Source organism: Thermobia domestica, chromosome 12, assembly GCF_964235325.1.
Source record: "Thermobia domestica chromosome 12, izTheDome1.hap1.1, whole genome shotgun sequence".
NCBI classification, from domain to species: domain Eukaryota; kingdom Metazoa; phylum Arthropoda; class Insecta; order Zygentoma; family Lepismatidae; genus Thermobia; species Thermobia domestica.
In genome coordinates, this window is record NC_137465.1 from 183,956,225 (window position 1) to 184,028,313 (window position 72,089).

Here is a 72,089-nt window from a genome sequence, read left to right on the forward strand (position 1 = left end):
GATAAATAATAATGGAATAAAAGTTTTATTATAAATGTACTTATATGAAGGAAACTTAATGAAGTTATATATGAAGGACGATCAAAATGTAGAGAACACAATTATTATCATGTCATTATTATAAATGGACCAGTGTTTCTTAAATATAAAAGTCAAGCTCCCTTGTAACTTTTATATTTAGTCCCTTTATCGGGCGACATTTTATATAACGAGATACTTTGTATCGGCTCATAATTACATATATCTCGGGCAGAAAGTGCTTTTACACAAGCACTATACCTGTTATAATGTTAATTAAAAATAATAAAAAGAAGAATGTTTTAATATATAAGAAATATACATTATTGTCTAGTTGGTTGCTATGTCGTTGTTTATAGATACTCAGTTAACATGTTTGATTGCAAGTCGGTTTGTGTGAATATACATTAAAAGGGAATCAAAGAATAAATTATTTAATATTCATTATGGACTTGTAATTTCAGTAGAAAAGGTGAGCATACTAGTGAATATAACTTCAGAAGATATTTTAAGGTGAAAACGATTATTGCCACTAAAGATATAACTGAACCAGGGTTAACGACTACCTTTGGTGAGTCGTTGTACCCCTTGCAAGCGAAGTCTCGAAAATGTTGAAAAAGACGTATTTCATTGTTTCTAATGAAGAGCCTACACGTCGAATGTCATCTCTCAAATTCAGAGATTCGTTAAACATTTGATTTTTGGTAGGAAATTTACCTCCGCCTTAAAAACCCAGTAGGATACATGTTTCAATAAAATCCATGCTATTATTATCTAGATTCTAAAAAAAAAAAAAAAAAAAAAAAAAGTATTTTATCGAAATTTAAACCCATACAGCATTTCATTTAATCAACCGAAGAATGTTTCCGCAGCATATGATCTCCCATTTCGGAGATGTAGAATGACGTTCACGCTCATCTGATTTGTCACCATGTTTTTCTTCTCTCTATGGAGCTGTTTGAAGGATATGTTCTACACCAACTGCACACTATAAAGAAATATATTAAAAGTTTTTTTTTTTTTAAATCATCGGAAACAATTTTCTGCAAAATTCACTCCGCTGGTTCAAATCACAAGGAAGGAGTTTTTGCTGTATTTTAATTTCCAAAGGAAGGAACTTTAAATCCACATATAAGATGCGTCGAACGGTTGTAGGGGTTATGTGTAAGGTGGTTGAATATCTATAAGCAGAACAATTAGGACTACGCTGGAAAGCTTGTGCCACTTTGCGTATACAACGAGGGGAGGGGAAAGGAGAGGAAAATGTATATCAAAATAGAATATCTCACGAGCTCCCATGTTAGAGAGTTCAAACTTAAAATATGACATCCTTAATAAATGTAAGTGGACGTGCTCAGCGTTTCCGAAAACTCCATTTCAAAGGAAGAGAGAAGAAGAAGGTATTTTTTCTTAATATATAAAAATTGTCTCTCTCACTATGATAGGATATCTCACTATGTATTAGGTGAATTTTATAATGTAATGAGCATTTGGACCAAGCTGAGTTTTTTTATAATTTTATTTCAATTCAGATACGCATTCTAAGGAGGAGAAAAGATGTACAATTATACCGTTCAAATATTTTGCATAAATGTTATTGTTCTCATGCAAAGAACTAATAACAGGTGTAATTTAAAAGTAAGGGCCATCGAAGTACAGTGAAATGAGAGTAGGCCGGAACACAATTTCGCGCATGCAGCGCCAACGACGGACTATTGACGAAGCTACTGCAGTGGTTATCTTGATTCAGTAGGAGATTGGCAGCCGTGGAAGGCAGATCGCAATGGCCGCGAGAATTGCTTCTCCCGCTAGTTGTGAAGTACGTTGTGTGATACGATTTTTGCTTGCAAAAGGAACTTCTCCTGATGACATCCATCTGGAGTTGTGCCTAGTGTATGGCTCTACAGTAATGAGTGCAGAAAAGGTTCGTAAATGTGTTGCGAGTTTCACAATGGCCTCACAAACGTGCACGATGAAGACCGGAGTGACAGGCCTAGTGTTCAGACCAATGACCTCGTGGAGCAAGTGAACCAACTGCGAAGTGATCGGCGATTGACGATCAGTGCTATGGCTAATTACTTTCTCCACATTGCATGAACCACCATTTACAGGATTGTCACAGAAAGTCTTGTATATACCAAAATTGAGTGCAAAGTGGATGACGAAAATGCTAACGGTCCAGCACAAAGACCAAGGAATGTGCAGTGCCCGACGGTTTTTGGATCGCTATCGACAACAGGGAGAAGATTTGTTTTCCCACATTGTCACTGGCGACTAGACGTGAATTTCGTACACCAACGTCGAACCCAAACAACAGTCCATACAATGGTGCTATTCAGGTCCCCCAAAACCATAAAAGTTTAAGCAATCATCACACTCGAGTAGAACACTGATGGCTAACCGTCCTTTGGGACGACAAGGGCATCCTGTTGGTTGATTTCTTGGAAAGTGCGATAACAATTACAGCTGACGTGTACTGTGACGTGCTCACCAAATCGCGACGTGCGATTCAAAATAGATGCCGCGGGAAAATTGTCGTCCGGAATCATCCTCGTTCACCACAACGCGCGTCCTCATACCGCTGCATCATCACGAAGATGATTCAAGATTTTCATTGGGACCTGTTCTACCACACTCCATACAGTCCCGACCTTGCCCCAGCGATTACTTCCTCTTCTTGCATTTGAAGCGGTGGCTAAAAGGGACAACGGTTTGAGAACGACGAGGATCTCAAGACCGCCGTAGTCAACTGGTTCGAATCTCAGGCCTCAAACTTATACGCAGAGGATTTACGAAAGACGATACAGCGGAAAGGAAAGTGTTTGAAACGGTATGGTGAAAATGTGGAAAAGTAAAGTAGCTCTGTAGGCACGTATTTCTGGTAATAAATCCCGTTCCGCATAAGCATCTGTGTTTTTATCATTGAACGTCCCTTACGTTTGGAATACGCCTCGTATTTCAGCTAGTCTTTCTATATTACTTTCTGATCAAGGGTATATATCAGAGAAAATTGCAATTCGTTTAGGAAATGTAGTATATGTTCAAAAGTAATTTCTTAGTCGTGATGTATTTTATAATTTATGAAGACTTTCTTGTCGCACTGGGAAAAATTCCTTACAAAAAACTTTTTTTTTTCAGTTGACAAATATGTCAATGACTGTTCCTATGTATCTTTTTTCGTTCTAGTACCAACAAGGCGAACGTTTTCCTCACAATTTAAAGTTAGTAGTTTAATTATTTTGTGATTTTTTTTATGCATTTCTATAATACATTAGTTATATTTTTCCAGTTTTATTATCTTATTTTTGTTTTCTCTTTTCTTTATTCTATCATTTCGTTTATTTATTTATTTATTTATTTATTTATTTTGTTAATGGCTTTGATTTTAATCTCTTTTAAAACAACATTGCCAAGTAGTTACCCTTCTTCCTCGTTAGAGTGTCGTCACTGTAAGTACATCAAATACAACATTATAAATAAATGAATAATTTTGAGAAACAAATGTTACTCGTTAGTGAAAATCAAGAAATGAGACTGTGAAGAAGTATTTACTTTTGAAAAGATAGTTCTAATTTTTCTATTAGTAAATTGTAGGAATATATTTATTTACTGCTGACAACTAAGTTTTCTTCCATTACAATACATATGGATGACCAAATTGATATTAGTTACTTGATCATGTGTCACGATGACTTCAATCAGTATTTCTAGAAATAATTTCAGTTTAAAGATGTCTCTTTCTTTAGAAATAAATACTAGTCTCTATTTCTAAACCAAACGAAGAACTCAGGGGCTGCTAAATATGCGATTCGAACTGGCATTGGCCGCTGGAAGTGTGACGTCACGCGGAAGAGAGGAAATCGCGTCTTCTGCTTTTAGTATATACTTTTTGTATACTCCGAGCATATTCTAACTTCATTTGATTGTTGAAATTGCTATATTATAATAAATTTATATTAATGTTATCATCCACTCATTGTTGTTGTTTTATGAATATTGATAGGAGATGTTAGTGATAATTCTAAACACAGCCCTCAGAAGTCACAGAACCCGGAGCGCATTAATTGTTTTTTCTTGCACTGTCTTTCTTCATTGTTTGGGCTTTATTTTTTTAGGTTTAGATTGCTCAAATAAATGTTCTTCTTTTTACGTGTTTCTACTATATTTTGGGTTTAGTTTGCGGAAAATGTGCCCGAACAAAATTCGTAAGCGCGAGTGCCAGGAGGCTAATAACTGCAAGTCTCAATTAAGGATCTGAGCCAGAACCTGAATGAAGGATGTGAGCCGAAACAAAAATGAGTACAAGCCCTACTAACGCCAATGAGATCGAGTGCCACTGAGTGTTGAAGTCTGAGCCCAGTAAGCGCTGGGGCCGCGGTGGCTCACCTCTGGTGCTTGGGGTCCCGGGTTCGATCCCAGTCCCCGCCAAGTGAACTTTGTGGTGGACAAACACCGTGTGCGTGGGTTTTCTCGGGGTTCTCCTGTTTCCTCCCACTTTCTTCACTCCACCATTTCATTCATCACTCATCATCACCGTCTCCTTTAGCCTAACCGGCATAACCGTGGGACGTAAAACACAAAGATTTCATTTCATTTTCAAGTAAGCGCTTGCCCGAAAGAGATCAGAGAGCACGAGCTAAAGGAACCTATTTAGTACAAGCCTCATTGAAAGATATGAGCCCGGGGCCAAATAAGCACAAGTTTCTACGAGAATATTGAGCACGAGCACACTGAAGGTAATGAACCCGAGCCCACATTAGTGAAAACCGCGCTGGTATCAGTGAGCTCGAGTTATATTGATGGTACTGAGATAGAGCAGCTGACGGAAGTGAGCCAACACAAGTGAGCACGAGTCCAATCCAGATTAGTGTGCCCGAATGCAAGCAAGTGCGTGACCGAAAGAGACTAGAGAGCGCGAGTTACAAGGAGCCTAGCGAGTTCGAACCTCATTAAAGAATATGAGTCCTAGACCAAGAAAGCTCAAGCCTCAACGAGAATAAATAGCGCGAACCCCACTGAAAATATGGCACCCGAGCCCACATTAATACACACTGGTGTCAGTGAGTTTGAGCCCCATTGATGAGTGAGCTCGAGCCCAGTTGACGGAAGATAACATGCGCGAGTGAGCAAGAGTCTAATTAAGATTAGTGACCCTGAACCTAACTAATCGCGTGCTCGCTCGAAATAGATTAGGGTGCGCGATCTCTAAGGAGTCTAGTGACAGTGAGTCTCACTGGAAAATGTGAGACCGAGACCGAGTAAATGCGAGCTTCATTGAAGGATATGAGCCCGAGCCTGTGTAAGAGCGAGCCTTAACGAGAATAGTGAACGCTTTTCCCACTGAAAGTAATAAACTCATTGCAAGCCCCACTGACTTCATTGAGCACGAGGTCATTAATGGTAGTGACCCTTACTCTAGTTCAGATTAGTAAGCCCGAGCTTTATTGAGTGTAATGAGCCCAAACCCAATAAACGTGTACCCCAATGAAATTAAGATGAAAATGAAATGAAATGAAATGAAATCTTTAAGTTTTACGTCCCACGGTTATGCCGGTTAGACTAAAGTAGACGGTGATTATGAGAAATGAATGAAATGGTGGAATGAAGAAAGTGGGAATAACCGGGAGAATCCCGACAAACCCACGAACACGGTGTTTGTCCACCACAAGGTCCACACGGCGCGAGCTGGGATCGAACCAGGGACCCCAAACGCCGGAGGTAAACGCTCTCCCACTGAGCCACCGCGCCTCCACCCCCAATGAAATTAGTGTGCACGAGCACCCAGCAGTCTAGTGAGTGTGATCAGGGTCGGATTTAGGGGACTGCACCAGTGCATGTGCACCTCTTCGTTGTAAATATACACTATCTAAAATGAGAAGCTAGCAGTGAAAATAGTAATAATTGCCGAAACTTTCCGCCATTATTTTTCCGTTTGGGGCTTAAGAGAAAGCAGAGCTTTGCAAAATCAATACATTAAGTCGATTTTCTGGAGGTTGAAGGAAAAGGATTCACCAAGTAAAACAATATAACATTTGTCAAGTAGGATAGAAAGCATGAGACCTTCTTGAAAATAACTCCCCCCCCCCCTCCCGTTCTATGTGTCAGCGTTGTCTAGGGTAAAAAATATTGTCAAATGTCACGTTGAAGAGTTTCAGTGTAATTGGTTATTTTGGTAATTATTGGTGCACCCCCGCTCAGAAAATCCTGGATTCCACGTTGAGTGTGATCCTTATTGGAGGATGAGTCCTAGCCCAAGTGAGCATGAGCCTCAGCGGAAATAAAAACGCGAGCCCCTTTGAAGGTAACGAACACGAATCCATAAGCTGCGCGTGTAACCATTTTAAACGTGAAAGTGAATATTTAAAAAAGAATAAACGCAATGAACACTACATGTTGGCATACGGAAAACCTAGTTTTGAGCGAGCATTACTGGCGGAAAAGAGAGCAAGCAGCCAATCAGGTTTGTCTCGATTTTTTTTTCTTCACCGAGTTATGGAGACAAAATGGGCAAACCCTCTTTTCTAACATTTTTGCTCATCCTACAGGATCTGCATTCATGACTCTGGTTATTTAAATTTCTTTTAAGTGCTTCAACTCCATGTGTTTGGAAAATAAATTATTTTCTCAACCTTTTACTTCTGTTCATACTTAACAATTCCATGCCAATTCGATATATGCAGAGAAGAAATTGCATGAGAGCGGAACTTTTTTTCTTACAGGTAGCTTATGAAGTTCGTATTGTAAGTCTGTCTCATAATTTTTCGGTAAGATATGAATAGAATAAATATTAGCTTTGTTTACATCGATTCTGTCTGCGCGTTTACACCGATAAACTCACTGTCGTTGTACCAACAACATTTTAGGAAAGGGGTGCTATGTTATACATGGATTCAATTCGGACATTGAGCAACAACAAAGTTATTTTTATTCATTTTTGTCTCAATAATTACCCATTCTTTATAAATTTCACTCATCGACTCTCTTTACTGTATTCCCTACAATGTGTTTGTTTCGTGCTCTCTTCCATGTGACGTCACGTCGCGCAAGAATTCTGGGTATTTTTTTTCTCTCGATAGCAGAAAATGTGCTACCTGTATTACTCTATATACATTGCGGAGAACTTAGTTCGAAAGTATGAGCACACAATAGATAAGAAAAACATCTATGAAATTAATACACTTATATTGCAAATATGGAAGATAATGTGAGAAATATTAGGGCCTATGAGCATTTCTGTGATAAACGAAGCTATGGGGCATATTGAAATAACGGTAATGATTGTGTTAAGGAGTGCATCAGACCTCTCGCATGTGTTTATTACCGCCCAGATATTGAATTTCAATGTGTACGTTAAACTTTTGCCTTACGGCCACCCGTTAGCGAGCTTTGGAAGTGGATGTCAGGATACGCCTGGTTTGCAAGAGAACAAGGTCTCCTTCCCAGTTCTGGTCATTGGTGGGACCTCTTATGTTGAACTTCACTATTATTTTTTTTTATATCCAACACAATCTAATTCCTTGTCTTAAGAAACCACATCCAAGCAGAGACCATTGTAACCTGGAAACCTCTGGAAGACAGAACGGACTGTGTCCAAGCTCTGCCCAGTGGGGGATCTAGGCCGGGGCCGGGGGGCCTAGCCCCCCAGATTTTTCGGTTACAAAAATAATTTAAGTTATTATGCATATATTTTTATATACCTATCATAGTTTAGGTTCTGACTGCCCCCGAGTTTTACTGGATCCGCCTCTGGCTCTGCCTACCTTTGTTATTAAAATCCTATCAGGTCATCGCACAATAATAAATGACTTACTAAGAAATGAGGGTGTTACCAGTAGTGCAAAATGCGCAATCTAAAAGTGATATTGCGTGGATTCAGTTTTTGTCAGAAGCACTTAGAACAGCGTTTCCCAACCGGTGTGCCGTGAATGGGCCACTGGTTTGCCGCGAGGAATCGAAACAAAATTATTAATTTTATAGCAATCAAATTGCAAAATGTATTGAAAATTGTATATTTGTATTTCACATTACTATGAACCTCTACTATGAATCTATAATTTTAAGTTTCATACCGTGTTACTGTTCTGTACATTTCTAATGTTGAGAAAAATATTTCTTATCATTGTTATGACCATTATTGCTTCTTTATTGTTGCAGACTATTTCTTAACTTGAAAATTTAAAATATCATTCCATCCTTTCGACAAATTACCTATATTTGTGTTTTAAAAGTAAAAGAGATTTGTTTGTTTGTTCGTTATTTAGTGATCTTCCTTCTTAGTAAAAGATTCGACACAGTTTTTAAAAAGAAAGCGTAATTTTAAAAACCTGAGTCCAATATTTCATTGCAATTGTTTTCTTTTTTTAAATTAGAATGAAAAATAAGCATAATGATTTACCACGGGGAAAAAACAGTGATCGAGCTTTCTCCTCTGTGAGGAGATGAATAATAACAGAAAAAAATACCACTGTGTTTTATATTTACAAATAATATCTATAAGTGTGCCGCGAAAATCCAAGTAACACCCGTAGTGTGCCGCAAGTTGAAAAAGGTTGGGAAACGCTGACTTAGAAGAAGTTATTTAATAGAAGCCAATAGTAAATTATTACATGAACAATTTGCAATGCTGAAAAGTTGTGATGGCAAGGATTCAACTATATGTTGGAAAGCTGAGTAAAATGTATAAGAAAAAGTTCAAGGCAATGCGTGAGAAAAGTCTGGCATCAGTGTTTTGCAAGCTGTTGACAAAATGTTGATTGGAGAGAGAATGTTTCAGCATTAAAGAATGACTTGCCACTAGTGTAACAGATTACAACTGAAAATTAATTAATGGAGATTTTCAAAAAAAAAAAAAAAAGTAACTGTGATGTGTAGGTGATGATTTTAATTTCATGTTTGTGCAATCACTAGTTCTTAGTGGTGACTGATATTTAGTACATATTCGAACTGTGAGCTATAAATGTAACGAAAGAAATACGTAAAAAGAAGTAAAACGTTGCATAACAAGAAATTCGTTGCAGGCACATCGGCTTAATGCCAGAGTGCTCACCTCTGGTGCAGATCACTGGTTCCAGTGATGATTTCCAGGAGTGGGCAGGGGAATTTTCCCACGGAGCTATAAAACTCCCCCGGGGCAAATCTCCGATCGTGCTCAATAAAGGTTACCAGTATTTTTGGTAATACTACTTTAACCCTTTACATATTGAAATTCTCCCAGGAAAGAAATTATCTGTAATCATCATTGCTTGATTCGATCCCACTTTGTGCTAATTTGACTTTTATGGTGGACAAACACCGTGCACGTGGGTTTTGTAGTAGTTCTCCCGTTACCTCCCCCCTCCTTCGTTCCGCCATATCATTAATTATCAATACCAACTTCTGTAGTCTCGTAGTATATTCGTAGGATGTTTAACAACGTAATAACACAATATTTTCTCTTAGGAAAAGCTATTTATTATTTTTTAATGTAAGAATAATAATGATGATGCGAAGAATGTAAAATCATTTCCCTGGATTTTCCCTATGAGAGTAATTATGGCTATTATTTTTGAATGATAGGCTACCCGCAATGCTGTTAACCCTAAAAGGCATTTTGATGCCAATTGACATCATAGTGAATCAATAACAATAATAATGATATTCTTAAAATGTGTAGATTAGCGAATAGTACAGGCCGATGCCATGGGGCACCAATGGATTTAAGCTTTCTACCACACAGTTTTCGTCTAGTGGCATAGGTCGGAGAGAGAGAGTCAAAAAGCATATAGAAAGAGCAAAACGAACACATTTGTTACTTGTAAATTTTTTCACAGAACTTTTTTTTGTTCCCTTAACATTTTTGAAAAAAAAATAATTGTTTCACAATCTTCCATACCACATGGTTTCTGCTCACTAAATTCTGTTTTCACTAGTGTAATACAATCATGACATCTATCCTGTAACTTGATACCCCAGAAGTAAAAACATGAAAAATCATATTATTGCATATTAATTACATTTATCTACGTAATTCATGAAGAAATAAACAAGAAAAATAATTTCAACACGACCAAAATTAATTCGTGCAATAAAGGGTTAATGTTAAAGCGTTGGTATAACGCTCAGGATGAAAATATTAATCTGTCCGTAGAATTCAACGGTAAAATGGAACTAAAATGTTTTCTATTTTTAAATGCTTATTGATCTTATAGTATACTTCCTCTAAATTGAGGAAAATGTTAGGTTTAGGTTTACATTTGGTAAAATTTGACTTGTTAGTTTTTTTTTTTTTAAACCAAAAACCAAACCAAAATCCTTGACGGGTTGTACTCTGTGACGCTGCTACTTTTTAAAAGTCTAATATCGTAATGAAAGTGTAGCTTGTTAATTTTGAGCTACCTCAATATTCAGCGGCAACACTACATTATGCTTCTTTAGTAAAAATTGAGAAAATTGAGATATGTCTCACTGTCATGGACCATTATATCCGAAAAAAAAGAAAAAGATGTATTCTATTTTAATTACTCTTAAGCTATTTCTATTAAAAAATTTGTGTCGATTCTTCTCCATTGACAACATGCAACGCCTCGTGCTTAACACGGTCTTTTCAAAGGAGGCCATGCTCCTTGAACCTTTCATAATTATCATTCGTTCCGTGTCGTTAAGGAAAAGAGCATGATACTTCCAGCTCTTTAATCTTAAACCTTGCCGTCATGAAAAGAGAAATGAAAGTAGAATCTCCAATAAATTAAAACTAAACATTCTGGAACTGGAGAACTACTCTTCCGATAGAAAAATATGAGTAGTTAGATGAAGCTCAATTGATTTATTTATTTTTGAGTTTTATGTCCTACCTGTCTCTTCTTCAAGCTATAAGAAGACGGGGAGAAATGCACGATGATATGAAACAAATTATAATTGTGAAAGGGCTATGAGTAACACGTATGTCCAGAGCAACGATAGGCAAGTGTTGCGATTAACACTCAAAACCTTTTCTAGAAATGGTAGAGAGAACTACGACAACGCAATGAAATGTTTTAATAACCATCAAATACAGTAGAACTCTTTATTGCCAATATAGAACTACTGTGTGGTCTGCAATATCCAATGAAAGTTCCGCAAGGTTTTCTACTACACAATGCTGGGAGAAATAATATTTGCATTCAAAAATGTCTTTATTAATTGTATGTTAGTATACTGTATATTTAAGAGAAAAGAAAATTGTTTCTAAGTAATCAGGGGAGAAAAGCATATTTCTATGTACAGTGGTTCATTATTTAATTATAACATTGTTTCTTCAAACACTGAGAAAAAATGTAGGTGGCGTACTTAAAAAGATAGGTTACATGCGTAAATCCTGTAGTTTTTGGACTTAACGTACAGCAGACGTATAACTGAAAACGCATGTTTTATAATACTTTCTGTATAAGTGTTCTATCTATACGTACTTTCTGTATGAAACAATATAGGCGGTCAGGAACTCACATATAAATGGACGTATATAACATATAAATGACGAAGGTAACATAAGTATATACATGTGATATATGGAAAAGTGTTAGATGTCAGACATTCTGCAACGGCATGATGTAACATCTAAAGGCAGTGCCTATGTAGCATACGGATAACGTATGCTCAGTACTGATTACTATACTAAGTAAGAGGATACCGTATATTTGTACAATATACCGCTGTCCGGAGAACGGATTTTTCTCTGTGTATACAAGTCAATCTAAACCAGTAATTATTCTTTTTCCTTCTCGGTTTTAAGACCTTTAATTCGTTCTCCTATCTGTGGTTCACGAAAGAAACGTTTCACGTTATACTTGTACAGGAAAGGAAATGAAATTCGACAACTTGGTTCTTACAAGAGGTATTTCACTATGTTCGATTCTATTGCAAAGTTTTGTTGAATCTTTTGATTTGCGCACTTTCCACATTTCGTTCAAACTAAAACATTTTTAGCAATACTTACTATAGTCAGTGGCGGATCTAGGCCAGGGCCCAGTTTTTTGAGTGACAGCAATAATTTAAGCTACTATTTATATATCTATTTTTGAAAGTTTATAGTAAACTCATGATATATCTATCATAGTCTGGATTCTGGGTGCCCCCCTCCCCCAGTTTTCACCTTCTAGATCCTCCACTGACTATAGTTCATTTCCGATAAGCTGCTACAAGATAAAAACAAGTTTTTTCTCCCCATCATGGACATGCTCATAACATAATAAACTTGAATTTCGTGTTCCTTTTTCCACCACTATTCCCTGCACGCGGAGAAATAGATTGTACGTAAATATACCTAAAGAATTATAACTTCCCTTTTCATAATAACTCGACATATTTTAAAACACTTTATTACATGTAGTTGTGTTAGTGATATAAGGATCCTTCAAACGATATAACGATAAATTAAATTGAATTGTTGGTATTCTGAATTGTGAAATGATGCTGGAAATACAAGTGATGACGAGGCTAGTAATTGAATGTTTATTTACTGCATTTTCACAATAATTTCATATGAATATGCAATGCAAGAGCAAATACAATTTGTACGGGAAAAGTATCAGAACGATAGCATGATGACGGATGGAATTTGAAATGATATGAAAAACAACATTCATCTCGTCCGCCCTTTAATAAAGGATGTTTTTACATTGAAATGAAAAAGAAAAGTAACATAGAACTTCAACAGAATTGGTTTGTTTCACAACCTCTTCCACTTTTCAATGAGAGCCATGGAAATTAACTTCATTTCACTTGTTTCTAGAGATTCAATTAAAGAATGTACTAAAATCAAGCCTTACTTAAATCATCACTTCTTTTAACCTTTTCGAACCCAGGTCATTTTCGGCGTTTCGATACATTTTTAGTTAGTGACGTATTGCTCAAAACCTATTTACCCCATTGATATGATTAAAGCCTTGCTTTTAGAAGAGAGATATGGCTATTCTTTGGTATGAGTCAAATTGCACTGTTGCCAACGAGATAGGAATTATTGAGGAAAATGTCGGGGTGAAAGTTTACAAAAAATCCCTAACCGAATTTCAAGATATTTTGTAGCTGGCACCACTGCTGCCACATGAGTCCAAGTCACCTAAAAAAATCTGTTGTGTTGACAAAGTACAGCGAAAACCTAAAGTCGCTGGCTGTAGTACAAAGAGATAAACAAAAAAAAATCTATGTCATCATACAGATTAAATTTTGACACGCCTCACATTCAAAAATCAACTGATATGGCGAGGTTACAGCTTTCCTAATTATCCTATTGAAACTTTTTCGGTGCATCCTGTAGGCCAGTGAGAAGGCTTTCAGATAATGGTAGGTTTGTTTCAATGTAGCCAGCAAGAAGAAAATAATAGAAGGAAAGAGGGACATTTTCCGAATTTTTAACTTAAAATTGGGATTTGACTTTTTGGGCATGAAACGCTGCCACCAGACAGACGTAATCTATTTGAAAATAAACCTTTGTACCCGACTAATATATCCTACAATACCATGGCGATATCTAAGAAAATAAGCATGAAATTAAAAAAATATATATCTCATTCTACCTCAAAAATTCACCAATTTCTTACCATTTGCAGAAAATGGTTTATTATAAACCTCAACTGTACTTTCTCTAATTATCCTACTGAAAATTTTCATAATGCGTCGTGTAGGCTAGGGGTGAGGCTTTCAGACAGTGGTACGTTAGTTCGAACGTGGCTAACAAGAGGCAAATAATAGAGACAAAAAGGGAATTTTTCCAAAATTCCCCCCTAAAATCGAGAGTTTTTTCCTGGAAATACTGCCACCAGACAGACGCAAACTATCCTAAAATAAACATTGCTAAACCACTAATATATCCTGCAAGTACCAAGACGATATTTAAGAAACAAGGCTTCTAATTACAAAAAATAGATTACGCTAAACAGAAAAGTAGGAAAAACTAGAAAAATCAAGAGTTAGAACCTGAATACGTATTTTTCGTGTGCCCCCTAATTACCCTATTATAATGATATTTACCTGATTTTGTTCAATAAGGACGAATGTATGACTGGCGTAAGTTGACTTGCACTCGAACGTATCGTCGACAGCATCACAAAGTGTCGTATCTCAAAAAAATCGAAAATTGAGATATTTTACTATGTAGTTGCATACACTGACTTCTACAATTTCCCAAAACGACACATCTGTAATGATGGTGGTGATGACGTCACTGTGTCGTATCTTAAGATGAAGCATATAAAGCATTTTCACAAACAGTCGTATCTTGAGTTACGACAGTTTGTGAGCAACGGATCTTTCGCAACTGGACAGATACGCCTATATTCAAAGCAATTTGTTTATATATACAAAGTGGCCCAAAAGTAGGTATACAGTCCCGTAGTGACAAACTCATTGCTTTTTATATCATTTCTTATTGTTATCCACCAGGTAAACTTAGTTTCTTTATCATTTGTTCCTAATGTATTTTTACTTATATCTTAAGCTCGGAACAGCCGAAGCAAACTTATAAGCTAGAATGTTATACTTGATCAATACGGGACTGTATACATATATATTTACACGGCATGAGGCGTCCTCAGGTTGATGATCGACATGACATGACATTTTTGAGTTTTACGTTCCACGATTATGCTAAAGGAGACGCTGATTATGAGAAATGAATGAAATGATGGAATGAAGAAAGTGGGAGGAAACGGGAGAACTCCGAGGAAACTCACGCACACGCCGTTTGTTCACCACATAGTTCACTTGGTGCGAGCAGGGTTGGAACCCGCGACCCCATGAACGCTCTACCACTGAGCCACCGCGGCCCTAGGTTGTGGATCGAGGAGAAGGCCTTTAAATATAGAGGTTAGCTGGGAAGATACTGAATAAGCAGGCGCGGGCAGACAAGGAGTGGCCCTCCAGCTTGTGGGTTTGAGTGAGCCTAACAAACTCACCCTGTAATAGGAAACAAAGAGACACTTTTCAGAAACAATCACAGAAGCCTCGGACCAAGACTGATAACTTGGCACGACATCAGCAAAAGAAAATGGACATGAGATTTGGAACATGGAATATTAGAATTCTTTATAGGGAGGCGCGTTAAAATCCGTAACGAATGAGTTAGAGAAATACAGGATGGACCTAGTAGGAGCTCAGGTTGGTTGCTATGATGGAGTATGCGGTGCAAACACGTAAGAACATCAGAGAATTTTCTCTCCGATTCTTTGAATCTAGGCATGGACAAAATGAGGAAGATTCAGTCCACAGTGCTATAAGCACATCTATTAAGCACTGTGGCAATAATTTTGTACCCTCGCAACTTGAACCGATTGTTAAACTGGCAAGGAAAAAGAACCCATATACCGTTCCTTGTGTTGACAGAAGCGATGTATGAGACTAGATCTCTGTCCCAATGTCTTTGTATTCTGTCAGTTAGACCTGACGAAAATGGAGATCCAATCAATTGGACGGAAATGCGCGAAGTGAAAGTGAACAAAGACTATCCAAACTGCATTCAGTTTAAGACAAGTCATTTTGAGGATACTTACATAACTTTTTCCCTGGAAAGAACGCAGACTGAATCCACCAGATAGAAGTTCCTACTTTGCAGACTTGTCAAAAATTATCGCTCCAGAGAAGTACGCGGACTCATTTTGACTGATTGATTGATTGATTTTTAACGTCCCTTTCAGCAGCGAGGCTATATGAGACGTGGACCTACTGATTAGCGTGGAATCCGAACCACATGAGCTCCCGCCGGGAATCGAATCCGGGTCTCCCACGCCTACGAAGACTCGTAATCATTGCGTCCGGGCCCAACTCAAATCATTCGAAACCCTGAACGTGTTCAATTTTACAGAAACTTACCACATTAGACATCCTTCTCAAGTGCAATATCAAAGCATGCAATTTGCAAATTACTTTGCAAGATTTTATATTCTGGCAATGACAACTTGATAGCATTATTTTATGTTATGGTTAGTATGCTCTTAATATTGTGTTTCTTGTGTGTTCTCAGGAATTTCGTTTTACCCTCAAGAATCTCAGGAAGCATTTGTTAAATTATTTTGTGTAATAAACACGAAGTTTTTCAATAAAAGTGCAATATATTCCGATTGTTCATCTATTAATGTAGTTCCCAGTATAAAAAATATGCGTCGTATCTTTCATACAAGAGAGGATTACCATCGTCACAAACTGTCGTATCTTTTTCCCGCCAAATTTTCCACAAGCTTTTACGGGCAAATTCCATAAAACTTTCTACACCGATTTCTTATGATTTAAGTTAAAACTTGGTAAATTTTCTTCCTTTTGGTAAAATAGATTTTGAGTTATGGCTGTTCAAAGTTGAGTGAAAACCTAAAAATCGCTCTCCTGAAAAGTTTAGAAAACTGAGATACGACAGTTTGTGACGCTGTCGACGGTATAGGTACGGATTTATAAACAAAAATTTTGAATTTTTTACCCAATTTTCCTAGTTGGCGACACTGCGAGCGGGCCGGTCCAATTGATGTCAACAATTAGGTAAATATCCAAGGTGTCTATCTGACAAGTCTTAAGATCTCTCTACAACGAAGGAAGCTACAAGGGAAAAAGAAAAACAGAAAATTCGAAATTCGAAAATTCTCGAATTTTTTACTTTGGACTGGAATTTGAGATTTAAATTCGACACCCAGAAGGAAAAGAAACGAATATGATAAACTATGGTTCAACCACATTTGGCCAAAAATAAATTCCGATATTTTAATTAGTAGTAACCGGCATAAGCGTGGGACGTAAAACACACAGATTTCATTTCATTTCATTTTAATTAGTGTCCATACAGCAGCGGATTAAAAAATGTAACACATCCGTGTATGCCACTATGGCCATCTGGGTCCGAAAGAGTTAAACACAAAAATGAAAAATAATTCTTGGCAGCGAAGTTTGATAATGGTTAAAATGAATGCTAATGGCTTCTTAACATCAGGTAAATTAGGATAAAAATTTAGAGTATACGGTACACGATACTGTATCTTCAGACAGTTACTTTTCTGTCAAGATTGTTTGATTCCTTTTCAGTTATCCAGAATGAATAACAGTGGACAAATGTTACGAAAACTGCACTACAGTTTGGTATAGAAAGCAAACCAAAACCATTAAAAAATATATATTTTACATCTCAGATCAAATCAATAAAATTACAGAAATTATCACATTTGATAACTTTATTCACTAATATTAATATTGGAACAGTTATTAATTTTGTATTTAATTTACTAATTATAAATATCAGCCACTGTATAATTTTTCTGTAACTTTCATGTGACTAAATTAATTATCAGTGTATCAAAAGTAAAAACAAAATAATAACTCGTTTTCAATATTAAAATTGGTGAATAAAGTCGTAAAGTGTAATAATAAGTTTTACTGATTTGATCCAAAGTGTGTAAACGTTTACTGTATTTCGAACTGCTTGGTTTGCTTCGTGCACAAAAAGTGATGTTCAGTAATTGACGTTGCTAAAATTGGCTTAGTTTGGAAGAAATATGGAACGTAGGCAAAGGAGAAATTTGGATAAACTTCTCCCACTTCTAAGAGAGTGAAAATGGGAGCAATTCTGGGTAAACCAAAAAGAACTCTAAGTGATAAAATCTAGAACGTTTTGTTCACTTATACTAATTTTTCTACCCTTGATGAATAAACTGCTTGTAGGGTTTGCTTAAAAAAAAAAAAAAAAAAAAAAAAAACAATCAGTTCTTCATTATATAGACCTACTCTTTAAGAAATGCAATTATCCTGTTAGAAAATTTGGCAATAGTTTACAATAGCTACTTCTCATCTCCTGTGCACGCGCATACTTCTTACTGTTGTACTACTTACAGAAATGATTTTATATGATCTACAAGTGGTAATAGAACACACAACAAACCCAGATCATGTTGTGTTCACACTCCAACATGGAGTGAGGGGCCGCGGTGGCTCAGTGGTAGAGCGTTCACCTCTGGTGCTTGGGGTCCCGGGTTCGATCCCAGCCCCCGCCAAGTGAACTTTGTGGTGGACAAACACCGTGTGCGTGGGTTTTCCCGGGGTTCTCCCGTTTCCTCCCACTTTCTTCATTCCACCATTTCATTCATTACTCATCATCACCGTCTCCTTTAGCCTAACCGGCATAACCGTGGGACGTAAAACTCAAAGATTTCATTTCATTTTTTCCAACATGGAGTCTAAATACAGCGTGTTCTCGGTTTGTTATGTGTTCTATTACAACTTATACATCAAATACAATCATTTTTGTAGGTAGTACAACAGTAAGAAGTATCCACGTGCACGGGACATGCGATATGAGTTCAATCCCCCCACACATTGTCATACATTAAGTACAAGGGCACTAGACAAACATATAAATTAAGTACAAGGGTTTAAATTCAAAAGTGCAACGAAAAAGAGAATAACGACCAGGAAGCATTCATTTTCACATACCTCAAATGGTTGGAGAATATATTCGAGCGACTTCCAACAGAAAGTTTTGAAACCGCGTTGTGAGGGGATACTTTTTCTTGAAAAGAAAGGAGGCTAGATGTCCGACGAAATGGTGTCTTTGGTTCCCATATCTCGGAATGCTGTCCTTCGCATTTCGCCACAACCGCTCGATATTTTGCGTATGAGCGCCAGTAACGGGATCTACGAAATTCAGGCTATGATTCACTGTGAAGTGCTGAAATCTCACCTCAGCCAACCTATCATATGAGTTCCAGCAGTCGCTATGAATGATTGTACCAGGTTGTACCCACTCTCGAAGAACGCCTATCAGTTCTTCAGCACTCCTGTTGTTCACGACACACATTAATACATTGCCAGAACCAACCTCGTAACCTCCAAAAACCCAGGTGACATCGATCACACGACCGCAGTGATTTTTGGGTTTCCCGAACTTGGATTCATCTATCTGAACTGTTATCACTGAACCCCCAAGTTTAGTAGAGGAATCCATAGCTCAGCAGACGCAAACCTCACAACAGAAGCTAAACCAATCGACACATGTTTTTCTGCAAATATTCAGATTCATAGTAGCATTACTGATGTTTGGACGGCTATTCAAACACCAGTAACTCATAAGGCGCACCACCGTTAAAAAATCGAGTTTAGCCCTAGAAAAAAGCATTCCCTTGAAAAGCGAGGAGAAATAGGAGCACTTCGTCTTCCTCCTCGAATTTCCAATGAAACGTGTTTTTTGACAGCAAAACACATTTCTTTCTCTACAAAAAACCTCATCCCTACAACATTTAGAACACAACTTACCTACAGGAAGCACGCCATGCTCCTGCAACAAATGTATCGTATCCTCTTTGTGCTCTTTAGTCGTGATTTCGACCACGTAATACTCAGACAGTGTGTAGCCCTCACAAGCCGGCATTTTAATAACTACATCACCTGATGCCATTTTACCTTCTCTTCAACCTCTTCCCAGATACTATTATAAGTCTAAACACACGTGCCAAGATGGTCGAAATTCCCTAGGTACGAGGCAGAACCGGCGCATGTACTCGACAACTACTGCTGTCGCCACCTACATGTAGAAGTTGCATTCATTGATCTAATATCAAACATCTGAAACGCGCTAGTCGTCAAAAGAAATAAACAAACTTCAAAACACAACAAGAGGCGAACCCAGGTTTTATTTTCGAATCACTCAGTAACTAAATCGAAGTCGCTATATTACCTACTTTTTACCATCCTCGATAGTAAATGAATAATTCCTAAAAGTATGACGTTTCCCCTCCTTCCCAAATGGAAAGTACCTGTCGTATACTTCAACCGAAAATTTTATCGAACTTTCATTCGACCGAAAATACTGCAAATCTAGACCTTCAGGTATGAAGTCGCCCTACACAAAACTCTTAGAATCATTCACGTATCAAAAATAAACAGATGGGATTATTATTTTAAGGAACTATTAGCACTGCAGAGAGAGAGAGAAATAAATGAAGAGAAAACTAAATACATTGAAATGCTTCGGGACCGTAATACAGCAAATTATGGATGCGTTAAAATATTAAATAATACTTTTGATGAAGTGGATAGTTTCAAATATCTAGGATCAACATTAACAGATCAACATACTGGATGAATTTCATCTATATATGAGACCACAATACATGCTGTATACTTACGATTAAAAGAGATAGCAGAAACAATACTAATAATGTAAATAAGTACATTATGTTTCGTTATTAACAATCTCGACCAGTATTTGACATATTGGTTTGAAAAAAATTTTTAAAACAATATACATTTTTTCTTTACCTTATACAATATTGCTTATGATTCATTATTAACTTTGATCCGTGATTTGTGTACTTACATAACAGACCGGTAGGAAGTTCAGAGAGAGAGAGAGAGAGAGGTTTCAAAATTATTTTATATTTGTTAAGGACTTCTTTCTAATTTAAGATTAAAATTCTTACGGCATCCCAGATTTGATTCTTAAACGCATACTTCGGCTCTCTCGCTGAAGTGTTTGTTTATGCCCCTGGTTTGAAAATTGTATATGGTTTTATTAAATACTTCCCTCTGCTTAATCAATAAACTCCGGAACATGAATGCATCAGAGAAGTTGAGAAAAAAGTGGAAAGAATGTGGGATGAAAAGAGTCCTAGAAAAGGCACAAGCAATGGTGACTGGAAAAAAGCAGTTCGCTTCAAATATACCTAGGTAGAAGAAAGAGAAGAGAAAATAGAACAAATGTCTAATTTTTGGTACCTCCGTCTGAATATTATTACTAAAGAGATGAAGTGCAAACGTTAAAAAGAAAGAAAGAAGCAAGGACAGGAATACCGAAGAAAGTAACATTTTTGAAGCATAAAAGTCTATCTCGTCTTGCGTGGGTCTTTTAACAAAGAAATATGATATTTCGCATGGAATATTATACTGTACTAGGATATATTACCCGCTTCGCTGGGTTGAAATGAAAATTTAAGTGCACAAATCCGTATCTCATGTGTTTAGTACCCGTGAAATATGCTGTTTTCGTTTTTAATGGCATCGATTTAAGCGGCATCGGAAAGATCATTGATCATCTCGGCGACCTCGAAAACTATTAATTCGACACTAATATTAATCGTTTTCGATCATTTTATTATCTCCCCCTCTCCCAAGTTACGGGGCTGAATTTGGTTTTAAACGGGATCGGAAGTGTCACTCTTTATTTCAGCAACCCCTTAAAACTACGGATCAAACACAAATATCGGCCATTTTTGATCATTTTTATATAGCTCCCTCTCCTCCTCTTCCATGTCGCGGGGCACCGCATCGGAAGTGTCACCGGTCATCTTAGTGATCCCGAAAACTATGGATTCGACACATTCACATATTCACATGAAAATAATGCATGAATTCTGCGGAAATCAGTATTGAAACCGGAAGAAGTAGTAAATTCCACCAACTTTCCGTTTTTGGTAGAGTGTTGCGGAGTGTGATGGAATGTTCTCTTGACACCATAAATCGTTTGCAGGAAACCGCTTGTCGATATCTAATGCCATTTTGTTCTATGAGGATAAATATTGACACCGGAAATGATTTATTTTAACCATTTGCGGTATGAATAGAGGGTTAAGGGAGGAGATAGAATCTATTCTTGGGATGCTGAACCAATTTTTTACAAAAATAGAAAAACGCATCTCGATATTTCTTACCGTTTTTGTTGTATAAAAATCAGTATTGAAACCAAACGTAGTGGTAAATTTCAAGCACTTCCGGTTTTGATAGAGTGTTCGGATAGTCATTGATGTTGTTTTGAGATGTTGAATTGCTTGCCAAAAAAAGAAAGAAAAAAGAGAGGAAAAGAAAATAAGAAAAAATAATTCTTCTTTTTATCTTGTTACTGGTTTCGTACTATGGCAATAAACATTGAAACCAGAAAGGGCTAATTTGAACCACTTCTGGTTTGGATAGAGATTTAACAGAAAACATGGAATCTATTCTTGGAACACTAAATCGACTGCAAGAAACCACACCGCGATATCTCTTTCCATTTCTGTTCTGATACCTGTCGACAGACGGACAAACAAAGCCGTTCTATAAGCCTTCCAACACTCATACGTACCGTACCATTGTTTGGAAGTCTAAAGATAAGAAGAAAAGCTTATTTGGGAGATTGGCTGAGAAGGAATTGTACCACAAGGGACGTCTTCTATCAAAAAGATACAGTTGAAGGAAAAAGAGGGAGGGGCTTGAAAGGCTACAATTAGCGAATGAGAAGGAAATTTGAAGGCCTTTGATTGTTAAAATTTTCTGCTTGGAGCAAGTGTCCTGCCGGTGTAAGTTGAATATCTGATGATCATATAGATGCTGCTGCTGCCAAGGGCGCCCATATTGTGGTTTCCAAGGGGGGGCAAATATAAGCGAGGTTTCAAATATAGTTTCAAATTTTGCTATAACTAATGTAAAAATTCTATTGGGCTTCCGATATTCCCAGGTACGATTTCCTCTTAGGGGGCGCGAGCACCCCACCTTGACCCCCTTGGTGCCCTTGGCTGCTGTTGCTACTTCTACTACTGATTATTATTATTATTATTATTATTATTATTATTATTATTATTATTATTATTATTATTATTATTATTATTATTATTATTATTTAGGCTGCAGCTGTGTTGAAGGTAACATCTTAGCAATTGTCGTGATGGAAACATCATGTTAACATGTGATTAATCTAAGCAAGGTATGTAAACAAACACTAGATTTTTCCATTGTCCAAAATTGCAGCGTGTCTGCATATTATTACGTAAGCGTTAGCTGAGTCACTTGCAATTGAAAGTATTTTCCTTAAACATTAATGTTACGGTCAACTGTTATATATGTGCTGTAATAACAGTTGTCCGAAAGAAATAATGGCTTTTATTGTAAATGCAAGATTGACAAATAACATATATTATTTAAAAAACACTTTAGACTTGTCACTGTATTAGATAACAGTACTTTTCTTGAATATCTATTCATAAGCTAGAACTTCTCTCACAGAAACAGAGGGTAGGAAAGGTTGTTTTGAACATTAGTTGTTTGAAAACCACATACAATATTTCACACACCAACAACAGGAAAAGGTGTTGAAGATTTATTTTCCGGACCACTGTTTAGATTCCTAACACGTAGTGAACTAACGCGAGAGTTTTAGCATACAAAAGCACCACAAGGTAAGCATTGTTGAGGCAATGTTGTTAAAGCGAACAATGGGAGGAGTGAAAAAAAAAACCAGATGTTCCCGAGTTGGGAGTTGTTATTACAGTATGATTGTTGCTACCTTTGCCAAAAAGGAGAGATTCCAATGCGTGGTCAAGTACTTAACCTAGAAACCTCCAAGAAGACTGACAAAAGCGTACCACATATAACCAACTATAAAAAAACGGGACTCTTACAATACAGATATGTATAACGTGAGTTTGAATGAATATTATTGTGACCACAACATAAGAGTAAACAGCACTAATAAACGGTCAAGGACAGTGTTTGTAGTTTTCTTTTACGAGATATAAAAAAAATTGTTGAAGTCTTCATTGTATAGTATCAAACAATGATAATAAAATACCTTCCTATTCAACAATATGGCATAGGAAGACCTGTGAATATGAGTGATTAATGTATCGTTGGTAATTATGCTATTTGAATAAATCCGCGTGAACAATAAAACTCTGTGATGGATGGCCGAATAGAATGGTAAGTAAAATACCTCCAACGTCTTCAAAAACAGTCAAATGAGCCTTTAAACCCTTCTTCCTAATTGGTTTCTTGTCCACAAGAAGAGATATATTTAAAAGAAACGCCTGAGCATGTATTTAGGCCTAGTACTTCCTTTCCTTATTGCGCCTTCATAACTTCTTTCATTTTAGATGTTACCTTCAGGAGTCTAGTGGGTCATTTTCTGTTAATGATGACCGCAAACACCTTCACCATATAAACACAAATACACACAAACACACATATGTTAAAACGTTTTTCCAAAGTCTCGAACACCAGGACATTTATAAAGCAACTTGCATATCTGTACTAGCTTCCACTTTTTTGCCAGCTGTTGCACTGACAACCATAGTGAATTAGTTCTAGTGTATTGTTGGGTGTAATTGTTCCAAGGATACAATCATGGTGCTCGTTCGTTACAACAATTCTTCATTGTTAGTTCTTGTAACGTTTTGTATTTTATTAAATTCTGCTCACGCTATCAAGGAAGAAATCAGTGATCTTATCTCGCAGTGCAGAAATAAAGAACTGTTAACTTGTCTTGAATTCAAAGCTGTTACCTTATTAAATGGCATTCTCCGATACGACAAGTTACCACTATCCAAATATATCAGTCTAGAAAAAATATACCAGTCTCCATCGAACAATATTAGCCAAAGAATGTTTTTTGGTGGAAGCGTAGAAAATTATATAAGTGACAACTACCCGAAGTCAGCCAAAGTTGTGCAAAGTTTGTTACTGAATGGACTATTGAACATTTTCAATTCAAGAGCACTAAAATTTAAACTTGACTATGTTGTTCCTGGAGCGTGTGTTATAGTACAAAGACTCGGAGAATCTGGAAATGGAATTGATATAAAGATTCAGATACCCGATACAGAAAGTGTTACGGAAACAGGTAAGCGTTTAATTTATAAAACCTGATTTTATCACCAAAAAAAATTGAGTGTTCTTTAGTTGACATCCTGGATTCAATTAATTCATGTCTTACACAACAGGGATTGTGATGGCTGAGTGGTTGAGTGCTCGTCTATTGTGCTTGGGGTTCCTGGTTCGATCCCAGCTCATGCTAAGTGAACTTTGAAGTGCACAAACACCGCGAGCCTGGGTTTTCTAGGGGTTCTTCCGTTTCTGCTCCTCACTATTCATTCAACCATTTTATTCATTAGCAACATTATCATCTCTTTTAGTCTCGGAGGATATTCGTGGAACGTTAAGCAAGATTTTTTTTAATTTCAATTCATGGTCACAATGGCGTTAAGTGATGGCACGTAAGTGGCAGAAAATACTTACAAGTTAGTGCATCTAAAAAAAAAAAGGACCGCTCTTGCACGAAAACAGGATTAGGTGGTAAGAGTGCTTCTTAATAATTTAGACAGTTTGCAGTGTTATTGTTGCTTGAAAACCCACTCACACGACGTTGTCCACTACAAACTCACATCACCTGGGTTCGAGCCAGAGACCCTAATTTTTTTTTTTTTTTTTTTTTTTTTGCCCTTTAGGCTAAAGGGGAAAAATCTTATCTATAGCCATTCGTAATTGAAGCTGATGAAACTTTTTTTTTTCATATATCCCATAATCGTTGGGAATTATAAAGATAAACTTTTAAAGACTTATTCCTACTGTAGTTAGGTTTACCATACTCCGTGATATAAACTTATAACCGGGAATTTCGGATTAGTCAATGGAAGACTGGGAAATATCACTCTGTTTGGTCAAGCGGTTGGCTACGCTGAGTCACTAGAAGACTGTTGAAGCAGATAACAAAACATAATAAGTCAGACAAGTTTGCATGTGCTCGTCAACAAACTGTCGTTTGCTTTGTTCGTTTTAGAATTTTTTATTGTATCTATTAAACAAGGCATTCTATCCATTAATTAAGGCTATTGTAAAAATGTGTTTTAAGTAAAGAAAAAGTGTAAAAAACATTTTTGGAATTTAAAGTTAGTATTTTCGTTTTACTTCCAACCAGCAGCGCAATCTGTCTTCAACATTGGGGGGCCAATAAGATATTTTCTTTCTTTTTTTTCTTTTTCTTTTTTTTTAAGCGATGCTCAAAATATTTGTGAAGTTGAGAAACAATCCTGTGGAGGATCAAGAGCAGAGTTGTCTTCAACATTGGGAGGCGGGCAGATTTGAGGCTTATTCTGTGGGGATGTCAATTTCATCTTTCATTAGTGGCGATCGGACACGAATCATCACATATTTTCCTTTAAAAAAAATTTAAAAAAATTAAATCGGATTATTGGGGGGACAGTCCCTCCAGTTCCAAGATTGGAGGAGACCTGTCCCCCTAATCCCCCGGAATTTTCACCAGTGCTTCCAACCCCATAATAAAAAAATGTCTGGGGTCGGTGACAAGAAATTATGATAAACCTGCTTCCCATTTTGTCGGTTCTCGAAAAGTGGGTATGGTTCGGCCCACTTCATCGCTCGTAAAAATTTACTGGCATTTCCTTATTACTATATTCTCTATTAAAAAAACTTAATTATTACTGCAATTTGTAGTATAGATTTGTAATAGTATTTATTATAATAGATAATAATTAGTTCATATTGGCTGTTGGAATCATTCCTCGGCCAATGAGAAGCAACCATTTGTTTACGTTTCTGCCTTAACTTCTCCACCATTTATGGGGAGGACAGCGTGGTAACCATTTTCGAGATTATTCATAGATTGTGTCAACTTCGCAATTTTGAACAACATAGAGACGTAGGTCGAGCTCTTCGATATATGGTTAAACTTAAAATGAGTGTTTATTTTTTCCTTCCAATGACAATATGGTACAAAAGCGTGACAATTTTCCTGTAGAAGCTGCTTAAGGGTTTGTCTTGAATGGGATGTGTAAGTAGATCAATTTTATCTATTACAAACTTCCAGGTATGTCGCACATCGCCTCCCCGTAGGACTTCCAAAGAAATTGCTGAAAATTCTTATGAGCCACAAGATTCGTGACACATTCTACCACTGAGCCTAATGATGAAATTTCAATACCTATCTTAATTATTAGAAATTATTTTTATACTTAGTTGTGGAACATACCATCTCTCTCTGTATGTATGTATGTATGTGTGTGTGTGTGTGTGTGTGTACGTCTCCCTCCCTCGTTATATAACTTTCGGAGCACAATTCAGAGATATCCTGTATTTCATCAAATGTGCATCAAGTGAAAGATTTCTGTAAGAATTAACTAACTGTACATAAGAACTTTTACTAAAGAATTGACATCACATCGAAAACAGAATAACCTTAAAATACACAATAATACAATGACCAGTGGTAGCTTAATCGTTGTATGCTTCAAAAAATATTCTATTGCAATTTTGTTGACTGAAGAGGGCGTTATGGCTAATGAACTGTAATGAATCACTTTCGTTAGTCAAACTATGACAAATAAAGGTATCCTCTAAGCAAACGATGCATTTCCTCAGTCTTTCGTCTGGAATAAGTGATGCTCTTTTTCACTGCAGATAAAGAGCATGAATATCTTTCTCGTCATCGTTATGAGCATTATAGTCCCGCTAATCTGGCATTTTTTATCCAGAGTAGAGTAGAATTAGCGAAAATATCAGATTCCTGAGAGCACTATTTTTTCTTATTACATTACATGCCTTAATTTATAAGGTAGGTGCAGGTAAAGACGCCATGTTAAGGGTGTTGTATTTTTTGTGGCCTCAATTTTCATGAAACACAAAGAACAAGACATTTGCGTTACAGAGTAGCCTTTTCCGCGTGTACCAAAAATGTGGCAATGATCCGACTCACTTCTACAGTATTTTGTACACAATGTAAAGAAAAAAGCGTTACAAAGAGGCGTATTTACCAACACGTGCAGGTAATTACGCCAAGTCTAGGATACTACTAGAAACCTGCAATAAATCTTGCAACTGCTTACATCCTCTGTATTATGCGAACTCAATATTATTATACAACCTGGCTGAAGCACAAAATAAAATAACCAAAGTTTAAGGTGAAGATAAAAAGAATGTAAAAACTATAATCTCCAAAGTTGAAATGAAGTTCCAAACTGAAAAATTTTAGTCCATAAGAAGATAAACAAACAGTGCCACTGCACTGTGACTTAAAAAAACCTACACCAATATTACATGGAATATGTGGGACAAATGAAAACACCTTTTTATTCTGCAATCAGTCCTGTATAAACCCTGGCGTCTTTCGCTGCACCATGCTTGGCGTTGATTTAGTAGCCATGGAAACACAAATACTGAAATTACAATTATAAAACAGTGTGTTCCTAGACGGAGACGAAATAAGGCGTACATTGCTGTAAACAATCGGCAATGTTCTAAGTTATCACGGTACTAATAACGGATTCTTATCTCTTGAAATAACATACTTCCACGGAACCTTTCCGAAGCAAACAATACTGCACGGCTTGGCGGTCTGAGCGCTTTCTCCCAGAGTATTCGTCAAATCGGACTTGTCCAAAACCGTGGCACATATTGGAGGCTCATTTTAGCGTATTTCGTCGGAAACGTTCCAGCACTGAACACTTGGCTTATTTAGCTTCACTGGCGTATATGCCTGCAGTTACCTTATATCAGAAGTAAAAATTTATATATTTCGGTACAGCAGAAATTTATTTGCAAATGTTCTATCAGTTTATAATTTATTTCCAGAAAACTCAAACTGATGGAAGTACCTGCACAATAAAGTAGAAGGTATGATATACAAAATTTCTGGTCTGTCTCAGAAGTTTTCGCTTTCCCAACTCTCTGTCAATTTAACTTGCACACTATTGAATTAGTTTTTCTTCTATTTTGGTATCGCAAACAGCAGCACGTTTCATATCCTATTCAGCATCAATTGCCAGTAGCGGATCTAGCTCGGGACCGTGGGGGCTTATGAGCGACAAAAATAATTGAAAATATTATTTTTTTAAAAAAATTGAAAGTTTATGGTAAGCGTTTCCTTCCAATCTTTATCGGAATTTTTTTTGCAGTTGTAATTTTTGGGTTATGCAATCTGTAAAACAATACTTGAAGTCTGCAATGCCAACGTCCAACGTAACTATATCAATACCGAAAGAGGACTCTGAAAAATTGTAAACTCGTGATATGTGTACCACAGTCTGGGTTCTGGCTGCCCCCAGGTTATAACTACTAGGTTCTCCATTGCCCATTGCTGTTCCAAATCATATTTTAAGCTTATCTAAAATTCAGTTTTTTTTTGATAGATCTAGCGATCCATACTTCCTTTTGGATGTTATGACTGAACTCACAAAAATTCACGACGAGCAATGATTTCAGAATGTGGCCCGGGAGATGGTTAATTAATTCTCTCCATCGGGATTTTACCAGTCATCCTCAACAACTGGATTACGACTATATTTGCATTACTATTTTTCACATCCGCCCCTTTTATTCAAATCATCCCGCCGCCTGGAAGAAATCTTTTGAAATCATCACTGTTTGTTACAACTGCTTTTCTACGCTTCAAAATCTCAACTATAAAGTTTAAATTTCAAATGTTCTTGGGGTGGAGTCTCAATACTTGTCTCAGTGATAAAGACAGTTTAAAAGGAAAACGAAACCCGATTTGATGGCCTGATTACTGGGATGTCGGATTATTGAAGGTCGGTAGAGTAGAGTCATTTCAGATTTTGTTTGGGAACTTGGGATTGCAAGATTCTCCGACATTAAGTAGAATTTCGCATTGTTTCACTAGTATATTAATATAATATTGATTTAAAATGTCTGTAGACCTATATACGAAACTCCAGGGATAGGTATTACGGTTTGGGTACAAAACCTCGCGGCGACAACCTCGCGGACCAAAACCTCGCCTGGCCAAAACCTCGCCTCCCAAAACCTCGCGGCCCAAAATCTCGCCGGGCCGAAACCTCGCCTGGCCAAAACCTCGCCGCCCAAAACCTCGCGGGCCAAAATCTCGCCAGGCCAAAACCCCGCCTGGCCAAAACCTCGCCGCCCAAAACGTCGCGGGCCAAAATCTCGCGGAGCCAAAACCTCGCCCGGCCAAAATTTCGCCGGGCCAAAACCTCGCCTTGCCAAAACCTCGCGTCCCAAAATCTCGCCTGACCAAAACTTCGTTGTAATGGTCTCGCGACACAGAATCTCGCTTGGTCTAAATTAAGCGAGACGTAGTGTCGCCTGGGAAGAAATGTCGTTAGGATAAAACCTCTTCACGACGATTTCTTCAATGTAGAATGTTCTATCGCCAGATTTACAAAACTTATTAGGTTTTGAAACTTGACATTTTGTATAAATCTTCTTACTCCACAAGGGCACAAGCTCCAGATAAGACAATATTTTGCGAAATGCATGCCCTAAGGAGGAATGGAATGGAAGGGCTTGAATAAATTTTGCCGTTCTCCAGATCTAAAAAAACTACTAAGCATTGAACCTTTACGTTTTGGTACAAATCTTCTCCTTGTACCATACGAAGGTATGTTGCAAAATGCTCCTGGTAAGGGAGTGTTGAAGTTTGGATAATTCTTGAGCGTTGGATTGATCTCAGGACCCACGAGGTTTTGGCGGCGAGGTTTGGCCACGCGATGTTTTGGGTGGCGAGGTTTCGGCCCGGCGAGATTTTGGGCGGCAAGGTTTCGGCCACGCGAGGTTTTGGCCGGCGAGGTTTTGGTCCGGCAAGATTTTGTCCTGCGAGGTTTTGGCCCGGCGAGATTTTGTCCTGCGAGGTTTTGGGCGGCGAGGTTTTGGTCGGTGATGTTTCGGCCGCGAGATTTTGTCCGTATCCCAGGTATTAAGTTCCCCTTGAAAACCCACATAACGCCCCTGGATCGGAAGAATGAGATTAGAGTCTTAATCATGTTCAGTTTTTGACACACTGTGTAATGTAATGGCAAATTGCAATATTCCATTCTAGAAAGCACTAAGTTTTCGACAACTTTCTCTTTTATGACGATCGGTAAAATTTTCTGTAGTCTGCTTATGGAGGTAACGGATAATTATCATGAGGCAACAACGTCTTTAATATGATACTTTAATAGTTAATGTCAACATTACTTACAGTCTGTATGTCGAATTCAATGTCTTTTCTTATGTTGAAAATTCTCTTAATTTAATGTTTCAGGTCGAGGTATGATGAAGAGGCTATTCGTTCCATTACTGTTGGGTCTGAAGATGAAGGCAGCGACACTTATACCAATAACTTTGATGACGTTGGCTCTCCTGGCAGGGAAAGCCCTTCTTGTTGGGAAGATAGCACTTATGCTCGCCATTATTATTGGTTTGAAAAATCTTACATCATCGTCACAGAAGAACAGTGTTTCTTATGAAATAGTACCTCATTCACATAGGAAAAGTTTCGATACCGCAGACTCTCACAAAATGGCGTACAGTGGACATATTGGACAACATAGTGGAAAGTGAAACAATTTATTTTATAATATTATTGTGCTATACTTTTGTTTGGACTATTCCATAAGGATAAAGTTGGATTAATAATGATACTATTGTATTATGCTCAACTAAGGTTAGAGAGGTTACTTAAATCAGGGAACAGTAAGCTTTAACCTAAAATGGATCTACTGTAATTTAATATTAATGTAACATGTCTTATTTAATGGTTAAAGTTATTGTTAATTCTAAGCTCAGCGTTAACATCCCTGTAAATCATAAGTCATAATTAACATTTATTTTATTTTTATTTTAAATTTATTAAAAATGTTGCTGTTAAAATTCGAATACTTGAATTGAAAATAATTATTCAAATAATATTCTTCGAACAATTAAATCAAATTATTATTCAAATAAAGGATTTTGGGCAATGAGCAGTTGTTCGAAGAATTATTCGAATTTGAGATCTTCAAAAAGCTGACAGGTTTTCGAGAAAATGAATTATTATCCGAATATGTGTTTGAAAACAAATATTCAAAAATGGGAGTAAAATTCTTTCAATGTTCGTTTGAATAAAGCAAGGATTTCATACAAGTAATTTAGAAGTGCAATTTAAAAGTAAGTTCTTACAGTATAATGTTTCCTTAGAATTTTAGGAAGTCATAAATCCTTTTAAAAACTGCTTAATATTTCTATTTATTGTTATTTATTTATTAATTTACAAACAGTGTGAGACCTTTACTACTTGGGGAATATTAATAATAGAAAATTTTAAGTAATTCTAGAATAATGTTTGCCAGAGCTTGTATTTAGGAGTACAATGCAACAGTTCGTCTGATGAAAATGAGTAACTCCTCTGCAGGGAAGGTGACAGGACAAAAGATCCAAGAATGGATTTCCCAGTAAAGGAAACAGGCAAGTCTTAATGATCCAACTGTTGGACATTGGCTAATTCGATTAGAGATTACCTCTATTTTTCTGTTATTATTATAGTATTCTTCACGAACAAAAGGGTTATGACTGAAGACGACTATTCTATTGTTTCTGTTGATATTCTTCATAAATAAAAATCATTATGACTGAAGAATCATGACCCATGATCTACTGTTTCTATTGTAGTTTCCTCCACAGTAAAAGTAATTATAACTAAAGAGTTCTGACGACTATTTTTCTACTGTTTCTGTTGAAATTCTTCATAAATAAAAGTAATTGCGACTGACGACTATCTTGCTGCTACTATTGTAGTTTTCTTCATGAATAAAAGTAATTGTGACTGAAGACCAAAGTTTTGCTGTTTCTGCTGGTGTTATTCAAAATAAAAATCATTATGACTGAAGATTCTTGACCATTATTTTGCTGTTTCTGATGTAATATTCTTCATGAATAAAAGTAATCTGACTTAAGACGACTGTTTTTCTGTTTCTGTTGGTGTTCTTCATAAATAAAAGTAATTATGACTGTGAAGAACCCTCACCACTGTTTTGCTGTTTCTGATGTAGGCCTAATATTCTTCATGAATAAAAGTAATTATGACTGAAGAATCCTGACTACTCTTTCGCTGTTTCTGTATATTCGTTGATGAAAGTCGTCGTGACTGAAGAATCTTGGCAATTATTTTGCTATTTCTTTCACAGCGCTCTTCATGAATAGAAATCATTATGACTGAAGGGCCCTGACGACTATTTTGCTCATTCTATTGCAGCCTTCATGAATAAAAGGAATTGTGACCGAAGAATCCTGATGATTGTTTCTCTGTTTCTGTTGTTGGATTGTTCATGAACAACTCAATTACGACTGAAGCATCTTGGAGACAATTTTGCTGTTTCCGTTGTAGCATTTCTCATGAAGGAACATTGTGACTGAGACAGCCCGACGGCTGGTTTGCTGTTTCTGTTTTAATATTCTTCATGTATACGCATATGAAGAATTGTATTACAAATGATATAATAGTAATAACTTAATGTAATTATTCTTTCAGAGTCGCTAAAATTGATTCAGATAGACGACTCTTTTCCTGTTTCTGTTGTATGAAGTTTCAAAAATCAAAAGAATGAGAATAACTGAAGTAATTTGCTGTTTATGTTGTAAGCTTACTTAATTATAGATTGTTTTACTGCTCCTGATACAAATTTCTTCACTGAGTAAAATCATATGCATAACTGAACCGATTCTAATAGTTGAAAATTTCTATTCCTGGCACAGTTATTTATAGGAACAGCCAAGTCAAGTGATTACCATACTGAAGAAACAAGTAATTCACATTTCTGAAGAAGGACAGAACAAACATATTTTGTATTACATACTGTTTACCTATGGCTTCTGTTTCCAGGATGTAATTTGTTATATGACTAGAAAACAACAAAGTACAAGTAAGCTTTTATTTTCTAGATGCACACACTATATACAGCAGATACTTAAAATAGTTGTTAATGAATGGTAACTTTTAATTTATGAACATAAATATATTTATCAACATTCAGTCAATTGGCGTCAACATTACTTGCCCTCTGAGACAGGATGTGAAGTGATATATTATTATACGAACATGTACTGCGCTCTAAATTTTAGAACACAAATGTATTACAATGCCTATTTAAGTAAGTTAATTATATTTTTCGTGAAGATTATGGAGTATTTTTTAGACAAGACAGGAATCATCTTTTCATGTATATGTTAAATAAACACAAACAACCACAGTGATATTCTTTGAGTGAATGTAGGCAATTTTTAAAATAAAGTCCTTTGGAACAAAATATCTTAAACATGTTTTCGTTCCTTGCTCCAATATTTCTAATTAAGCTTACTGTACTTCTAATGATTTATAGATTGGATTATTGTTCTAAAATGAAAATATATATTATTATAATTTGTAATAAATAACCATATATTTGCTTATAAAAATTGAAAGAAACCTGAAATTTTGTATATTACCACACGTAGTACTTATGTTTTTAATATTACTGAATTTAACCTAAAGAATAATGTAATGGTATGAAATAATACTATATAAACATATAGCTTTAAAAAAATAAAAACTATAAATGAGTCAGAGTAAAGAGTAATATTATATAATTCATATTATTATTCATTTTAGACACTAATATATTAAAAGTAGGATACAAGAATTATTTTCCAGATTTTTAAACACAACTTAACTGTAAAATGATTACAGTTATTTATTTGTAACACATAACTGAATTAAATACAAATTACTTATCCTCTTCAACATTGTCACCATTTGTCAAAGTTTGTCACCGAGGTCAGTAGGAACCTATAGAAATACTTAAACTTATTATTAATACAAGTAAATCAGTAAAAAAATGTTTTCTTTACAATGTCTCTTATTTTGTATATTGTTACGCTATGTTCAATGGGACCTTCGCTCTGAAAACAGTAATATATTTTCTATTAAAAATACATTAAAATATTACTGTTGTCACATATTGAAGAAACCAACACAGCCATTATTTCTTATTTCTTAATATACAAATGTCAAAATCTTAAGGAGTATAAAATTCTTTTGGCAAGGTAGTTACACCAAAGTCAGTTATTCAGACAAAGTTGGAAACATACCTGTATTTATGTCAATCACTTTTAATGAAAACGAAATTGTCAGTCTTTTGACATTTCAAGACATACTAATTACTATCTAATTATTACAATACCTCGTTATAAGAACACGTATTTATTTTTCTGTCAGTCATATGTTACTATAATATGGAGCACTACATAATTCATCACAAAGCATTTTTGCTTAGTTTGTATTTTGTCAACCGTTATTCATGGAAAAGGAAATGATCAGTCTTTTGTCATTCAAATACATACATACTTGTTCCAATCATTAAATAAATAATTGTTCCGTGTGTAATATTCATATTAGACCTGTAATGGGAGTCATATACATATCATCAAGATAGTCTATTTGTCATGAGGCCAGTAGAAACTAACAAATATAGTTGAACTTGATATTCGTATTTTACAAAAATTGTTTCATTTAAAATGCTTCGTATTTTAAACATCTCTACACTTTGTTTAATGAGAACATTGCTTTGAAAAGTGTAGTAATATAGTATTCAATATTAAAACTTAGTATTACCTTAAAAGTTCATTAATACACTATCCATTATTAATTGGGGCACATGTCATATATCTGAATTTTGGCATATGCCTTCTAACGAATTGTTTCCCAGTTCTCCTAACCTTTGTCACAAAATAATATAAGAGCACCGTAAAGAATAAATTAACCACAAATCCTCATATGGGAACTTGAAAAATGAATTAAAACTTGAATTTTAGATTTTTCACTTAATTCCGACGAGAAATAAGTAAGTGCCATATATGACACACTTACAACTCACAAAGAACATGCCAGATGACACCAAAATCTCTTATTCATACACGTCAATATCTCACACAGCAGACAAAACAGTCATTTGATGCCTTTGGTAAATCACTAAAAAGCTAAAGTGATAAAAGGGCATTCCGGTAAGGGGTTAAGCCAAAATTTATTGTAATCGTACGATCCTTCGAAATATTACTTAAAACACATCTTGTAAAGGAATTGCCATTAAATCATTAAGTATTATAACTAAACAAATCTTCACATTAAATATATAGTTAAATGCATGAAATAATAATTATTTTTTATAAATAAAATTTGTATTATAAATACTCCTATTTACATAATAATGGATTACGTTACGCATGGCTAATATGAATTATACGAGATATGGATGGATTACTTATGCTACACCGTTACCAAACTAATCGATTGGTTAGTTAAATTAGCCACGACGCTAAAGCACCTACATATATATTTACACATGAGCATGATGATAATTACCCAAAGTCTCTTAAAATAGCTCAGGCACATAACTACAATTTATAACTTAACATGGTTTAGTAAATTATACCATATGGTTGGTAGTTTATTTCCTCCTAGGTTAACGAACGTAACAAAATGCGTTCGTGAGTTGTATTTAACATCATTCCCAACCGGCATTCAAAGAAACTAATGGCATTCAATGCCTGGTTAAAAGCAAAGTTCTTTCAATGTTATTAGTTGGTTAACTTCAACTATATAACCAACGGCTACCAATTTCAATGATAAGGTGGATAGCCCTCATAATATTCATCTGCTGGTTGATACGTTTGCCCTCTATAGGCAAGATCTTGAGAATCTACTTCTCCTGACCTTGCAGGATCGTATAGGCTTCTCCTGTAATGTCCTCCACCTCCATGGCCCACCGAGACCACCTCATGTTCTGCTTTGTGGTGAGTGAGCTTCTTTAAACCGACTATGGATGCCAAAACTAACGCTATTTTGCTGAGCAATAGAGCTTTACCAGCAAGGAGCGCCAAAGATCCAAATGCTATTGCTTTAATAGTACCTGCTTTCATCAAAGTACCGATTAAAATGGCCGGTCCAAGTTTCTTAAATCCTTTATTGCCACGACCTGTAACATAGAAGGAAAACAATAAAGAGTTAGTTTTGTATTTAGCATGTAATAGTACATTAATCCAGTTTTTAAGTTAAGAAAAAGTTTAAAAAATTAGCTCCAGTTAAGAAAATTAAAGCGTGAAGTCTTGTAGGCAGGAGCATACAATAAAGAGTACGTCTTGTCTCGTCTCGTCTCGAAAGATGATGCTTGAAACATTTCAATTCTCGTCTCTTTTTCCGAGACGAAAAAAATCTTGAGACTCGTTGACAATACTAGTTATCCAAGTCTGTTTCAAACACTGTTTTAGTGTTGCTTGATTAACAGTACAAAAACTATAGATTGATAAAGTAAAGTGATTGTACGAAGACGGTGAAGAGCATTTATCAATGTTTAAAGACACTGAAGTCATTACACAATATATTGAAATAATAAATATGTTTTAAATTTTGTCGTTTTACACCCTTCATGGGATCGTGACGCTGAAGGATTCTGGTAACTTCTAGATGAAATCGAAAAAAAATAGGGCATAAATTTTGTACATAAATTTGCAAAACGAGAAGAGAAAAAAAAATTCGAGGCAAAATGATAAAAGTTTCCTACAAATCGAGGCGAGAAAGAGATCTTCGAGAATAGAGAAGTGAGTTTTTTCAATATTTACAAGTCGAGAAGAAACAAGGAAAGGTTATTTCTCGTCTTATGGGCAACAGTACTAAAGAGAGCAGGAAAACAATAGTGAAATGCCTATTCATTTTCAGGTATGAGATGAATTTAATGTAATGTATTGCAATCATGCCCCTAAATTCCTATTAATTGTACCTACATTTTAACCCGAAAAGTATAGTAGTTAAATTATTCGCTTTTAGCAATCAGAAACAGAAGATTTACTTATTTTAAGCAATCAGAAACAGAAGATTTACTTATTTTAAGGAATCAGAAAGAAGATTTACTTATTTTAAGGAATCAGAAAGAAGATTTACTTATTTTAAGCAATCAGAAACAGAAGATTTACTTATTTTAAGGAATCAGAAACAGAAGATTTACTTATTTTAAGCAATCAGAAACAGAATATTTACTTATTTTAAGCAATCAGAAACAGAAGATTTACTTATTTTAAGCAATCAGAAACAGAATATTTACTTATTTTAAGCAATCAGAAACAGAATATTTAATTATTTTAAGCAAACAGAAACAGAAGATTTACTTATTTTAAGCAATCAGGAATAGAAAATTTACTTATTTTAAGCAATCCTAAACAGAAGGTTATTTCTTAAAATCAGAAGGTAATAGTTTAGGATTCCTCCTGTATTTTAAAGAATCAAAAACAGAAGATTTACTTATTTTAAGCAATCAGAAACAGAAGATTTACTTATTTTAAGCAATCAGAAACAGAAGATTTACTTATTTTAAGCAATCAGAAACAGAATATTTACTTATTTTAAGCATTCAGGAACAGAAGATTTACTTATTTTAAGCAATCAGGAATAGAAAATTTACTTATTTTAAGCAATCCTAAACAAAAGGTTATTTCTTAAAATCAGAAGGTAATAGTTTAGGATTCCTCCTGTATTTTAAAGAATCAAAAACAGAAGATTTACTTATTTTAAGCAATCAAAAACAGAAGATTTACTTATTTTAAGCAATCAGAAACAGAAGATTTACTTTTTTTATGCAATCAGGAACAGAAGATTTACTTATTTTAAGCAATCAAGAATAGAAAATTTACTTATTTTAAGCAATCAGAAACAGAAGGTTATTTCTTAAAATCAAAAGGTAAAAGTTTAGGATTCCTCCTGTATTTTAAGGAATCAGAAACAGAAAATTTACTTATTTTAAGCAATCAGAAACAGAAGATTTACTTATTTTAAGCAATCAGAAACAGAAGATTTACTTATTTTAAGCAATCAGAAACAGAAGATTTACTTATTTTAAGCAACAAGGAACAGAAGCTATTCGGTTTAAGGATTCACTCACTTTCCTTTTTTAGCAGGTGTCAATTTTTTTTTAAAAAAAAGAAAAAAACTCTGTAATACACCGTTTCCATTCATTATTATTCAAAAATTTGCTTTGAAGTTCCCTATAAAAGATTTTTTTTCGAAGTCGATACCTGGTTAAATCACTTATTTTAGAAGCAAAAACAGCACATTTGACTCATTTAATGGCCACTCTCTAAATAAATGTACCTAAACTCGACTCTAAAACAAGTTTAAGAAGTCACGTCTAAACAAATGGTTTTCGTGCACTGGAAGTGTTTGAACTGCCCTGTTTTATAAAATCCTCTCATCTATCTATCTATATTGTAAGGATCCCCACCTTTCAGTGTGCATTATTTCCTTGAGCACATGTTATTGATATATATATATATATATATATATATATATATATATATATATATATATGTGTGTGTGTGTGTGTGTGTGTGTGTATGTATGTGCTATTGTTTATAGGCATCAATACAAGTAAACGATACACGTGAAATAAATACGAAGACAAGAAGAAAGCACGACAAAATCCGAGGAGGAACGAGCCACACAGAAATCACCTATAAAATCATCAAGTTGACCATTGATCATATAACCTACACCGGTCATCGGCTTTAATCAAAATCACAGCAATATTTCCGGCCAAACCGATGAAATATCGGCTAGTTGGCAACCCTAGATTCAAATAGTTTACATAAACTTTTACTCCATACGCGTAAAGGTTTGAGCTAGTTTAAACCTATTTTGAACATAAACTTTTTAAACAAAAACAATCTTGATTTGCTCCTTTGACGAAAGTGATTATCAACCAGTGATGATTTCAGCTTCTTCTTTTTTTTTTTCGAATAGGGAGTATTTTGAATAAATAGGTGAAAGTAGTGTCACTGATAACTCAAGTTGAGTCCGATCGACAAATGGAAGGGAGAGAAATTTGGAGGACAGACTTTTTTGTCTACCTAAATTAATAATTACTAGTTAATTTACATTACATTATGACGTGTCTGGGGGAGGTTGGGGGTAGGCTAAGCCATCAGGGGAGTCCGTCACTTTGCTTCATCTAACGTCTTCACTGCTCTGAAATCGTCACTGCTACCAACATAATTATTTGCATCGAGAATATCGAGAATAGAAATTAATTCTTCAGTAATAAATTGAATGTTTTTTTTTTTTAGAAGACAACGTTTTCTCCACAAAAAGAAAACTTATTTGGGTTATTTATTCTCCTTTTCATGGTGTCTACTCTATTAATTCATATTTTATTATAGGATGTGTATGTGTGTGACAAAATGTTTTGTCGCTTGAGGAATCTGTGAATCCGTTAATCACGGAAGCGTAACTTCTTAGGAACCATCGTTTTTCCAGTGCTTTACCATCTTTAGATGATAATTAAAGTGAAATTTTAGAGCAGCAAAAGCAGAACGATATTCATGGTTATGCATTTTTTCTGTCTCTGCTTTAATGGAAATTGAGGATTTCAAGATTGGAGGGTAGATCATTAACAAGATCAGGTATGCGGATGATACAGTCATTATAGCTAGAATGGGAGAAGGACTATAGGAGATGATTAACAAAATAGTTGACACTTTGGAACTATATGGAATGGAAATGAACATCAAAAACCGAAAGTCATGAGAATATTCCATGGAAACGAATCCTTAGGGATCAAAGTAGAACAAAGAGAACGTGAACAGGTAGATCATTTCAAATCTCTGGGAAGTATTTTGATTAGAGACGCTTACTGCACAAAAGAAATCAGGTCAAGAATTGCCATAGCTAAAGAAGTATTCAACAAGAAAAGATCAATCTTAACTAGCAAGCTCAATATTGGACTTAAGAAGAAGTTGGTCAAGTGCTATATATGGAGCATTGGACTGTATGGTTCAGAGACCTGGATATTAGGAAAGTTAGAGAAGACATATTTAAAGAGCTTTGAAATGTGGTGTTGGAGGGAGATGGAGAAGATAAAATGGACAGAGGAAGTAATAAATGAAGATGTTTTGAAACGAATAGGAGAGAAGAGAACGTTTCTAGCCAGCATCCTTTATAGGAAGGCCAATTAGATTGGACACATCTTAAGAAGAAATTGTCTTCTTCATGACGCCATAGAACGAAACATGGAAGGAAAGCGAGAAATAGGAAGAAGAACACAATTGATTGATGATTTGAAAAATAGAAGAAAATATTGGGAGTTAAAAGAGGAAGCTGGAGATCGAGAACGTGGAAGAAATATTTCCAGGTCTATACCTAAACTCATTAGTCCAGGATCTTCCAAAAGGCAGAATACTTAATAATAATAATAATAATAATAATAATAATAATAATAATAATAATAATAATAATAATAATAATAATAATAATAATAATAATAATAATAATACGATTTTACAGCATGGGTTTTAATCAAACAAAAAATATTTTAGTTCAATCTAGGTTTTGTTCGTATTATATTAGTTTAAAAATGTTATCTTCCTTATCAAAAGTATTCTGCAGACATTGGTACGTCACTTGTAATTTGAGAAACTGTAATAAATCGGTGGTTGAATTTGACTGGCATGGCATACAGATAGTAGCTATATGAAGACGCCAAAATTCATGCCAGCTGTAGTAATGTAAAAATTATCTTTACCATATTGAAGTATACTTAAGACAGGTTTATGCATAGTACGAAGAGTAATTTGCTTCCGATCAGTCCACTGCTGAATACGCTGCGGATCTCAAGTAATCATTTAGTGGCCCCACATAGCGTAGTCGTTAACCTTCTCGCCTTCGGTGCGAGCGGTCCCGGGTGCACTCGGTCGAAAAAATGTTAAAACCTTTTTCAAGCCAGCCCTCCTGAATTAGGGTTTCCTGGGTTTTCCTCATTCACACCAGGCAAATACCGGGGTGGTACCTAACGTATAGGTCCCAGGCCGCTTCCTTCCTTCCCCAATCCTTTCTTCCTTCCCTTTCCCCGGATAGTATGCTCGCCAAGGGAAGTCATCGTGACGAGCTAAATGGGCATCGATGCCGAAAGCCCAGAAATCTAAAATCCTAATCAAGTAATCATTTCGGTTTCAGTACAAGTTATCTAAAAAAAAAAAAAAAAAAAAAAAAAAAAAAAAAAAAAAAAAAAGTTTTGTTTCATAGCATAAAACTATGGTACACTTCCAAACTATTCGAATTCAATATTCAAACCTATACACTGGTTGCAATATAGAAACTGTTCGTCGGACAGTGAAAACATGTCAAAAAGTCCTTATTCGCTATATCATACTGCTTGTGTTCTATGGAGATTAAAGGAGACACGGTGACTCAGTGGTTGAGCGCTTACCTCTGGTGTGTGGGGTCCATGGTTCCATCCGCGGCTAAGTAAGTTTGTGGCGGGTAGCATCGTGTCCGTGGATTTTCTTGGTGTACTATCGTTTCCTCCCGCATCCTAAATCAATTCTTGCATTATCAATCACTTGCTTTAATGATTCGTCTCCTTGAGTCTAACGGGCATATACGTGGGACGTTAAACTAAAAGATGTTATTTCAAATCATTTTTTATGGAGATTAATATTGAAACCGCAAGTGCTGATCGATGTCTTTCAATTTTGGTTGCAATAGAGGAATAAAATCAATTTGAAGCATATTTTTGTATTTAAAAAAGCGCTTATCTATCTATTTCCATTTTTATCAATTTTGCGATCAGTGTTGTGGCTGAAAAATAGTAAATTTTCACAAATTTTGGTTTCACCAATTCGGCAGTCATACAAACATAAAAAAAAAAAAATACATATCGTGACGATGACACAAAGTTTATCTTACGCTTCTTCTTTTTATTCTCGTCCTTTTACTTCAGTTAATTACTACTTCAATTAACTCTATAAGAAACAAAGCAAAGATTTGATGTCACGGAAATATACTTCCGTTTTTATTAGCATCTCTTGTGTATAATAATCCAAACATCTACAGCTTTATGTATAATACTCCAAATTATATAAACTATTAAGAATTGAATCCGCATCTCCCTCACCGAAGATGAAAACATTAATCATTTGTCAAGAAGTAGTTAATCATATAGGTCTTTTAAAAACAAAAGAACATTCTAGTATATCCTAATCAATTGCATTACTGATTATGCGCATAATATGTACTGTATGTCATATAACAATACTATTATTAGATTAGATATTTTTAGTTCTTCATAGGTAATAGGTTTCATCAAAGTTGCTCACAAAACGAGATGAGGCGGAGAATTTTCAAAAAAGATACACTTTATGAGACGAGACAGCTATAACTTTCGTCTCATAGGCAAGTAGGTATTGTAGTATTTCACGTGAAAGACTTAATGTAGATAGAAAATCAATGCACCTACTACGCAGCTCGAGGATGACCAAAGCTTTGCCTGATTGGCCCAATGTCGCTGCACGCGAAAAATCGCGAATTGCATATCTCAATCCAAGTAAGTGTTTTATATGCAGATATCAGTGAATACAACAAATCACATTGCGTAGTAGAACACAACAAATGACCTGACTATATTTTTATGAGTTAGCTAATGAAGTGGTAATTTGGATAAGAGCGTATCGACCTATTTCCGATAAAATTACATATACATATTTTCTGCAAGTTTGAGCTTGTCCGTATGTATCTAGGTGGTGTTAAGGTAATATCTCTGCTCCGCAGCGAACGCCTGTCTCCAAAAATATTGTGTGAATACGTTGGTTAATTGGATAAGAGCGTTTGTTTTTCTGCTCTCCTGAAAAATTAAACAATTGCTAGTTACGCCCTTATCCAAATTAACCCCTCCTTAATTTAAACCTTCACTACTTTCAAATAACTCCTGAAATAAAGTTGAAATAAACACTAATAATATTGCCATATAATCATAATCAAGATTATAACAGGAGAAAATAAAAACATATGAACATTTCGATTAAATGATAGATAGATTCCATAGTATAAGGGGAAAATAGCAAGAAAGCATATACATTAAAATAGTTGGTTTTGAACATACAAACGAAGTAAGTATTGCCCACATTAATAAAAACATATAAATATATTCTGCACATAAATCAGGTTGGTTAGGTTATATATTGTTAGGAGAAAGGTAAGTATAACATCAACAAAAGTGCAGGTAAGTATACAGATTATATTTCACGAAGGTAATATATATATATATATATATATATATATATATATATATATATATATATATATATATATATATATATATGTGTGTGTGTGTGTGTGTGTGTGTGTGTATTAGGGTGGTCCTTAATTACATGGCGAAAATTTTTTTCCTGAATTTCTTTGCTCCCAACACCTAAATTGGTTCCATGTCGGACCCAATTTATCCATGAAAAAAAAAAAATGGGCTCAATCGAAGAATATTTAACCGACCCCCAAGCGACCTAAAGTTTGAATGCATATTCAATATGTTATTATATAGGAAAAGTCTGGAATAATCCCTTCTTACTTTAAAGCGGCTGAAGCGAAAGAGATACAGGAATTGGAAGTAATCCACATCTGACCCTGAGAAATAGCATGATGGCGGCCATTTTGAAGTCCCCAATTTTGTATTCGGACCCACAATTTTAAATGGAAATGATGTTTTGTGGCATCGTTTTTGGGCAACCTTTCATTATAAAAACATATCTTCCTTTATTTTCAACTTATCTCTGGGCATTTAATTCTTTTTAGCTTTGAAATAATAGTTTATTATCTTTCAATATTTTTTTCTTTGTAGGCTACTGAAATATTAATAAACTATTACATGCATGTAACAAGGAAATAATTATATATGTTACATAATTACATCCCGTCGAAATACACACCAGCCTATAATGGAATTATTTATATGAAATGAAATTACATAAATAATACCGTTTAAAATGATAATAGAAGAAAGCTGAAGGCTGTGGATAACTAGGCAAATTCTACTGCATCATTAAGCAAATTTTTGTAGCATCTCGATACTTTTTTCTGTGTTCACTGACTATCTGCAATATGTATTGTTTCTCTTTTTCGTCCTTTGCTAATATGTTCCCGTATTCTTGTATCAGTTTCACACCTCTCTCTGCAACATCATTCACCACCACAATGTTTTTCAATATATTCAACCCACGTTGAAAGTTCACATCTTCTTTCCAAGTAGATGGGCATGTGCATTTTTTCTTTACTTTATGGTTTAATTCAAATAAGGGAAACTATTCAACAATCTTATAAATCTGCAGCCCGCACAGAGATATGAACTCACAGACTATTAAGTTTTGTTACTCCGGAGCTTTTATTTTCCATAGTTGATAATTATTACATGTACAGAGATAAGCGGAAAATAATGGCAGACGTCTGTTTGTCGTCAAAAGCTACCTCAAAATGACATATCATACGAGGTCATTTCTATTTAAAATTTTGTGCCCGAATCCAAGATGGTGGACGTAAAGATATGCCTCATCAAGGTCACTACTCAGTATCAGGTATGGATTTACTTCTACAACCTCTATCCAAGATATGATTCCTTTCCCCCAGCCATTTTTAAGTTACAAGAGTTTATTGCAAGCTTTTGCCATATACTATACATTATAAATGCATTTAGATGTTTAGGTCGCTTGGGGGTCGGTTAAATATTCTTCGATTGAGCCCATTTTTTTCACAGATTAATTTGGTCCGACATGGAACCAATTTAGGGGTTGGGAGCAAAGAAATTCGGAAATCGAAAATTAAGGACCACTAGATTATTGAGAGTAATTACATTAAATGATTAGTATATGAATGTAGTAATGTTTAAAGTTGCATTTGTTTGTAGAAATTTTCAGGCTATATTGTTAGTTAAGTCATGCAGTAGAGGGAAGTTAGTATGGAATGAGTTGAGTTGATTTTGAGTTTAACGTTCCTTTCAGCAGCGATATGAGGCGGGACCTACTGATTAACGTCGAATCCGAACCACATGAGCTCCAGCCGGGAATTGAACCACCGTATATACCTATCTATATTACACCTTCACATGACCAAGTGCTAAGGGCATGATTATGGGTTCGATTCCCCGTGGGAGAAATTACTTCGTACACAAACCCGAGCACTAGTTCGGATCCCACTTTTAACATTAGGTCGATCCCACCTGGCATAGCCACGGTACTGAAAGGGAACGCCTAAAACCAAATCAAACAACCAATTTATCTATGTACGTTCATAAGAGAAAGGCACCTTTTCCTAATTTCCTTTTTTTTTTTTTTTTTTTTTTGTTCACTTCAACACCATTTGTGAACAAAGGGGAATTAGGATTTAGATTTCTGGGCTTTCAGCATCCATGGCCATTTAGCCCGTCTTACACAGGAAAGATGACGTCCCTCGGCGATCACACTTTCCGGGGAATTGGGGAGGAAAAAAGGAATGAGGAAGGAAGGAAGCGTCCTTTGACCATTATTCAAGGTACCATCCCGGCATTTGCCAGGTGTGAATGAGGAAAGCTCAGGGAAGTCTTTATTTAGAATGGCTGGCCTGAGAAAGCTGTTACACTTTTCCGTCCGAGTGTCCCCACCGGGAATCGAACCCGGGATCGCTCGACCGAAGGCGAGAGCGTTAACGACTGAGCTAAGCGGGCCCACTCCCAGAGCAGGATCCAGGATTTTCTTAGGGGAGTGCACAAATAACTATCAGTACATTTGAATCAAATATAGATTTTTTAAAATGTTTTTAGGCATCTATGGTGTATATTAGGAATTGACCTAAACTATTGCTTTTGCGAAACTCCGCTTTCTTTTAAGTCCGAAACGAAAACATGACATTAAATTTTAGCAAGGTATTGCTATTTTCAGTGCCAGCTTCTCACTTTAGATAGTGTATATTCAGAACGGAGGGGGGTACACGTGCTCCGGTGCACCCCTCCCCCTAAATCCGGTCCTGCCCATTCCATTCTTGAACAACATAAATCCCGAGTCATTCTAAGAATTTATTTCCGATATTTTTTAGCATTTAATGCCTAAGTACGTACAATAGCAAGAAATTAACAATATAGGAAGTAATTGATTCCTTTTAAATATTTCATTAAAAGTACTTGAAAAAGTATTGATTTCTTCTAAACTTTGTACTTGCTACAATCAAATACATAAACTCCTGTGTCGCAAACATATAAAATAGTTTTGCAAAATGTAATCATTTGAAAGATCACTAGAATGAACGGAAGATATGTTATTGTGGGCTAGTTACCACCAAAAAGATTATTAGAATATTAGATAAATAAATATATAAATATTAAATTTAATTTACAATATTAGATAACCAATTTTTATCAGTTTATAAGGTTAAAGGGTAATTATATTACCTTGTCCAATTGTCTCCGATATTTGCTGCCAAGGAAACCTCACTTCCAAGGTATGCGATTGGAAAAACTTCGACATGCGGTCAGCCAATAGTTCATCCAGACGATTTGTTCTCTCTTCTAAATTTCTTGGTAAACTGGATTCCAATTCAGTCTCACTCAAAGGTGGTGCGTTATTGTTCTTGTCCGCCACAGATATCTGAGCGGTTCTTTTCAGGACCACAAAATCAGATATTACCGGTATTTGCTCTTTTCTGGACGCACGATCAAGGAAGACAATGGCTTTCGATTTTAGGCAAGACATAAAGTCTTTACGGACACATTCTTCATATAATCGATACACCAACTTAAGGTCACCATATCCGTATCCGGAAGAGTCCCGACCTGGTTCTGTAAAGGTGTTATCCTTCAATGATTGGACACATAACGTACTGAAATATAAACACCAGGTAATAACAAGATACTTCATTTTTTTCTTATTGTGTAATTTTTTTATGACTAGAAATGTGTGCACTGGAACACGAGTAGGTAGCAACTGATTCCATGAAAGGAAATTCTTATTGTTTTTATACCGGGATGCATTTGTTTCACTGTCACCTTCGTCGCCAGTGGAGGTGACCCATGAAGGACTATATGGAGCGTGTCGGATGGAAGCTTTGGTCCTTATCAAAATATGGTCTATGAATCTTTTTATATGTGAGCAGACACGCGCTACACCTTCATACACACATATATACATGTATATGTGAATATCTTCTCTCTCTCTCTCTCATAAACACATTGTTGGAAGCACAGGGAGGAGAGGAGTGGGAGGTACACCAACAAAACATTCACATCCGGTAGATTATTCCTTACGTGAAAAACAAACTCAGAAGTGACACAGGGTGATGAGTTCTTGAACCTACAAAATCTGCGAAGCCTAAAAATAAGCTACTCATTACGTGCATCTTTCGTTTCCCTGGAAGTAGCTAATAAGCAGTGTTGGGAATTAGTTTAAAGTAGATTATACAAAAACGTAGTAAGATAAAAACAAAATTGAACAGAAGTAGCTAAGTAAAATTTTCTATTTTGCAAGGTCCTCTTCATAACAACTGGCGGCTCGGGAGGGAAATCACATCTGTAAATATTACAACTTTATCGTTACAAGTTAAGGGAAGAAAGCTTTTAATTCTATTGCTACAAGCTAAGCGAAGAAAGGTTTAAATTCTATCGCTACAAGCTAAGGGAAGAAAGCTTTAAATTCTGTAGCTACAAGCTAAGGGGAAAAAGCTTTAAATTCTATTGCTACAAACTAAGGGAAGAAAGATTTAAATTCTATCGCTACAAGCTAAGGGAAGTAAGCTTTAAATTCTATCGGTACAAGCTAAGGGGAAAAAGCTTTAAATTCTATCGCTACAAGCTAAGGGAAGAAAGGCTTAAATTCTATCGCTACAAGCTAAGGGAAGAAAGCTTTAAATTCTGTAGCTACAAGCTAAGGGAAGGAAACTTTAAATAAAGCCCAGGCGACTTTATACACCACGAAACTGGTACTTTTCTGTAACCTATAGTTTTTGCTTTATTTGTTTATTTTTAGGATTAAGAGAAATTGTTAACGAAACCTTCGTTATCTGGGGCGCTCAGAGCACAAGGGAACCGAGTTAAATTACCAAAGTTGTGGAGAAAAGAGAAGAGAGGGAGAGAGAGAAAGTCTATACGGTACGCTTAAGTACATGGAAAATTTACACCGTTTTCTTGCATTATAAGAGTTATTCACAATACCTGGATATGAATCTCTTAAGATCTGAGAGGAGCTTCAGATAGAGATCTTAAAAGACGAAATATGTCCAAAATGATTCTCTTGAGCGGACTTGATTCTTTTGTGTACTGAACACGCTATTTCTGAACTAAGATTCTGCCTAGCTTTGAGGGAGGGTTCAATACTAGACAAGCCACTACGTCTTTGCAGTATATACAACGTGTATTATTCTGCACCCAAGAAACGATAAGTAATTGTAAACTACTTCCACCTAAATTTTCAGAAAAAAAATGATAGAACTTGATAGTTTTTTATAAGAGAAATAGTACAGACGAAGTGTAAGATCAAATTTTCATACTACATCAATCATTTTCCTGTTAAAAAAAGTATAGTTTTATTGAGAAAGTGTACACATGGAGGGTCGGATCCAAGGGGGGCTATAGGGGGTGTAGACCCCCGCTTGACGCTCAGGTATATACTGGATAAAATGGACTTCAATCCTGTTTTACACTGGATGAAGTGGGAAAGTATTGTTTAGCACCCCCTTGATTATATCCTGGATCCGCCACTGTACACATGTATGTTGAATTAGAATTTTTTTTAGGGGAGATTCCGGACTCTGTGAACATCCATCCCGTTGATGCGTCCTGCAGCTGAGTGATAAAACCCTAAGCTCTCGTTTAATTCTTGACCATGTCGAGTCTTCCTGTTGGGAAGAGTTGCGCTCGTGAATTTCATTGCAGTACAACTGTTTCTTTCCACTATATCACCACTCTAACAATTATTATTAGATATTGCAAGTTATTTAATTCAAGTCTTATAGAATGCTTGGTCCGTCCATCGGTCGCCAGGTGTCGTCCAAAAACGGTAAGAATTAAAGAAAAATGGTATTTTAAGATAGATTCACAGTCTCCCAAGAATAGGTTCCAACTCTGCCCTTACCCTTCTAGTGTCACCGGAAGTGATAGAAATATGTCATTTACATTTTAAATTTAATATTGGAAAGAAATGAAATGAAATCTTTCAGTTTAACGTCCAATGATTGAGCCCTTTAGGCTAAGAGAGAGAATGATTAAAGAAAATGAATGATGTTGGAAGAATTGGCGTAATGAGAATATTGGGAGGAATCGGGGGTACCACCCACGGGCACAGACCCGTATCCAGTCGGGTCTAGGGAAACCCGCCCCCCCCCTAATTTTTTGCTGGCCCCCCTAAAATTTTCACGATAGGCTTGCAAATGAGCTATAATATGGTTGGATTGGTCCCTTCTAACTTCAGCCCCCCCTTACATTTTTGGGCTTTCTACCGGCCTGCACGGGCACGAAGTTATTCAGCACAAACTTACTTGGCGAGGGAGCGAACCAGAGACCCCGAGCACCAGAGGTAAGAGCCCTAGTACTGGGCTACTATACCCCATTTTTATTATTATGACAAGGGCCGGAACATTATTTAGAATTGAGCAGTAATATTCGTGAAACCGCTGTTAGTTGGTGGACGAAAAAGAAAAAGAAAAAATTTACATGCAAACAATTTGAGATTTTAATTAAGTATAATTTAAGCTATACTGTAGAGCAGGCGCGCACCCAGAAATTTTGGTTGGGGGTTCCAATACTAAAAGCCACTACGTCTACATAGAATAAAACGGCTATTAGGAACTATGCACCCTAAAAGACTATAAATAATTGTAGAATACTTGCACTTATATTTTAAGATTTAAAAAAATGGTAGAACTAGGTTGTTTTTATGAGGAAGAGTACAGATCAAATCTAACATCAAATTTTCACTACACCAATCATTTCTTTGTTAAACAAATGTAGTTTTATCAAGAAAATGTACAAAGCATGTTGAATCAATAACTTTTGGGAAATATATCCGGACCCGGTGAACTCCCATCCCGTGGGTGTGCCCCTGCGGTACAGCCGGCCAAAGATTCGGATACAATAAATATTAATGACAAACTGATAACTTCAGTAAGGTTGAAATTTTTCATGGCAACACTTAACACCTAACAACCATTTCCACGCTTTTATTTGATTACCGAACCGCAGAACCTCTTTTCTGAATCTTCATTTGTAGTTCCTCGTTTCCTCCCCTAAGTCGTGCGATTCTCAGTTCAAACTCTACATTTAAAAAGAAGAAGTGAGTACAGAAATAATACACATGTAGGCAGATCTCCAGCAGGGAACAGATAATTAGACAAGAAAAGGAAGATGTTAGCAATTCTGCACTAGTTCCTTACAAGGGCAGAGGTTAAGGTTATTTATTTTCGTCTAAGTCTCACGTTGCCTTAATTTCCGTTTCAGTTGTATTGTTTCCTTTAAAAGAGAGAAAAGCTTGCGTTTTATAACGAAAGAATAAAGAAAGAGAGAAAGAAATGTCTTCCATGCTTTAATGAGCATTAAATATCATAATTTGTTTCGGTGCTTGCAGTTTCTTTTTTTGCTTTTTAATCTAATTACTAATACGTAGTTAATTAACAAATGAAAGTGATATGAAGAAATTACTTTCTTGCAGAAAGAATTGAATTGTTCTTTTTCTTTTTTTTTTTAGAAAAAAAAAACTCACTGATCAACGCCCAGTACAAACCGCTTAAGCCAGAAACTTTAAATTTGGATAGGACATAGCATTTATTTGTAAGGTAACACAACGAAAGAATATTTACAAATTCGACGGGGCTGAGGGAGTGAATTGGGATAATAATTACCATATTAAAGTGTCCATATCTCCGAATTCCTGAAGATCAGAAACATGAAATTTGATATATGGACTAAACAAACCAACTCTATAGCCCTTGAAACCCGCTTTTTACAAAAACTCTCTATTGACTTCTGTCCTTAGCCAACTGTCTAGTTTCTACTTTGTATTCCTATTTCTGTGAGATTCATCTTAATATTGTCCTCCCATCTTCTCCTAGATCTTCGTAATGGTAGTTTTCCGAATGGATTTCCAGTTAAAACTTTGAAAGTGTTACTACTTTCTTTCATCCTGTCTACATGATCTGCTCACCTGAGCCTCCTAAACTTGATGACCTAAACAATGTTTGGTAAACGATATAAACTAAGCAGTTCATCGTTATGAAGTTTCCACCATTCATCATTTCCGTTTCTCTTGGGTTCGAATATTAGTCTTAGGATCTTGTTCTCAAATACTTTCAGTCTACATTCTTTTCTGAAAGTAGGCGGCCATGTTTCGCAACCCTACAGTACAACAGGCATTTATATGGACTTTTCATTTAAAATGATAAGACACGTGTTTCAATGGTTCTTTGATATTTTGCGTAGAACGGAAGAAAATAGGGGTGAGGATTAAAATTTTTACAATATGTCTAAATCTCGAAATCTCTTAAGTTTAGAAACATGAAGTTGATATATGGCTTTTCATTTAAAATAAACTTTAAAAAATTTAGGTTTAAACTTTAAATGTTGATCCATCCACCTGTAACATAATATTTATTCAAATTGCGTTTGCTCCTTAGAAATCATGTTTAAATTTCATTGTTGTTATTAATTTCCATTATTTTATATTGCAGTATTATTTATGACATTACTTCCAATTTGCTTCATATAGTGCCAAAGAGAACTGTTCCGATCTGGAAGAACCGCTTCTGCTTGACGTTTTTGTTTTTGTTTTGTTTTGTTCTTGCGCTTTTGGTAGAAAACAATGTTGAATTTATATAGCTACATTTTGTTAAATGACATACTTAATAAGTTTAATAAGACACTCTTTTCAGCGTTTTTTTTATATTTATCTTAGAAAGGGGAAAAAAAAGGATGTGGAATGAAAGAGGGTAGAGTTGCAATTATTATAATAAGATATCCGTATCTCGGAATCCTAAAAGGTTAGAGATTTGAAATTTTGTATTTCCACAACCATCTTTTATATATATATAAGTTCTCGCGAAATGTGCCATTCAAAGTTACCCATATTTATTTTAAAAATTGCGCCGGGATGTTCTTGTTACTATACCTGTCATCACGAATCGACTGCGAGTTTGAATCAGTAACGTGATTGTGTTTTGTTCATAGTGGTTCTTGAAGTGACCACTATCCTACTGGCCTTCTTTCTCTTGTAATTTTTCCCGGGCACGGTTCAGATTTTTGCTATTTACATAGCGGGAAAATGGTATCTTGGAAAACCTGTCACTGCAAAGAAACTTGTCAAGGTATTGAAGTATTTTGAATTGTGATTCAATATATTTTATTCTCTTTATATAGTTATTTAAAATAATCAAAGACTATGTTGCCAAAGTTTCGGAAACTTAGTTATGTATAGCATACATGTCGGGTTTCATTTTGCCAACATTATTCACATAACTTATGGTGGCAAAATAATTTATTCACATAACTTATGAATTCATTGTTATGCACATAACTTATGTTGGCAAAATAATTTATTCACATAACTTATGAAAATAATTTATTCACATAACTTATGAATTCCTCTTGGAAAGACATGTTGAGAAATTTCTTCTTGTTTAACTGCAATTATACGAGTAGTACTTAGCAACGCTGTTCTGAAACTGAGATTTGAAATGTTAAGATTGGAAGAGAGTAGGAGCAGGAATTTCTGAATAGGATGGGACAAGATCATGGAAGGAGGAAAGACATAAAATTAAACCAAAAATTTGGGAAAACGAAAAACGGGGGCTTATTGCAATTTTTGCGACAAATCCGATATGGACACCACATGTTGGTTTGTACTTCAAGATGCATTACGAATATTGTGAAAAAAGTGACTCGTTGCAGAGAAACTTACAGAAGAAAGAAGAGTCATACATGGAAAGAAAACGCCCATCAACATTTAAAATAGGTTCTCCTTAAACAAAAAAAGTAAAAATGTCGATTAGCCCCTTCTTTCCGTGTACCCTTCATTTGGTTAGAAGTATCAAGATGTAAAGTAATTTAAATTGGTTGCTTGTTTTGTTGGATTGAAATTCAGCGTTCCTTTGAGTACCGAGGCTAATTATCAGAGACGTGAATCTTCAGTGTGAAATAAAATTCGAATCACCATAATGTGTTCAAATTTTCCAATGCTCTCTCTCACAGCGAATCAAACCCAGAACCCTGAGCACCAAAAGCACGTGCCGTGGCAAGTAGAACAAAGTAATGTAAAGTGCTGGAGTTGATTGATTAGAGTTTATTGTCGCTTTTCGATACCGAGGATAAATTATGCAATATCCATTGCTTAAGTGGTATCTGAACTATAATTCGAGTTCTATCCATGAGGATTGACCCGTGAACAAATGCATAGAAAGCATTACCCTTAGCAACTTAACCATGAACTTCGGCCTACAGTAGTTCCATAATCAACAATGAACTGAAAAAGAATAGAGAAATTATTGTGCTGTAGTACGATATTACTTATACATGTTTAATACTCATAATTTATTTCGAGACTATCGAGACCAGACTGAGCCGAGTTCGAGACTTGGCCCTCAAGATTGAGATCGAGACAAATGTATGTTGAGCGAGACGAGACCGCGATCGATACGATTGTTTTCGAGTCAAGACGAGACCGAAACTGAGATCACTATTTGTCAATTGAGACGAGACCAATACTGTATTAAACTCTAGTCTAGATATCATCCTTACTGGTATCCCGCGTAATTTATAAGGTATCACTATGTATCTTGTTCTCCCACCTAGTTCTTATTTCCGCTACTAATTCCGTGTTACAAAATAGACTTACGGATTAACTCTGTATTATACTACACTTAGTGTACGTTTAGATCTAAAATATATATTATCTAAATGTATTATTTATTAAGTAACCTCCAGTAATTGGAGAAATACTTCTCTGTTTGAGAATATAAATAAAAAAAATTCTTTCATCATCTTATTAGCGTTGTTTTCTTCTAATATTCTACTGATTTGTCCTGCCCATCTTAATCTTCATATCTCCTATTATTAGAGATCGAATGTTTAAACATGGAGAATAGGGTCTTATAATTCAAAAAATAGAAACTTAAATCTAACTCGGAAAAATGAAAACAATTATTTGTTGGTAAAAAGGTTACTAAAAACGTAGTGCAATTCTCTGAGGAGACGAATTTCTCCAGTTTCTGGGGAGACGAATTTCTCCAGTCTATGGGGAGACCAATTTCTACAGTCTCTGAGAAGAGGAATGTCTCAAGTCTTTGGGGAGACCAATTTCTCTAGTCTCTGAGGAGACGATTTTTTTAAAATCTCTGGGTAGAAGAATTTCTCCAGTCTCTGGGGAGACGAATTTTTTCAATCTCTGGGCTGAAGAGTTTCTCCAGTCTCTGGGGAGACGAATTTTTTCAGTCTCTAGGGAGAAGAATTTCTCCAGTCTCTGAGGAGATGAATCTTCCCAATCTGTAGGGAGAAGAATTTCTCCAGTCTCTGGGGAGACGAATTTTTTCAATCTCTGGGGAGACGAATTTCTCCAGTCTCTGGGAAGACCAATTTTACAGTGTCTGACAAGAGGAATTTCTCCAGTGTTTGGGGAGACCAATTTCTACAGTCTCTGAGAAGAGGAATTTATCAAGTCTTTGGGGAGACGAATTTCTCAGTCTCTGGGGAGACGAATTTTTTCAATCTCTACGTAGAAGAATTTCTCCAGTCTCTGGGGAGAAGAAATTTTTCCATCTCTGGGGTGAAGAATTTCTCCAGTCTCTGAGGAGATGAATCTTCCCAATCTGTAGGGAGAAGAATTTCTCCAGTCTCTGGGGAGACGAATTTTTTCAATCTCTGGGGAGACGAATTTCTCCAGTCTCTGGGAAGACCAATTTTACAGTGTCTGACAAGAGGAATTTCTCCAGTGTTTGGGGAGACCAATTTCTACAGTCTCTGAGAAGAGGAATTTATCAAGTCTTTGGGGAGACGAATTTCTCAGTCTCTGGGGAGAATGAATTTTCCCAATCTCTGGGGAGACGAATTTCACGTCCCTGGAGAGACGATTTTCTCCACTATCTGGGGATTCGTTGAAGAAAAATGACGTGTTTTTTTTTTTAGTAAGAATTGCTAAAATGTATTTAATTTGTGAAGATTTAAATATAAAATATTTCCTATTTGAAATACATCTATTAGAAGTTATATCCTTCGGCTTGTAACAAGTAATAAAATATGTAGTCTGTTAATTTGTTATACTATCCAACAAAGTTAAGCTATGCGTAATATTCAAATAATCTTGAAACGTATCTGATCGTCCTAATAGGAAACATCTTATTCTAAGCAAAGAAGCATGAAATTATTTCCTTTGTGAATCTAATAAATATTTTGCAGTATTTTATTACTTCACACAGCAATCTAAAGTTTTACAGCACTTTACACGCAAGAGTCCAAAGAAAGTAACTATTAAGCACTTTCGAATGAGAAGATAATATATTAACTAGATTTTTAATTTAATACGTTTTGGTGTTTCATCAAAAGGAATCATTAATTGAGATTTTGCGTGATAGGCGAGATATTTTGTTCAATTTGGCATCCGATCTATAATACAATTTTCAAGATCTAAAACAACCTTTATGTTTTCACGGATGTAACGAGAGCATATCTAAACCATGCAGTAATGTGTCGATTTCTACATTTTCATCTTTAAACCCTTTTCCTATTCTCCTTTGTTTTTATTATCTGCAATAACCCGCTCACATTTCTTGCAGTAATTCTTCCCATATAGGGAGATGGAGCTTAACCCTGACGTTGATAAAGTTAATATTACACTGTTTTTTGAATTTCTAGGAAGTTTGAAACCTTTACTGAATAGGAGATCTATGTGGTTATTCCAGTAAAATGCTCATTTTGAAGAAAATGCAAGCAATAAGCAATATTAGCCACTTGAGCTCTAACTTAGAGCAAAATATTTCTTTCTGAAATTTGAGCATGGACGACACTTTACCTCGAAACCAAACTCCAGTTTGTTTATTTTTCTTTATATCTGTAACATTTTGAAATACACACTTTCCCTAACATCCAGTCTCTATTATGGGTATTAATATCTTTGTATTCTTCGTATTCATGATTCTATCTAATCCATCTTTCTTCTTAGTATTTGAATTAATACTTAAATTACCATACTCGCTTGAACTACAATTTTTTCGTAGTATTTTCCCTTCAACTTCAAGTAACTTATTTTCCATCATACTTGTCACTTTATATTCATAGATTTATTGCTGATTTTGGCACCACCTTATATAAATATTTCATTTATATCGTCTTACTCAATATATCAGATTTAAACATATTGTGCAGGAATAAAATATAAGGTTCCGTAGTCTAATGGTTACAGAACTGAACTCATGTCATCTGGTCGGTGCACACAAATTTTCGACGTCCAACGAGCGTCATGAGGCAACAGACTGGAATAGTGGTGACGTCATTTCCTTTCCGTTACCATGGTGATCACCATTTTGTTTTCTATACAAACGTGAGTATGTAAATGAGGTGCTGAGTTAACAATAGCTGTGAAATTATTTAGAATTTTTAAATACTTTGAAAACGAAGTAAAGTTGGTGGAAAAAGGCGAAATTACGGGCTTCCGTAATGTATGATGGTGAATTTAAATATTGAAAAGGCAGAGTGGAGGCAAACATGAAGAACTGAAGTAGAGGTAAATGTGCATCCATTATTTGTTAATATAAATGTCTCGATATATTGCACAGAAGGGGAACAAACCTTATGTAAAGATCGAGTTGATTTGTCTGTATCATGTAATATTACAATATTGTGTGTTCTGATTGAATCATATTTGCTCATTTATTTTGCCTTAGTAATTTTACGTATACGATTAAGAATTTTATGTTGCCTACAGAATATTGAAAATCTTTAGCAAACAATTTTAGGATATTGTTTGTTCCATTTCTGCTCAATTACATTAATGTTTACAATCAAATACATAACACATCGCCATTTATGTGTTATTTCTCAGCCTTCGCTCGTGTTTGTATAGAAAATAAAATGGCGATCACCATGGCAACGAAAAGAATGTGATGTCATACTATTTCAGTCTACTGTAGAGTCACGTGAATAAAAGACATTACGACCACTAGGTCCTGAAAGCTCCTGATAATGTTTGTTAGACTATTTGACATAGAGCAACGCAACGCACTTATCACGTGTTCGTTGTTAAGCTGGAAGTAGTTCTACCGGTTGCTAAAAGATGGCGTTGGTGCGACTCAGGACCAAAAAGGGCTGTCACGCCAATGGTTAGGTTAGGGAGGATAATATACTCTATTAGGGGCCATTATTCTTACTTGAATTATTTGTTCTTGCTCATTCTTGTTAATTGTTCTTAAATATGTAGGTTGTTGTACGATCTCAATTTTCTCTTCCTTAATTTTGATCTTTACTGTTTCTTCTCTCTTCCCAAGCAGTACCGTCTTCTTTGAATTGATGTTAAATCTTACTCCTTTGGCTTCTTCCTGTAACTCTTTGAATATTTCTCATGTATCTATCTGTGTTCTACTCACTACGTTCATGTCGTCCACCACGTAACCTAATACTGGATACTCTCGTAAAATATAGTTCCCTCTACTATAGATGTTTCCTTATATTCCTTCGTACAAAATTTAGTTGCTATTTTAGAAGTCATTTTTTTCCGAAACCTCTGAATTTCAATAGCTTACTTTGTGGGTATCTCTGATCTTTACCATTTATTGTGCCCTTATGTCGGTGAATGGCTAATACACTTGTTTTTTTGTGCATGTGGTCTCTTATTCGATTCCCGTACTCGATTGAAGGTTCTTGATTCCTGTTGGGAATAGAGTTCGAATCCTACATTAAACAGTAGGTGCAATCTCAGTCCTTCCCGCTAGTCTAACGGCTAGTGCATGCGCCTTTGGTGCATGGGGTTCCGGATTCGATTCTCATTAGGTGAGCATTGAACGTAACGTTGCCCACGAAACGAAAGTCGAGACGACACGAATTTTTTTAGTTTCATGGGAAGACGAATTTCTGAGAATCAATTTCTCCAGTCTATGGAGAGACGAATTTCTAGTCCCTGGGGAGACTATTTTCCAGTCTTTTGGGAAACGAATTTCTCCAGTCTCTTACGAGTAATTCTCCAGTCTCTGAGGAGACGAATTTCTCTAGTCTCAGCCAGACGAATTTCTCCAGACTCATGCAAAGATGAATTTCTCCTGTCTCGTGGGGAGACGAATTTCTCCAAATTAATGAAAAGATGAATTTCTCCACTCACGGGGGGACGAATTTCTCCAAACTCATGAGAAGATGAATTTCTCCAGACTCATGGGGAGAGAATTTCTCTTGTCTCATGGGGAACACTAATTCACAATAATCATACATCTTAAAAACTGTTTTATTGTTACTAGATTCTTCTTTCTCGTCTTGCATCGTCTCATGAGCAATAATAAGTGCATGCGTTACTGGCTCGGATTCCAACTTAAGTACTTTCACGTCTCATATAGCCTTTGTATTAAAAAAATGGACACTAACTTCAAATAAATAAACAAAGAAAACAGCTCATATAGTCTCAGTCCAGGAAAAGAACGTTAAATTCCAACCAGTCAGCAAACTCACTTGAAATATTTATACTATTATTATCAAAGCTTCCAGACTAGCAAAATTATGAGCTACTACATTACATATTACGTTAACTCTTATAAATTATCAATTAATACAATCCTTATTACACATTAGCGTATAAATACCACAAATGACCTCAAGCTTTAGCGACCAGTATTATAATGCATTGTAATACCTACTTGTACAACGGTCAAAGAATTAAATAAAACGTATATAAAACACATAACAAAGACTATTAAATTTTCTACTGTTATATTTTAATGCAACACTAGCGTATATTAATGACTTGATTTTATTTATAATTTAATAATAAAAGGAAAGAAAAAACAATGACGTAATTGCGCATTATTTGAAGCTAAAGCAATATATTACTTTTAAACGTTATTAATGTTTTCTTTAGGACATTTTCAGGTTTAACTCGTCCACAAGCGTCATCCGTTAAAGAAATCTAACTGTATCTTACAGTAGTAAGTATACAATAGGTATGTATATATTTATTTTATGGAACAGTAACCTATTTCGAAAAGAAATATTCAGTGTTTAAGTACGAGCCATATAACACTCTTCACCCGGAACGTGAAGTAAATAGCTTCTAACTTCACTATAAACACGAGATAACATCAAAACTTAATTTCTTAAAAAAAGTGTTAGATAAAAGTTGTTGAAAACCTCTAAAGAGGTGTACATTCTCATGGTTGAATTCCCAAAGGGGCTAAAGCAAATCGCTTACTTTACATTAAATAGAAGATTCAAGTTAATTATTTTGTGTACAGCCCATTACAGAATGACTAAATTACCGCTCTTGTCTTTAATATGAAGGTCCTAGGTTCGGTTTTCACTTGTATTACATACAGTCTACGTTCCATTTCTCATACGTCCTAAGAAAAGGAAGATAAACATAGTTATCTATCCGGGGTTGATTTTTTTTTTTGCCCTTGCTTAGCAATCCAGGAATTCCTGGGTTCGAATTTTGTAATCAACAATCCTAGAGCTTTAAAAGAGATTTCCTCATTCTTAACAGGCTAATGTCGAGCAAAACTCTTTAAATATATAGCCTATCCGGCTTGTATTACATACTTCCACAGTACAATAACGTTCCATTTATACAGGGTGACCCTAAAGTAGGTATACACCCCTGTATTGATCAAGTATAACATTCTAGTTTATGGGTTTATTTACTTAGGCTCTTCCGAGCTTAAGATGTAACTAAAACACATTAAGAACAAATAATAAAGAAACTAAGTCTACAGGATGGATAACAATAAGAAATGATATAAAATGCAATGAGCTGATCAGTACGGTACTCTATATCTACTTTTGAGCCACCCTGTACGTTAGAAATTCGGCAATGATGGCGTGATCTTGTAATGTAGTTGCTTGAACACCAGATAATTTAGTGGAGAACGGCACAAGCTGTGAGGATTGCCGGATTTTCAGTATCGGTTTTCAAAACCCGTTTTCGGTTTTCAAAATCGATTATCAGTTTCCGGTTCGGTTTTCGAAACCAACATTTCTATTTTTGAATTTCTTTCTTCATTGCGCAAACGTTATTTAAGGAGAATATGAACGGAAACACTGAAATAAAGTGGAAACAATGAAAAGAAATACTACATTCGCATGAGTATACGATAGTAATTATCTACAACACACAAGCAAGTTTCATACATATGAATGGTATGCACGTTCCTTACGTGCAAAGCGACTGAGAAACTCACTTCCAGTGTACCTGAGCACTGGTTTCAGTCCTGAAGTTTCTACATTAGAACTTAGTGACTGCAAATATCAAATACTATCTCCATCACAGCATGTGAGATTGTATTTGCATGAAAAAAGCATGTTAGAATACGTTGAAAAAATCAGAAATATCATTTGAAATTGGACACGGATCGCCTAGTTGATAGTCACGTACTCCGCACAGAGAAATAGCAATTTCTTGCTATTAGACACTTGTTTTACCATCTACCGTGTGATGTTGCTATATCGTCATCCTTTTACTGGGATCTACCACCGAAACAAGACCCCTGTCATACGATATTTTCATCTTCTTTTTATCTCTAGCATACCCTACATTGAGCACAGTCCCTAATTTCAGAATGCACAAGATCTACCTAGGCATATAATAGAACTTCGGCATTTTTGAGAAAGTTGAAATTTCGCTAAGTTATATTGAGCGGTATCTGCTAATAAAGGATACCTGCTTGATGGAATTAACTCAGATTTCGTTCTGAAATTTCGTTGAACACTGACTGTTTTACATGAAGTTAGACAACACAAAATGCTCTTCTGCCCTTGTTTTGTACCATTTTGATTTACTGCCACCCTGGTGGCAGAAGGAGTAACTAAACATCAGCCTTGCCAGTCACTGAAACTTTTTGGACCTTATGCACGTCGTGTTGACGTGTAATAAGTGTAATACTAAAGAGTTTGACTTATATAATGTTTCCTGCAATAGTCAGGCCTTTACTATGACGCTAATCATACATCAAAATGACTCTGCGTCAGGCGGTTTTAGTTTATCTTTCATTTAGCATAAGTTGCATGTTATTGTCGATAAATATGTACGTGAGTTATTAAACTTTGAAGTCGCGAAGATTATTTACAATAGCCTTATATTATGCATTAAACAATGAACTGCTACTATTCTGCCTTCATTCACTTAGGCCTTTTATTCTTTCCGATGGGTTATTACATAAAATTCTTCATGTAGGAATATCTAATAAAAACAGAAAGGCACCAATAGAATGAGGTTTTAAGGCATTAACAGTAGATTTTATGCAAAAGGCACTATATCAATTAAGTGTGAATTTCATAGGTGACTGATTCTTCGGTATAATCATTAGTCCTATAATATTTTTAAAATGCAAGTGCAATGGAAAATACATATTTGACGCGAATGCTACGTAATTCTGTTATGACCAGTGGCGGATGTAGCCCGGGGTTGAGAGGGTCTATCCCCCCCCCCAATCAGTCTTTTCAGTCACAAAAAAGGTCTTCTACCAACAGAGGTTTACAGGATACTTCTAGCATAACATTAATAGTGATGAGGTGTATATTTATATTCAGCATTTAATTTTCTCCGACTATTTCTAACTTTTATTGTTAATTACAATTTTTGCCATATAAAGCGCAATGTCTTGTGAATAATCTGATTAGCTACCCTATCTGTAAATGCCTACAATTTATTAATTGCTAATTCACACTTCATGTTCAGCTGTAACTGGTGAAAGGAGTTAATCACGTTTTATTTCCAGTTTCTGTCAACGAAGTACGTAAATCAATTTCAAATTAAAATAATTTGCATAATCCATGGTATACTTATTATAGTGTGGGTTTTGGTTCTTCCCCAAATTTTACCCTCTAGATCCGCCACTAGTTATGACTTAATTCGTTCTATATTTTAAATTTACTTTCTGCATTGAAGAAAGACAAGCTTCGGATTGGGATATATTGAGAAAATTTTCGTCTCACTAGAAACATGTAGTACATCAGCCGAATCAGATTCCCACATCACAGTATTGGAAACACAGCGATAGGTGAGTTGGTCGACGTGTGCAGCACGGAAGTTCAAACGATAATTCAGCTACCATCAGAAGAATTGTTTTGATGTCCAACAAGGAATCAATAATAAGTACAGGATTTTTGATAAACAATTATGGTTATGTCTTATATTGTTGTTACTATATTGCCGGGAAACGCCAAAAATAAAGTCGTTAACAGCAGTTAACATGACGACCTGGAGATGCATACCAGTCTTCGAATAACAAGTTGATGGAGACATGAAGAGTATTCATTGTATGATTATGTCTGAAGGTTAGATTGTCCCAAAAGATCTAAAGAAAAACAAATGTTGATCATTATGGCCATGAAACTTGTTTTTTTCAACGAGGTAAGCATACGTAAGCATCCTCCGACATTATCAAATACTCATTCAGACCTGTAGCAAAGGATGGGGCAGGAGACTTGGCTACGCTAAATTTCTCTTGCCTCTCGCAGATCTCAACGCGTCATTATGAATTATATCAGTAATCGTCAAACCGTCGATCGCGAGCTACTGCCAGCTCGCGGGGACATTTTCCGTAGATCGCGTTAACGCTCCGGTTGGCTGACCTTGATCAGTGTTGGCAATTTGGAGAAAAAGTACCTAAATCTAGGGGATTCGACTTCCAGAATAGCGACAAAAAGTAATATTTACCATAGGGGTAGTTTCTTTTCATTATATACAGTTTAATTAAAATTGATTTCCTATCGACCCGCTAGCAGACAGAAAATTTTGCGACTTCAACATTCATTATTTTGTCTGATAGTAACTTTCATCTGTGGTTAGCAACTATGATTATCATCTTTGAACGCTATTATTTGCAGTTATAGTGGTAAACTACGCAGCAAGATAGTGTATTGAGTGAATTTTCTCACCTGTTTTTATGAAGTTAATAAATGCATTATTGTATTTTCTTTACTCTGGTCACTTGTATGCTGATTAAGCTTAAAGGTGAGTAGTCCTTAACAGTGACGACGCCAGAGGGGGGCAAGGGGGCGAGCACCCCCCTGGTGGCCACTCTTGCCCCCCTGACTGTCATCTAGACTGCCCCCCAGACTCCTACAATCATAAAACATTCTACATATAGTATTTTATATCAGTATCATAACCAATCTCATTGTCAGATCGTACTATCTATACATTTACTATGTGGCAGATTAGTCCTCAAGCTTTCTTCTTTGAGCGTCTGGGTATGCACGCATATTTCTGTTTGCTAATTTAGCGCCTTTTCCGGTAAATTTTAGTTCCAGTTCTTTCTTATGAATTTTAATTACTGTGCCTAGCGAACAATAGTAGATTTGGTCGATTTGTTTTCTTCTCATTGGATCAACTTCAATTAGAAACAAAAGAAAGGTAAAACCAATTACATAACTTGTTTGTATTTATCCAGTTTTAAAGTTTTCAGTTTCATATTTTGTTTTATTTAAAGGTTCTATACTTCTATTTCCTGAAACATTATTCTCGGCTTTCAATATTCGGAGGATGGGCTTATAACAGCTTAATTTGCGACTACCAGGGCTTAATTTTTTGAAGGAAAAAAAAGTTGTGTTTTCCCTTCCTGCAAATGATAATGATAATAAATGTATGGAATTAAATCGATTATTTATTTAGCTCCCAATAAAATGTATTGTCAAAGTGTTGATCTTTAGTTAGTAATTGGTATGCACTAGTGTTGCCTTACTTATTTAGTTTCAAAGTACTGACATGACGTCTACCATATTGACTAGAAATGTACGTGGAGCTGCTGAAAAATTCGTAGCCCAACCCAGGACTGCACGTGGAATGGTGAAGTTCTACTTCTTCTACACTTCCCCCGAGAGTCAATATACTACCTTGTACAGTGCTCCAGTTTTGCAGAAGTTAAAAAAATCTGGAGACTTCCTCGGACCACTGTTCGTAACACTACCCTTATCAGATCTAAAGTTCAATCAGATCTAAGTTTGGGAAATAAATACAGGCAATAGTTAGACGGAGCTAAATTTGGGGAATAAGGATAATGATGTAGACATTGTAATCCTAGATTATGCAATGCTAATTGTGTTCGCAGGGGTTCGATGGACAGGTGTATTTTCTTAAAGGAACACAATTCCTTTCTTTTCATTTTCCGATGTGTTGAACTTTGAATTTTTCTTTCAGTTTTGTGAGTAATGTCGAGATTCTGAATTAAATATCTGACCGTTGCGGAGGTAGTCTATGAGTACGACTCCATACTTATCCCAGAAGAATATTGCAAACAGTTTTTCAACCTACTTCTGTGTCTTGAACTTCTTGGGGCGAGGGAGAAATGAGTGCTACTACTCCATTGACTGTTGTTTCGTTTCAGGATCATAGTGGTACAACCATATTTCGTTCATGGTTACTATTCGTGAGCGAAATGATCAGCATTACATTCAAATTGGAAGAAGACTTCTCTTAATGCCGTCACTCTTTTATTCTCCTGACAGATTTTTTAGGAACCCATTGTGTCAAGAACTTGCGTATACCCAAGCCATTCTGAATTATACTACCGACGCGTTCCAAAGAAATGCCCACAATCTCTGACACAAGTTTTACTGAGACGGTAAAAACTGGGGAAGGGGGTTGCAGCTAGACCTCAGACTATAATAAGTATATCGTGAGTTTGCTATACACTTTAAAAAGTGTATAAATAATAGCTTAAATTCTTTTTGTCAGTCAAAAACTGGGGTGGCGTGGGAACCCCGGCCCCGGCCCCCAGGTTATATCTACCACTGGCTGAAATGCTGCAATTTTCAAGTATAATGTCACAAATTGCATCCATGATTTCGGGAACAGTCATTGGATGTAAAGTCATCCTGGATGTAAAGCATAATTTGTTGAGAAAGCGCCATGTTTGAACTAAGCCATCACTTCTTCACCACTTATATAATGGAGGAGAATCCCGTAGTGTTTCACTGATTTTCTCATTAATTTACTTTGGTGACTATCCTTGGTGGAACAAAAATGTTATAATAGTTGTGATCTGGATGTTAGTGAAATTCGCTGTTTGGGCACACATAATCACTTCAGAGGCCTGAGAAAGCAATAAGAATGTCATTATTAATATGAAAATTTGTTTTCATTATTAATATGAAAAATTGTTGAAAACATGTTTTTCAAAAGTACAGTTCCATCTTTCTACCTAGTACCTACACTCCTTCTGGATTGGATTACGAGATTTTCAGCAGCCCCTCGTAAATTATATACATACGTAGCATATAGTATTAGACGAATTTGTTACTTGTAGCAAACGCGAAAGTGATTCAATTTAGGTTTCAAAAGTTGCATTGAAAAATATTTCATGTGCAGACGATACTTATTTGTTATTTACAAATTTTACTTGAAATAAGTTTATCATATAGACCTAATCTAAAAACAACAACGAAATACACAATGTAAAGTAAGTCAAACATAATAAATCTCATTTTTGGTGTGGAAAATAGCCGCCCCCCCGAAAATGTATCTGCCCCTCCTTTGCCCCCCTAGGAACTTACAGCTGGCGTCGTCACTGGTTCTTAATACAACGATAGCAGATTTCATAGGCCTATTTACTACAAATGTAAGTTTGCAGGCAATAAACAAATGTATGATTGCTTTTTAATAGTTAGTAGTTCTGCTTGTTGGTTCCTCACAATAAAATGTAAAAACGTAATGATGGGTGAACAAGCAAACAAGAAACATGGATGAACATTTTCGTCAAAGTTCTTATACAAATTTCCTCCTAATTCCTCTACGACATTACAGATAAAATACACTGTGGAATTGAATGACAGTAAACGTAGTAAGTAAAATGGCTCAAAGTTAATACGAATTTATGAATAGCAGAAGTTGGGAATAATATGAAACAAGTGTCAATAGCAGTAAATTCTACCTGGAGTAAAGAAAGTCTTTGTCTGCGTAGACATCTAGGTGTTATCAGGTGAAAGTGGGATTGATAACAACGAGAAGCAACAGGGATTTTTTTTTCCAAGGCAGAATTGATGTAAGTATTTTTGTTCTTATAAGAGAAAGAGTACAGATGAAGTGTAAGATAAAAGTTTCATGCTACGTCAATCATTTCCCTGTTAAACAATTATAGTTTTGACCACCCCAGTGGGTGGACCCTTGTCAGTACTTAACAATTACTTATCGTTTTTTTTTTTTTTTTTTTTTTTTGGACTCCTCCCAATCAAAGCTCCTCTGTACGCACCCTATTGTAGCTGCAATTTTATGATATGTTTGTCGACGTAAAATCATAAACTTCTGTGGTTCGATTCCTGTTATACTTTTACTCGGGCTCAAACCCAAACAGTGGCTTCCATCTTAGTGTAAGAAATACGTTACGTCTTACTAGACTCAGAGCTAGGCAGTAGTAAGGGAGCTAAAATCCTGAAAATCAGAACCAAGCCTTGGGGAAGCGACGGTCCCGGGCGCCGAAGTGAAAGGGCCCAAAACTGGGAGGAAAAAAGAAAATATTGATAAAAGTAATAAAAAGTGCTCAAAAGGAAGGAAAAGCAGGTTTTATTTTTGAAAACTTTCTTATGCTTCGCGAGAACCAAACAGCGAAGGATATAGAATGTTTTACTCAGGTAATGAAAAGGGTGGTCATTAATGGCGTAGGAATAATTCTTGGAAAACGCTTAGAGGAGAAGGTAGTGAAAGTATAATTTATTGATGATAGAGTTATGATGTTAAGACTGAAAGGGAAAACGAAGGATCTAGTAGTGATACAGACATATGCACCGACGACTTCGCATGCAATAGAAGAAGTAGAGGAAAATTATGAGAAAATAGAAGAAATTACAGATAGAGAGAAGAGGAGTGCATGCGTAATTGTAATGGGAGATTTCAGTGCAGTTGCGGGAGAAGATCAGGAGGTAGTATCGTAGGCAAATATGGTTTAGGCGAAAGAAATGAAACGGGAGAAGGAATAGTGAGTTTCTGTAAACAAAATTCACTAGTAATTGGGAACACTTGGTTCAATCACCACAAGACAAGAAGATGTACATGGAAATTACCAATAGATGGCGGAAGATATCACATAGACTATGTTATGATTCAGGACATGTACCGGAATAGCTTAAAGAATGCGAAAACCCTTCCCGGGGCTGATATTTTCTCTGATCATAATCTTGTGCTGGTCGAAATAAATATTCAACTGAAAAATGTGTACAGAAGGAAAGTAGGCAACAAAGTGTTGAATATTGAAAAGTTGAAAAACAAGGATATAAGAAATCTTTTTGTTGAAAAATTCGAAGAAAAATATTCAAACAAGGAAAGAATAGGCAGGTAGTAATGCACGGTGGGAACATATTAAACTTTGCTTACAGCAGGCTGCAGAAGAAACAGTATCTAGATTACCGCGAACATAAAACGGCTAAGAAACCATGGGCTACAGAGCAGATGTTGCAGAAAACGAGGGAAAGGAAGAAGTGGAAACAGGTTGACACAGAAGAGGGCAGAAAGGTGTACAAAAAGTTAAATAATGAATTACGGGGAGAAACAGACAGAGCAAAAGAAGAGTTTTATAAAAGAAAACGCGAGGCATAGAAGAATTAAAAAGACTTGGGAAATATGAGGAAATGCACAATGAGGTGAAATTATGAAATTTCGGAGGGAACAAGGTTGTATTACGATGGCAGTAGGAAATAAGGATGGGAAGGTAGTCAGCGAGAGAAATGAGGTCATAGGAAGATTGATAGAATACGTTGAAGACTTATATGAGAGTAGGGATAAACCGTGTAGCCTAAATGTTGAAGTAGAAAATGAAGTAGGCGAGGATGATAAAGGATTTAGTATTCTTCGGGATGAGTTTGAAAAGACTATATCTGAGATTAGGAATGGAAAGGCAACCGGGATTGATAATACTATATACCAATCGAATTCATTAAAAATATGAAAGACAAGGGAAAGAAAGAATTAATCTGACTATGCAATGAAATACATGAAACAGGAGAGTGGCTAAAAGACTTGCTGAAGACGGTCATGATACGGATGGCTAAGAAATCGAACTCTAAGAGATGTAATGATTACAGAACTATTAGTCTCATATCTCATGCAGCTAAAATTTTGCTCCGAATACTGAACAGCAGGTTATATGAAAGAACAAATGAAAAAGTTGAGGAGGAGCAGTTCGGGTTCAGAAGAGTTAAAGGCACGGGCGATTGGTGAAAGATTTATAGAAGAAGGGAAATAGGTGTATGTTGTATATATTGATCTAGAAAAGGCTTTTGACCGAGTGAATTGGGAATTGATGTTGGGATCTGGCGCTTGTTGCAAAATCTAAAAAAAATCAATAAAATGTTAGAAAACCTGAAGATGGGCTTTGAAGAATATGGGATGAAAATAAATGTTAGAAAGACAAAAGCCATGGTGATTGTAACAAAGAGGTCCATGTCAAATATAAAAGTGGGAGGGGAGAAATTAGAACAAGTGAATAGTTTTCGATATCTGGGTAGTATTCTTAGTAGTGACATGAAATGCGAACGTGAAATAAAAGCAAGAATAGGAATGGCGAAAGAAACTTTTAGTAGGAAGAAAAGTACCGTATGTTTTTTGGGACCTTGATTAAAGAGTTAAGAAAAAGACTCATACAATACTTCGTGTGGAGTATTGTACTGTATACTGCAGCGTTTCCCAACCGGTGTGCCGCGAATAGGTCGCTGGTGTGCCGCAAGGAAATCGAAACAAAATTGTTAATTCTATAGGAATCAAATTGCAAGACATAGGGAAAAATGTATATTTGTATTTCACATTACTATGAACCTCTACTCTGAATCTACAAACGTTTCATACTGTGTTACTTTTCTGTACATTTTTAATGTTGAGAAAAGCATTTGTTGTCATTGCCATGACCATTATTGCTTCATTGTTGTTGCAGTTTATTTCATAACTTGAAATTTTAAAATATTTATTCATTCAATCCTTTTGACAAAGCAAACATGTGAAAAAATTACCTACATTTGTGTTTTAAAAGTACAAAGATTTGTTTATTCGTTCGTTATTTAGTGATCTTCCTTTTTAGTAAAAGGTTGGATACAGTTTTCGAAAGAGAAAATGGATTTTTTAAAAACCCGAGTCCTATATTTCACTGCAATTGTTTACTATTTTTAAATTAGAATGAACAATAAACATAATGATTTACCACAAATTAAAACCAGTCATCGAGCTTTCTTCTGTGCGAAAAGGTCAGTAGGCCTAATCACAGAAAAAAATTATAACGGTATTTAATATATACAAATAATAATAATATTATATATATATATATATATATATATATATATATATATATATATATATATATATATATATGAATGTGCCGGGAGAATTCAAGCTACACCTGTAGTGTGCCCCAAGTGAAAAAAGGTTGGGAAACACTGGTATACTGTTGGGCGGAAACGTGGACATTACGTAAAAGTGATGAAAAACGATTGGAAGCCTTCGAAATGTGGATGTGGAGAAGAATGGAGCGAATTAGCTGGGTCGAGCGGAAAACGAATGAAAGAGTGTTATAAATGGTGGGGGAGAAAATAACACTTTTAGATATTGTTAAGAAGAGGAAAAGAAACTGGTTAGGACATTGGCTAAAAAGAAATTGTATCATGAGGGACGTCCTAGAGGGAGGGGGCGGGAAACAGAGGGAGGGGGCGGGAAACAGAGGGAGGGGGCGAAGGAGACTACACTTAATGGATGATATAAAAACAGAAAGATCATACGTCAAGATGAAGAGGTTAGCGGAGGACCGTGGAGCATGGAAGCTTCTTAGCTGCTGCAAGTGGCCTACCAATAAGGGTAGAAAACCTATGATGGATGATGAGTTCGATTGGACTTTAATGTGCCTTTCAGCAACGAGACTGTATGAAACATGGACTTACAGTTTAAGGTGGAAGCGTAACCATCTTAGTCAGTAAAGATATAGTGATGATTTCTTCCGGGGAAGAACTTGAATAGAAGTGGGTTAAAGTACTGGTAACCCTTTTGATCAGGATCGAAAATTTGCCCCGAGAGCTAATCTCTGGAATAATCACTGACAATAATGCGTACAAATTTTGATGCTCTACTACCAAAGAATGGAATCCGGACCCCGTGCAAAAAAGGTGTCCGCATTTTAACCACTAGAGCACCAGGAAGAGGGATTAAACAAACATACTGGGTTTGTCCGGGAAGTAATAGGACTGATTTTATTCCGCCATGACTGTACTTCGGAGCGTGCGCGTACCGACTGGATCCGGTAGAGGGCGTTCCTAGCTAACGAACGACTGGTCAGTTGTCTCCGAACACACGGAGAGTCAGGACAGGCTTTTTCGCGCGATGTGTTTCTGTGAGTGGTGCAAGCCGAAAATGCAGCGTTCGATAGAGCAGAGGTACGAAATTAAATTCTGTGTTAAACTCGGTAAATCTGCGACAGAGACGTTTGATATGATCATCCAGGCTTACCCAGATGATGCTTTAGCAAGAAGTGGTGTGTTTCCGTGACAGAAGGGCTTTTCGGAGGGCCGGGAAGAGGTCGCTGATGAAGACCGTGCTGGAAGGCCTTCGACTTCGACAAACACCGACAATGTGACTCGTGTGCGCAAAGTTTTGAACTCCGTCGACTAAGTATTCGTTTAATTGTCCAGATGTTTAATTTACCAAAAACTGTGGTTCATGAAATTGTGACGGAGCATTTGAACATGCGCAAAGTGTGCGCGAAGATTGTCCCAAAAGTGCTCACTGACGGCCAGAAATTGCGGCGAGTGGAATTGTGCCAAGAAAATTTGAACATGTGTGAAAGTGACCCCAAATTTTTGAATAACGTAGTCACAGGTGACGAATCATGGATCTTTGAGTATGATCCCGAGACAAAGAGGCAATCTTCCGAGTGGCACACGCCGGCGTCTCCTCGCCCAAAAAAGGGAAGAATGAGCTAATCCAAAGTGAAAACGATGCTCATTGTCTTTTTTGACATCAAAGGCATCGTCCACCATGAATTTGTTGCTCCTGGACAAACCGTCAACGCCAAGTTTTACGTGGAAGTGCTCAAGAGACTCAAACGAAGGGTCAATCGGGTCCGACCAGACATCGGAGCCCACTGGAAGCTGCACCACGACAACGCCCCGGCTCACACCGCCTTTCTTGTGAACAGCTAGCTACCTGACCAAGGCCGGCATCCCAACGCTTCCGCAGCCGCCCTGCAGCCCAGATGTGGACCCCCGGACTTCTTTTTGTTTCCTCACCTGAAACGCCCGATGAAAGGCAAGCATTTTGAGACGACAGAGGGAATCCAAGCAGCTTGCACCTCGACTCTCAAGGCTATTCCGGAGAATGACTTCCGTGAAGCCTTCAATGTTTGGAAATCGCGCTGGCAGCGCTGCATCGACGCAGAAGAAGCCTATTTTGAACGTTTTTAAAGAATTGTAACGATTGGCTCAATAATTTTTTTAAAATCGACTCAGTCCTATTACTTTCCGGCAAACCCTGTATGTATAAAAAAGTAAGCATTCAAAAATGAAAGATGATTTGAACGTAATCCTCCCCCCAGTAATTGTATAGACTTCCTCTGTCTTTATGTTCTGGTTACGGGCTTGCGCCTTCCATAATGCCACTTGTAATGTTATTGCTTCGCTCCAAAA

The 72,089-nt window shown here is 36.0% G+C and overlaps 2 protein-coding genes across 2 annotated transcripts; one reads left to right on the forward strand and one right to left on the reverse strand.

Moving 5' to 3' along the window:
• The first annotated feature begins 23,888 nt into the window (after positions 1-23,888).
• On the forward strand, positions 23,889-32,992 carry LOC145666887 (uncharacterized). Its single transcript, XM_081734472.1, has 2 exons — positions 23,889-24,583; positions 30,758-32,992. Exons 1-2 carry the CDS (start codon positions 24,088-24,090, stop codon positions 31,054-31,056), a joined length of 795 nt encoding a protein of 264 aa, XP_081590598.1. The 5' UTR covers positions 23,889-24,087; the 3' UTR covers positions 31,057-32,992.
• Positions 32,993-34,006: 1,014 nt separating this feature from the next.
• On the reverse strand, positions 34,007-47,251 carry LOC145666886 (uncharacterized). The gene is made up of 2 exons (XM_081734471.1): positions 46,731-47,251; positions 34,007-36,479 (listed from the first exon to the last, which is right to left on the reverse strand). Exons 1-2 carry the CDS (start codon positions 47,194-47,196, stop codon positions 36,124-36,126), a joined length of 822 nt encoding a protein of 273 aa, XP_081590597.1. The 5' UTR covers positions 47,197-47,251; the 3' UTR covers positions 34,007-36,123.
• Between the last annotated feature and the right edge of the window lie 24,838 nt (positions 47,252-72,089).

Coding starts and splice junctions, on each gene's coding strand:
- LOC145666887 (XM_081734472.1), top strand. CDS start 24,088: ATGGTGCTCGTTCGTTACAACAATTCTTCATTGTTAGTTCTTGTAACG. Junction 24,584..30,757: donor AGAAAGTGTTACGGAAACAG/GTAAGCGTTTAA, acceptor TTAATGTTTCAG/GTCGAGGTATGATGAAGAGG.
- LOC145666886 (XM_081734471.1), bottom strand. CDS start 47,196: ATGAAGTATCTTGTTATTACCTGGTGTTTATATTTCAGTACGTTATGT. Junction 36,480..46,730: donor ATCGGAGACAATTGGACAAG/GTAATATAATTA, acceptor TCTATGTTACAG/GTCGTGGCAATAAAGGATTT.